The sequence below is a fragment of the Peromyscus californicus genome, unplaced genomic scaffold (genome assembly GCF_007827085.1).
Source record: "Peromyscus californicus insignis strain IS unplaced genomic scaffold, ASM782708v3 Scaffold_6__1_contigs__length_162567912, whole genome shotgun sequence".
NCBI classification, from domain to species: domain Eukaryota; kingdom Metazoa; phylum Chordata; class Mammalia; order Rodentia; family Cricetidae; genus Peromyscus; species Peromyscus californicus.
The window spans coordinates 142,759,814-142,820,352 of record NW_026294584.1 but is presented as its reverse complement, the minus strand read 5'-3'; the positions used below and the strand labels follow the sequence as shown (position 1 = coordinate 142,820,352).

The window sequence follows — 60,539 nt, the reverse complement described above, 5'->3', positions numbered from 1 at the left end:
AGGGGAACTGCTTCATTCGGTATCAAAAGGGAGTTCATAATTGATGTTTCCTTTTGGTTAGGAGACCCCTTTCTCTGCAGAGCAAGGTGATGCATGGACTATGTTGGAGACGTATTGGAAACCAGTGTATGTATTGGCTATAAGATAGGAAGAAAAGCAAGTGTGAGAGCCCAGGTGAGGACAGTTATTGCTGCCCTTGGGAAGCTGTGTGAGGGGTAGGGATTTGTCTTCTACTAAGTGTGGGCTTGGGGGAGCAGTGGGGTTCTGCCAGCGCCCATGTCAGAGGAGCTACAGTCAGCATGGAGCTCATGGAGTTCAGTTCACCTAACAGCAAAGCTGAACCCTGGAGAGGCAAAGCCCTGGTGCTCTGAAGAGGAGGCAGGGAAGGGAGAGAGAGATTGTTCCCAGAATGCCCCTTGCTTCTGCAGTGCTTCCTCCTGCCTGCTGCGGCCATGTGCCTGCTGCCTGCTGCGGCCATGTGCCTGCTGCATTCGGCATGGTGTGTTGAAACCCCACTGCTCACTGGGCAGTTTACCTGCAGATCACAATGAAGATGATTTTCATAAGAGCAATGATGATTAGATCAATGATTTAATTGGACTTTCTGGGTTAGCCTAAATATATAGATGGTTAAGACAGGAAAGATGATTAGGGAAGTAGTTTAGGTTATTTGGCCAATTGCTCCAATAAAAGATTTTTTAAAAACCAACTTTATTTTTATTTTTTTTTTTTGTTTGTTTTTTTTGTTTTTCGAGACAGGGTTTCCTCTGGTTTCTCTGTGTAGCTTTGCGCCTTTCCTGGGACTCACTTGGTAGCCCAGGCTGGCCTCGAACTCACAGAGATCCGCCTGGCTCTGCCTCCCGAGTGCTGGGATTAAAGGCGTGCGCCACCACCGCCCGGCTCCAACTTTATTTTATACTAAAAGATACCTTCCTCTTTGTTGGATGCAAAATTTGAAGAGGATAGAAAATGAGAACAAGGAAGTTTTGTGTATTATAGACCCATGATTTCTGTCTGTGGAAAAACAGGCTGATGATCAAAGAAAAAACTATGTCCCTGTACCCAAGGTTAAACCTGAGTTCCTTAGTCATGTAACTTACAGAATTAATCACAGGCCCCAGTATTCACCTTGGAAAAGCCAAGTTGTAAAAGGAAATTAAATGACGCTATTTTGTGCATAGAAATATAGATGATTTACTGACCATGTTGGACACCAAAGTTTAGGGTCTCAAGTGGGCGCCCCAAGAACCCAGACTCCAGTCCAGTTGATGCAACAGCACGAGGATTTATTAAGCTTCTATATAGAAGGGCTCCTCTGCTCCCAAGAGCGAGAGTCACAACTTACTGCAGCCCCATAAGGGCTTTTAAAGGAAAAACCCATAAAACCCACAAGATTACAATTCCCATACAATGTTACTTCGATTGATTTATGTCTAGAAGCTAATTTCATAAAATCATTGTCTGGTTACAGAGTGATCACAGAGGGGGATACAGTTACATCAGTGTGCACATTTTTCTTGAAACCTCAAGGGGGGTATCAGGGCGGGAGTGGAGTTCGCATACAGGTCTCAGTGGTCCTTCCTGGAACACCTGCAACTATCCCAGTCACAGTTGAGCACATCTCTTAACAGAAATCTTTTTACATTGTTATATTGTTACAGGGGTGTTTGAGAAGTGGCTGAGTAAGGTTGCCCTGGGAACTAGATTTTTAGTTTCTCATTTCCTGGTGCTTGAAGTTTCTCTCTTTCTGAGGCTTGGGGGTGTAAGCCTGAGGGGCTAGGGGCTTTCAACCATTCCTTTAATGTTTCTCTGGAGTAAAATCGGGATAGGAAACTGCTACTTTAAAAGCACAAATAGCTCCCTGCCAGTATGAAACACTTAGCTCACTTAAACCTTTGTCAATCAGTAATAAAAGAATCACCTCCATGGGGTGAAGAAGATGTTATGGTGGAAAAATTAATACAAACAAAAATGTTTAACTACTTGTGGGCTTTAAGAAAAACAGGTAACTTGTGATCATAAAGTAATTTCTTCCTATGTAACATTTTAATTTTTTTTAAAAAATATGTAACTTATACTTATGAAGTAATCTTTTCTTTCATAGAAATTTTTGTCTTAGGGGGCTGGAGAGATGGCTCAGAGGTTGAGAGCACTGGCTCCTCTTCCAGGGGTCCTGAGTTCAATTCCTAGCAACCCCATGGTGCCTCATAACCATGTACAATAGGATCTGATGCCCTCTTCTGGCATACATGCGGGGGCGGGAGGGGAGTTTTGTCTTAGGAGGTGTAACAGGAATAAGAGAAAAATAAAAATAGGAGAAGGAAGAATGAGGAAAGATGTGAAGGGAAACATAGGTGAAGAGGTAACAGGAAAAACATCTGAAAGAAGTAGAAGGGAAACAACTGGGAAGAATAAGAAAAGGGAAGCAGCAGGGAAAAGAACAGGACAGGAAGAAAAGAACACAGAGTAGGAAGAAAGACCAGCAGAGGGAGAAACAACAGGAGGAACTGAGCTTTGTCCCTCAGATAAAGTCCACGTGTGGGGGTGCGTCAGTCCAAGAGTTCGCCCATCCCTGTCTCCTCTCCAGTTTCTCTGACTTCCTGGGAGCCTGCTGGGGGCTGGGCCCCTCCACAGCAGGGTTCCCTTGAAATACAGCACATCCTGCTGTGTAAGGGTCTGTTTTAGGCTGTTCCCATCTGTCAACAACCTGGGGCTTCTTCAGGGGTTGATCAAATACATGGGCAAAAGGGTTAGAAGGAGGTCAAGTGTCTCAAAGCAAGAGTGAAGGAGATCAGAGGATGTGCAGGGTTATGGAGAAGTGGTGTGGGGTTAATAGTGGGCATGGCTCCAATATGAGGCTGTGATTTAATATTAGTAAGTCTGGAGAAGCTGTACTCTGCCTAGAGAGAGAGTCAGGAAATCTCAGTGGTTGATGAGGCCCTTGAGTGAGTGTAGTGAGGATGTGTAGGGGTCTGTGAACTGAGATTTTGTTTGTCTCAGTGATAAGCAGTGCCACTGTGGCCATGGTCTAGGGGCAAAGTGGCCAGCCTACGCTGACTATGTCTAGTTGTTAGAGAATAGGCCATGAAATGATATGTGTCCCCTCTCAACTTTTGGCAAAGTATTTTGAGGGGTCATCCTTGGTTAGCATGTGAAAAGTAACAGAAGGGCCAGGGGGTGGTGTTGCACACCTTTAATCCCAGAACTTGGGAGGCAGATCCAGGCGGATCTCTGTGAGTTCAAGGCCAGTCTGGGCTACCAAGTGAGTTCCAGGAAAGGCGCAAAGCTACACAGAGAAACCCTGTTTCAAAATACCAAAAAAAGAAAAGAAAAGAGACAGAAGGGTTTGTATGGGTCCAGAAAAAGTAGTGTAGAATCCAGGGAATATACTTAAGTATGTTTATGGGGGAAAGGAGAGACTGAAGGGGAGAGTAACTCCTCTAGGGGCCCCTTTGTGGCATGATAAAGAAGCTGAGCAGCAAGGGAAATGTTAAGGACCCATATGCAGAGGAATTAAAGAGGTCTGGTAACACAAGCAGCTCACATTTGGTTTGTGGGCTGGGGAAGGCAAGGAGTTCCTCTAACCTGGCTCTGGGTAAACTTCTCCCTCTTGTGAGACTGACAGGCCCAGATAAGTGACTGATGGCTGGAGGATCTGGGCCTTGTGTCTGGAAATCATATAGCCACAAGAGACCAGTAAAGAAGGGTCCTGGAGAGCTGGAGGTAGGTCTGAGGAGAAGGACTGCATAAGAGGAGATTATCTGCATACTGGAGAAGGAGATGAGGGGGCCGGCTAGGTAGGTGAGGTCCTTTCTAAGACCTGAGCTAAAGCAGTGGGGGCTGCCTCAGAATCCCTGGAGCAAAGCCATCCAGTGAGCTGCTGGGCAGGCAGGGTGTCTATGTCCTCTCATGTGAAAGCAAAGGGGGCTTGGGAAGATGGGTGCAGAGGGATAGTAAAGAAGGCATCTTCAAGACCAAAGACAGAAGAGATGGCAGCAGAGGAGGGGAAGGGGGGATGGAGTGTGTATGGGTTAGCAACCACAGGGAAGGTTTGAATCAATGCCTGGTTGTTTTTCTGGAAGTCCTGAACCAGGTGATAAGTACACTTGGGCTTTTTGTCACCTAGATGGGAGGTTGTGAAGAGAGCCAGTCAGAGTTCAAAGGGCTACTTGTAGAGATCAGGGAAGCAGTCAGGCTCAGCCATGGAAGTCTGCAAGCATGGGGGTGGGAAGTCTCAGGAGAGTGAGACTGCAAAGTGACTGTTGATAGGGATTCACAATACGCCCCCATGGTTGCGTACCTAGACACTTCCTCCTAGCCATTTCCAGGCCAAAATAGCCATTTCTGGGTCAAAACGTCTCACGTGACCAGGACCCCGTGGCTTTGTGTTGTTGCATAAAGTGTACAGCACAACCATGTGATCTACGCACATGCATGGAATAGCCACATGGCCCTGTGTGCACAGGCATGGCCCAACCTTTATAAGCCAGCACCATATTCCCAGCTCCATCTCTTTATTCACGTGTCTTTCCCACAGGCCTGAGCATATCCGTCTCTCTCTCTTATCTTAATAAAACTCTTGTTAGTGGATTCTGTCATGTTTCGTGACATTTCCTCGCAGGGTAAGAGTGCCGCAAATAACTAACATCTGTTGCCGTGACAAAACAGGCACTTCTGGGCGCTCTGCGCCTGGAAACATGTAAACCGGGGACTTTGCTCTGTACACAACAGACCACTGTCCATTCACCTGGCCGCACGAATTTCCATGCAACACCGCTGCTCCGATTGGTGAGTTCCCCACTTTTCAGCCAGCATAAACAGTTTCCTGAATCTATGAGAACAACGTCCGGCGTCTCACTGAGTATTCTTGAAACCGGGGGAACCCCCGACCATGGTCTTTACTGGCTATGGTCGGCCACTATCGCAGGCCTAAATTTCTAGCCATCTCCCATGTCTGCAGCTTGAGATATTCCTCGCGGTTGGACCACCACTGTTGGGTGCATCCTGGGGCTGTGTGACTGTGACACGTTTTTCCGGCTTGACGAAGCGATAGACACTGTTCCGGATTCCCAGGGAATCCTTGCTTCACACAGCAAGGGGCCCCTGCTTTTCAGCTGACGAACCGTCTAGCAGCTTGTGCCTGGTAAAGATCCATCCTTGGCCTTAGGGACGCCTGGGGCCTTGGCTCCGGATCACATTTTTTTTTTTCTGCCTCCGCTGCAGACATGGGAAATAAGGCTTCCAACCCCATCAGTCCTGCCTCTCCCTTAGCTGTCTTCTTGAGGCTTTGAAACCTCTCAGCTTAATGCCTTACTTAAAGATTCCTAAGTTTATCCATCTCTGTACTAAGAGATGGCCCAAATATGCTTTAGAAAATAACAAAAAATGGCCGCCAAGTGGCTCCTTAGATCCCGATATTTTACGGGAGTTATCTAATTTCTGCCAGCGAACAGGCAAATGGAAAAAGTTACCCTATATCATAGCTTTCTTCTATCTCAGTGCTAAACCGTCTCTTCTGGATTCCTTCTTTCCTGCTCATATGCTCCTGGCTATGCCTAAACCGGAGGATTCTATGACTCCAGAATCTCTGACTCTAGATCCTGCTAACGAACCTCCACCTATCTGACCTCCGGCTCCCACCCCTACTCCTAGGGCGACTGTTCCTTCAGCTCCTCTTCTAGATTCTTCTTCCTCTAAAGCTGTTTCTTCCTCGACAGTGGCCGTTTCCAAAGGCCCTGCCCTGGCTCCAACCTTTACTCCTCCTACTACCCGTTCTCGAACTGCTAAAGTGCCTGTTTCCAGCCATCCAAACCCATCCACTGTTCTTCCTTTGCAAAAGGTGGCTGGTGTGGATGGACTGATTAAGGTTCATGTTCCATTCTCTCTCGCAGAACTCTCTCAGATAGAAACTTAGCTGGGTTCTTATACTCTAATTCTGCTTCCTTTATTAAACAGTTTCAATATATAACTCAATCTTATAGTCTCACCTTTCATGACATATACATGATACTTTCTAATAATTTACTTCCTGAGGAGCGCAGGCAGGTATGGGAGCAGGCTAGAACTCATGCAGATGAGGTTCACCAGACTAACCCCTCACATCCTCCAGGAGCCAAGGCGGTTCCTGACCAAGAACCACACTGGGACTATAACACCCAGGGTGGCTTTCTAGCCAGCGATAGGTTTATTACCTATCTCCTGACAGGCCTCCGTAAGGCTGCCCTAAAACCAGTAAACTATGAAAAACTAAAAATGATAATTCAAGATAAGGACAAAAATCCGTCTCACTTCTTAGAGCGGCTCACCAAGGCTCTACTTCAGTTCACTTGCTTGGACCCGGAGAGCCCTGAGGGCAGGCAGCTCCTAATGACCCACTTTGTCTCACAGAGCTTCCTTGACATTAGGGCTAAATTTAAACGTTTAGAAAATGGCCATCTGACCCCACAGGCAGATGTCCTAGTGATAGCATTTAAGGTGTACCAAGGGAGAGATGAGAAGGCCCAGAAAAGGAGCTGCCAGATGCTGACAAACACTATCTGACCAGCTCCCCGAAAGCTGTTTGGTCCCTGTTTCAAGAGCGGGAAAGAAGGCCGTTGAGCCCGGGCTTGCACCACCGCCCCACAAAGGGCACCAACAGGGCCTTGTCCAAAATGTTACAAAAAGGGCCACTGGTCAGCTGACTGTCCTAATGTCCCAAGCGACACTGGAACGCTAGACGAAGACCACCCTCTGGCTGACTTTCTAGGCTTGGCCTACAGCGACGACTGACACTGCCCGGTTTCCGCCCCGGCCACTCCCATCTCACACAGGGAACCAAGGGTAGTAATAAAAGTAAATGGGTGCCCCATCTCGTTCCTTTTGGACACCGGAGCTACCTACTCTGTCCTGAGAGAGTTTTGGGGGCCCACCTCTCCTTCTTGTCTCCCTATTGTCCGTGTTGGGGGACAGCCTTATCTACCTCATCAGACACCACCACTCAATTGCATTTTCAGATGCATCCCTCTCACACACACATTCTTAGTGGTGCCAAGCTGCCCTGTACCTTTAATGGGAAGGGATCTTCTAGCTAAGGTAAGAGTGTCCATTTCTTTCGCTCCACACATTCACCTCACCCCAGACGCGCCAGCAGCTCCCCTCCTCCTTCTCCTAGCCACTCACTCTACTGACTCTAACAGTTCTTTCCCTTGCCAGCCTCTCAGGTAGACCCAATAGTCTGGGATACCCAAAACCCTTCTATTGCTAGACACCATCAGCCTATTACTATCCAGCTACAGAAACCTACCAGATACATCACCCAAGCTCAGTAACCCTCTCTCACTCCAGAGACTAAGAGGACTTAAGCCTATCATTTCTGACATTCTCAGGAAAAAGCTGCTCTGCCCAACCTCTCCACCTTTTAACACTCCCATACTTGCAATTAAAAAGTCTAATGGAACCTACCGCCTGGTTCAAGACCTCCGGCTCATTAACTCTGCAGTGGTCCCTCTCCCTCCTGTAGTGCCTAACCCTTATACTCTCCTGTCCTCTATCCCTTCAGGAACCTCTCACTTCTCAGTTCTAGATCTCAAAGACGCCTTCTTTTCTATTCCTCACAGTCCTCAGTCTCAAAATATCTTTGCTTTCACCTGGACTGACCTTGACACTCACCTGTCCACACAGCTGACCTGGACTGTTCTGCCACAGGGATTCAGAGATAGTCCACACCTATTTGGTCAGGCTCTGGCCTCTGACCTGCTTTCTGTCTCTCCCTGGCTCTAAACTAATACAGTATGTAGATGATATTTTACTCTGTAGCCTGTCCTTACAGGTTAGCCAAACTAACACCTCTGCTCTCTTAAATTTCTTATCCAGCCGAGGTTACAGGGTATCTCCTTCTAAAGTTCAGCTGTCAACTCCCCAGGTCACCTATTTGGGTCTATCCATTACTCCAACCCACAAGGCTATTACTGTAGACAGAAAGCGTCTAATCCAGTCCCTCACAGTCCCTTCTACTAAACAGGAGATTCCATCTTTCCTAGGAATAGCTGGCTTTGTACGGTCCTGGGTTCCATCTTTTTCTCTCCTTGCTCACCCCTTATATGAGGCAGCTCAGGGCTCGCCACATGAGCCCCTCCTCCATTCTGTCACTAAACCTTTCCAGAAGCTCCAACAGACTCTTCTTCAGGCCCCAGCGCTTCATCTTCCAGACTTAACCCGTCCCTCCTCCCTCTATGTAGCAGAGAAGGAGGGATTTGCCCTGAGAACTCTAGGGCATCAGTTGGGACCCTCCTTTGCACCTGTAGCCTATCTGTCAAAGAAGCTAGACCTTACCAGTCAGGGCTGGGCACCTTGCATCCGTGCCTTAACAACTGTAGAGCTCCTTATTCGGGAATCAAAGAAGCTAAGCTTTGGGTCACCCATTACTGTCTTCTCTCACCATAATCTGTCCCATCTCTTAGCTTATAAAGGCTTACAAACTTTATCTCCTTCCTGGGTTCTTTCTCTCCAGGTGGCATTACTAGAGGATGCCACACTTACTTTCCAGACTTGTCCACCTCTTAATATTTCAAGCCTCCTCCCTCAACCTAATGCTGACTATTCTCCTTCTCATTCTTGCACTGAAACCTTAGAAGAGCTGCTACCTCACCCTTCACACATACAGGAGGGCACATTGCCTCAGGCTACTTATACCTGGTACACAGATGGCAGCTCCTTTTTATATGAAGGGACTCGTAATGTGGGTTATGCCATAGTGTCAGATACTGAGATAAATAGAGGCACAGGTATTACCCACACACACCACTAACCCACAGGCTGAGCTGATAACTCTCACCCGTGCCTTCCAATTGGCACAGGGACAATCTCTAAATGTTTACACAGACTCCAAATATGCTTTTCATATCCTCCTGTCCCATGCTGCCATTTGGAGGGAGCATGGCCTTCTCACAGCAAAAGGGGGATCCATATCTAACTCAGGCCAAATAATGGCCATGCTGGAGGCTTCCCACCTCCCCAAGGCTATAGGAATTGTCCACTGCTGGTCTCATCAGACTGATAGCTCTGTCATCTCTAAGGGAAACAATTGGGCTGACCAGGCAGCCAGGACAGCGACCCTCTAGAGCCAAGTCTCACCTCACCCACTACAGGGAATCCATACAGTACAGCCCACACCCTCACAGGGAACTCCAGACACTAGACAAATTCTTTCCTATCTACACCAGCTCTTCCATCCTAATAATCTTGCTCTGTCTCAATTCGTAAAAGCTCACCTGCAGCCCACCTCTGAGGACTTACAGTTCTTAAGAACTATTACTGCCTCTTGTGAGATCTGCCAAAAAACAGATCCCAATACCAAGTACAGGAGTCAGCCTTTTCCCACCCACCAGGCTAGAGGTTCCCTTCCAGGGACTGACTGGCAGCTCAATTTTACCCATATGCCCACCGTCAGGAAAGTTAAATATCTCCTCATGATGGTGGACTCAATTTCAAATTGGGTGGAGGCATATCCAGTTTCTAATAAGCGGGCTCAGACAGTTGCAGACCTCCTTCTCTGAGAAATTATTCCTGCTTCTCTTCAGTCTGACAATGGCCTGGAGTTCACCTCTCAGATTTCTCAGACACTAGCTAAGGCTCTTAACATTCCTTGGCATTTTCATATCCCATACTGTCCTCAATCCTCAGGAAAGGTAGAGCGTACCAACTGGTCTTTAAAAACTATTCTAAGATGTTACAGGAACTTCACCTTGACTGGGTAAGATTATTGCCTCTAGCTCTTCTCAGACTCAGGGCCCTTCCTAAAAAGCCTCTTTCAATTTCTCCATTTGAACTTATGTATGGAAGGCCAATTCTAACACCAGGTCTTTTATCCAACCCTCCAACTGTTCCAGATAGCCTGTTAACTCCCCTTTTATGTCACCTAAGGTCTATCCTATGGAGCTACGCAGACTGTTCATTACCTCAGCCATGTGACAATAATTGTCCACCTCCAATTCACATCGGGAATCAGGTTCTTCTCTTTCCTCCAGGCCAGCACCTTTCACCCCTTTCCCCTAAGTGGCAGGGACCCTTCAAGGTAATTCTTGTGACTCCTACAGCTGCTAAACTCGAGGGCTTCCCTCACTGGGTCCACCTGTCTCATCTAAAACCTTTTATCTCACCTCCATCCCAGAAAAATCTCTCTTCATATATAGTAAAACAAACAGGGCCTTGTACTCTCAAGCTCCAGAGGACATCAGGATCCACTGCCTTGTCACCGATTCCAGAGGAATAAGGTATCACCCCTTCCTTTCCCAACTAGGGCCACACAGAGCCAGAGGCAAAAAGGACCATCAAAAATATTCAGGTGGTAAGGAAAAATGTAATATAACAGTCTATCATTGTTCAATACTCAGCAACTGATCACCTGCGTTTCCTAAATGCTAAACTAATGAAGGAAACAGGTGCCTTAAATAAACTACCTCTAATAAGGCTTGTCTCAGGTAAAAATTAAGCAGAGTACTAAGGCCAGATCTACCTCAGATAAATGTCAACTCCAAAAATAAAATAATAATGATTCTTTTTTCTCTAAGCTTTTTCTGTGTCACCAGTATCTTGTCAGACAAAAGGTTCCCAGCCACACCACAAAGGATGGACAGCTGCAGAACAAGGGGACGACAGAACTTCATCCCAGGACTCCCACCATCATCCCAGGATTTCATAAGCTACCCTCCGCATTTCCCCGAAGAGCCAACCGACGCCCACCATTCAGCTGGAAGCAGTCTTTGAGATAAACAATGCCCCATACCCACTCATGCGCCATTTTTTCTTTTTTTTTTTAAAAAAAAACAAGAGTCCAGGATGATAGGGATTCACAATATGCCCCCATGGTTGCGGACTTAGACACTTCCGCCTAGCCATTTCCGGGTCAAAATAGCCATTTCCGGGTCAAAACGTCTCACGTGACCAGGACCCTGTGGCTTTGCATAGTTGCGTAAAGCGCGCAGTGCAACCATGTGATCTACACGCATGTGTGGAATAACCACGTGGCCCTGTGTGTGCAGGCGTGGCCCAGCCTTTATAAGCAGGCACCATATTCCCAGCTCCATCTCTTTATTCACATGTCTTTCCCGAAGGCCTGAGCACATCTCTCTTTCTCTCTTATCTTAATAAAACTCTTGTTAGTGGATTCTGTCGTGTTTCGTGACATTTCCCCACAGGGTAAGAGCGCCGCAAATAACTAACAACTCCAAAGCCAGTCAAAGCAAGAAGGTTTGGGATTTGGGTCAGCATCCAAAGAAAGGTATAAGAGAAACCTGTCTTTAAAAAATAAAAAATGCACAAAACAGAAAGCGGGGGAGCAAACCCCACAAAGAGATAAGAATGAAAACCAGGTACAGATTGACCTGGATCAGACTTTGGGGAGCTTAATAACAGACAGTTTATTGACAATGTGTTTAAGCCCAGTTCAGCTTGGAAAAATGTTTCCTGGTATAATACAATCCCCACTGCACAAGGAAGTGTAATTACATTGAAACTCAACTCAGGGTACATGTCATTTCTTCCAAGAAGATGGATTCTAGAGATAGGCTATCTGTACTAGCTTAAGGGCCTAAGGCTCTGGCCTGGTCTCTGTCATACAGATAGCATAGAGCTCATTTGGGCTGTTAGACACCTCTGATCCTGCTTGTAGGAGCTAGGTGGAGCCTCTGGCTATCATGGTCATTTAGATTACCAACCACCTCTGGTCTTGGTTGTAGGAGCTTTTTATGGCCTGGCTCAACAGATAACACAGATCACGGGGCTGTTAATCACTTCCAATTCTTAGCTTTCTGGCTGGAAGAACTTGCTTTTCATTTTTCCCATTGGAAAGACAATCCTGTATGCTTAACAATCCTGGTTTGTCTGGAGATCTGTGAGCTCAAGGACCTTCTTGCTAGGCTCCCAACATCTCCTCCCTTCTAATTTTTTAAAGAAAACATAATGGCCCTATTAAAGGCCAAGGTTGAATACATTGCCTCTATAACTGGTTTACAGACAGACATAAAAGATTTAATAAGAATAGCTAACAGAGGACAGAGGAAAGGTGAAAGTCATTTTCAATTCATCCATCTCTTGACTGATTTCTGCTAATATTTTTGCTGTGAGAAAAATAGGTATAATTTGACATATTTCACATAAACCCCTATATATAATCCTTAGCATGGCAAAATAGTATCATAAGTCTCCTATCACAGGTGTGTCTTTCATTCCTCCTGATAAAAGGCATTTGGATTCTTCATTGAGAAGAATTAACATGCAATACAGTCATTAAATACAACAGTATCGCTTTGGGTTTGTTTTCACTGTAAGCCCAAAGCCTCAGCTTGATGAGTTAAAGTCCTAGTGTCTCCCCAAATTATCAGCTTACTCTCCCTCTTGGGACATCTCTTCTTGATGGATTTATCATCTGCCTTCAGAGGTTTCATTCATCTGGTGGTCTCTAGATGTCCTGGTTGTGTGTTTTAGATGTTTCATTTGTCCAGTGGTCTCTGGATGTCCTGGTCAGAAGCATCAGGTCAGGAGCCATCTGGGACTTCGTTTATATTCTGAAAGGACTCAAGCATACCCTCACCATGATGTTAGAATATCGGGCTCTTTCTTTTTATTTAGCATTTTACTTTTGGTTGTGTCTCCTCTAGGGCAAATGCTTTTGGGCAGAAGAAAAACTATTATCTTTTAAAATGAAATTATTTAGGCCAGGCGGTGGTGGCGCACGCCTTTAATCCCAGCACTCGGGAGGCAGAGCCAGGCGGATCTCTGTGAGTTCGAGGCCAGCCTGGGCTACCAAGTGAGTTCCAGGAGAGGCGCAAAGCTACACAGAGAAACCCTGTCTCGAAAAACCAAAAAAAAAAAAAAAAAAAGAAATTATTTAAAAAAAATTAAAGTTAATATAGCTAAATAGTTAATACTATGTGAGGATTTAGGTGGTTGTAAATACCCCCATTTATTTGTTTCTTTGTTTGTTTATAATTTGCCAATTAAGTAGTTGATGGTGATGTTCCACAATAGCTTGACCCTGTGGATAGTAAGGAATATTAATAACATGATTAATAGTAAAATTTCTCAAATCATTTGTTAGCATAAGCAGGAAGGACCATTATCATTTTTAGTTGTAATGGATCCCAGAAAGGACAATGCATAAAGGGTTATTAGGCAAAGTTGAGTTCCAGAGAGACATAGTGTTTTTTCCTGGAGTCACAAGGGCCCCCATGCTATGCTTGGGGCTGTGCTCTGTAGCTGACTAGTTAGGGAGAGGCCTTGTGCATGCCTGAGGTGCACTTTGAGCACAGATCTTTACATCCTTGAAGAGAATGTCCAAGACACAGACAGCTGTATTTTCAGCTATGAAGCTGACGTGCATTTATTACTAATTATGCATTGGAAGTTTGACATATTGTTTAAAGTTTGTCTTTATGCTGTATATAAACAATGCCTTTAATAAAGGACAGGCTCTTGTGGGGCTCTTTTAACTGTTTTCCTTGCCAGACTCTGAGCTCTTCTCACACCAAGGGAAAGCACAAAACTAAAAAAGAAGCTAAATACATAAAACAATGATCACTAACCTTTAAAAAACTAAACAAGGCCTTAGGTTAAGATTTAGGATCTTTAAAGTTTAGGACAATTTTAGTTCAGAGCATAAGAAGACCTTCTCACTAGGTAACAGGATATTTAGAAGTACCTCAGAACTAATCATAGACTCCTGCAGGAGAAAACAACTGGGTTCCCATGGAAGCATGAACGTACCTATACAGTTGATACTATAAATGAAACAAAATCGTGAACAATATCAAAGCATAACAGTTTCATAGAGGAAGAACTTGCTCGAGGATTTAGTTTTTACCACATGTTGTAGGCAGTTTGATGTCACAGATTCTCAAGCTGTAACAAAAATAATTTAGGTAAAAATTTTCAAAAAAAAATCTAATTCTTACTGACTGTCTTTTTGGTTAGTTTTTTTGGTCTCCAAGGCCAAACGTATAATTATGATTGCATTTTTTACCACTGTATTATCCAGAAAAAAATATTATAAAAACTGTATTGATTCCTATTTATTCCTATTTTCCTTTTTAAATCCATCCCAAGCCTGTTTGATATTTAAAAAAAAAGATTTTCTTACGTTGTACGAAAGTATAAGTCTAAAACTTGATGCTTTAGTAATCACAAATGAAAGCAATCTGGGTGGCTGGGGTTTTCACTGCCTAAGAGGTCTGAAATGGGGGAACGGGGAACCTCCTAAGATACCTTAGGTTCCGGGGTTATATAGATGATCACAGGCAAGCTCTCTGTCTCTTTCTTCAGATTTTTCTTCAACTGCAATTTGTAGCTTTCATTTTTTGGAGATTCAACTGATAAATGTCACACCCCATGGGCAAGACGATTGACAGTCATGTCTCTATGACATGCAGAGGCTCCTAGATTATAATAAATAGCAACATAAGGTCCCTTTGGGCCACTGCAGGAAAACCCCTTCAAACAAGCTCACTTGCCTTGGGCCCCAGCGCTTGCCCGCTGGAAGATCTCTTTTCTGTGGTTTTATTTCTAGGCTGTCTTTCCCTTGCTTTAGAATTCTGCCTCCGTGGGAGAAGGATGGGGTCTCCTTTCTCCCTCCCCCTGGAGGACAAGGGCAGGACAAGATGGACGCGGGAAGCCTGTCCTTGTCGCATCCTCATTTGTGGGACTGGTGGCCTGGAGGTGTGAGGTGTGAAATAAGAATTTTATCTCTCTCTCTCGCCCCTTCCACTCGGCTCTACGTGTGTTTCGGGTCACTTACACTTGCTCCGTGTGTATATCTATCTATCCATGTTGACCAAAAGGAGGGAGTGGCTACACCCTGGTAATGTTTTCTGACGTCCCTGCTGGTGATAAGGTCAGTTCATTTCTTCTACTGGATCAAAGAAGTAATATCGGACTTTTCAATTTTGAGTTCTCCGTTTTTGAAATGTTACTTCGCATAATATATACCGTGTCCTGAAGGAAATCAAGAGATTCCCTTGTGAACATCACCTCGTTTGTGGCCAACAAGTAGTATTTTGCGGGTTGAGGTGGGAAGGGTCCTCCCAATATCTCTAGGTACTTACAAGAAGGAAACTCACGGTATACCTGAGAGAAGCAAACCTGCCTTAACTCTGCATTAAAATATATATATATAATGCTTGGTCCCTGCCAACGAAAGTAACTCTAGAGCCACTCTGTGCATTTGAGCGCCAAAAAGTGTGTAGCCCAAGCTGGCCTCGAACTCAGATCCACCTGCCTCTGCCTCTTCAGCATGTCCTACCGGCGTGCGCCACCACAGCCGGCGGGAGCTTCTGTTGCTAACTTAGTAGTTGAAGCTTTCTCTTGATGACGTAACTGTCGAGGGGGAGTGCCTCCTGGCGGTCCTTCTGAGAAATACACTCCCACACTTGGGGCAGCTCCCAAGCCAGAGTCCGTTCTGCAACACAGGCCACACTTGCCTCCGTGCACACTTGCAATTCCTCTGCCCTGCGGCCCTCCACATTCACAGCGGCAGATCATGCTCGGAGGAATTCAGGCATGGCCATGTGACTACTGCAGTCTACTTAACTAGGATCTTACTGCTGGGTGTTTTAAGAACCAGGGTGTAATTTCCCTTATTTTCTTTGCCAAAGCAGACAACGTTGCCAAGCCTACCATCTCCCTGTGGATCGTGGAAAAACAGGGCCGCCAAGCAACCTGAGTGGGCACATTGTGATTTCCTATATATTTGAAAGGACGTCTCCAGTCGTCTCTTCCCGAGTTACTCTCGATAGATAGATAGATAGATAGATAGATAGATAGATAGATAGATAGATAGATAGATGATAGATAGATAGACAGATAGATACAGATATAGATAGATATTTCTCTCTCTCCCTCCTCCCCTCCCTCCCTCCGTGTGTGTGTGTGTGTGTGTGTGTGTGTGTGTGTGTGTGTCTGTGTCTGTGTATTCAAGCATGCATACTCTCTGTATCGACCTCAGAACATCACTTCTCAGGCAAGCACTCACTCCAGAACCTGAGCAATAACTCGAGAACCCTTTTCCTCCCCAACTTGCTTTTGGCCATGGTGTTTTTTCTGACCTATAGAAAGCAAACTAAGACAGAGAAGATTCATGAAATGACAACATATATTTTTAAAAGAAGGAAAAGTATGTACTCACTCTTAAATGGATATTAGATGCAAAGCAAAGGATAACCAGGCTGCAATCCACAACCCCAGAGAAGCTAGGTAAAAAGGAAGACCCTAAGAGGGACACACATGGAGAGCCCCAGGAAGGGAAAATAGTTAAGATCTCCTGGGTAAATCGGGAGGAGCGGATAGAAGGGAAGGGATGAGGGATGAGAACAGGAGGGACTGAGATGGTCACATGGAGAGAGGGATGAAGAGGGACAGCAATGAAAGAGATCTTGGTAGAGGGAACCATTAGGGGGTTAGGGAGAAACCTGGGGCTAGGGAAATCCCCAGGAATCCACAAGGACGACTCTAGATTAGACTACTAGGAATAGTGGAGAGGGTGCCTGAACTTACCTTCCCCTACAATCAGATTAGTGAGTACCCTAATTATCATCATAGAACCTACATCCAGTAACTGATGGAAGCAGATGCAATGATCCACAGCAAAGCACTGGGCTGAGCTCCTAGACTTCAGCTGAAAAGAGAGAGGAGGGATCACAGGAGCTAGTGAGGTCGAGATCACAATGGGGGAAACCACAGAGACAGCTGATCCAAGCTGGTGGGAGCTCATGGACTCCGGCCTGTCAGCTGGGGAACATGCATGGGACCGAACTAGGCCCTCTAAATGTGGGTGACAGTCATGTGGCTAGATCTGTTTGCAGAGCCCCTGGCAGTGGGACCAGGAATTATCCCAGGTGCATGAAATGGCTTTTTGGAATACTTTCCCTAGGGTGGGACACCTTGCTCAGCCGGGGAGGGGCTTGATCCTGCCTCAACTTAGTATGCCAGACTTTGTTGACTCCCCAAGTGAAGCCTTACCCTCTCTGAGGAGTGGATGGGGGTAGGATGGGAGAGGGTGGAGGGTGGGATAAGGGGAGGGAGGGAGAACTGGGATTGGTATGTACAAAGGAAAAAAATTTTTTTGTTTTAAAGAAGGAAAAGAGGGGAATGAAGAGGACAAGGACAATGAAGAGTAGAGATTCCGTGTGGCCGGCAGCAGCAATGGGGGAGGAAGAAAACGCACCGAGTCCAATGAAGGTGAAAGAGGTCATCGTGCTAAGTGAACAGAGCAGACACAGAGCACACGTCCGTGGGTCACATGCAGGGTGGGATGCGGAGGGCGTGTGGGAATGCAGATCTCTTTGGCCGGGGGTTCGCTGTGAGCCCCACTCTGCGAGCCCTGAAGCTGATGTCAAGATCACCAGGCAGAAGGGAGATGGTGCAGAGAAGACGGAGACGTGTGGCTCTCTGTGTCTGTGAGTGTCCCTGAGCACTGGGAGTGGTGCTGGCTTGAAGCTGGCTTTCAAACCAGTTAACAGACTGAGAATTTCAGGGCAGCTAAATTAGTAGAAAGGCTGGGCTTTTAGGAGTAAATGAGGAAGAGTTTCAGCGACTACACTTAGGATTTCCTTTTTTGTTTTTTGTTTTGTTTTAACTTTCTACCTTCCTTTCCCTCCCTTAAGATTGTTCTTTCTACACAGGCTGTCCCTGTGCGGTGTAAGACAAAAAAGGTGGCTGGAGAGACAGCCGTGGGTGCTGGGAACCGAACTCTTATATTTTTGGTTGTGAGCCTAGCCTTTAACGGCTGAGCCATCTCTCCAGCCCGACTGCCACTTGCATTCTTTCCCTCATGTAGTGAGCAGGCGTTGCGCAACCACCACGCCGCCGGGCACTTTCTCCTTTCCAATCTAAATAAACCTCATCTTTTCCCGTTGTACATAAAACCAAAGACCCGAAGTTAAAAAACAAACAAAAAAACGACGGACTCTTTGCCGCGAACATTTCTGCTCTGAGCGGTGGCTGCTGACTTGTCCTTTCGCGTGTGCAGGACTAGAGGAAAGGAACCCAAGGGTCGGGAGGGCTGAGATGGCGGATTGTAGGGAGGGGAGCGTGTCCCGGGAGGAGTGCGCGGTGCGGCCGTGGACAGGCGCGGGGGGCGGGCGTGGGAGTCGGTGCGTGGCCAGGGTTTGGGAGCTGCGGTGTGGAGCCGGCGCCTGTGCGTCCGGAGGAGCTGGTGCGGGTTGGGTGGGGTGGGGACGCGGGTAGCCGAGCCGGAACCGGTTGGAAGGAGCATGGGGAGCGGCTTGTGGCTGTTGGAGGTTTGTTTGGGGGTGTCGTGTAGCCGCCGATGTATGGATTAATCTCGTTGAAAATTGGGGAAAAAAAAAGTGTATCCCAGGCTGTCCTCGAACTCCAGATCCACCTGCCTCTGCCTCCTTCAGCAAATCCTACCGGCCTGCGCCACCAGGACCGGCGGCTGTTGTCATACAAATAACCCTATTGAAGCTTTTGCTTGATGACGCAAGCTAACGTGCGTCTAACGGGAAGATTGCCGCACCCGTGACACCAACAGTATCTCGTTTTCATCCAAACCCACGTTCTCCACCAGCTTTCCATACACTGCCCGCTGAACTCCCTCACTCTCTGGCGTCACTCCTGCCGCCCCCACTCCAGGGAACCACCCCTGCACAATCCGGGAAGGTCCCCTGCCCCGCGACCCCTGCGTGTCACGCCGGGAAACCCACTCCAGCACCGCCAGGCAACTCTGTGCTCAGCCGCAAGTCCCTGCTGCCCAGCGCTCTGCCCCGCAGCCCACGCGTGGACTCCTCTCCCTCTGCCCTGTCGCCCTCCACATTCACAGCAAAAGATCAGTGACCGAAAGGAGGCTGCACACTGAGGTGACCTTCCTCAGGGATGACCACAGTCTCAAAACTCAATCCTCGGGAAACTGCTGGGGCCACTAGCACTTGAGGGCTTGACACTGATTTCCACGTGCGTGGCTCCAGGAGAGGCCGGGTCAGGGTGGGAAGAGAACTCGATACGAAAATAAAACAGTGCGTGGACACCGCTGTTTCTTGCCCAGTGGTGCCCCCGTCACCATCACCGGAGCACTCGCCTTCCTTGGCTGTAGATACCTTCTTCAAGGGTGCTCAGGGGACCCCCATACCCCCAGCTTTAAGGGGGATCCCCACACTCCCAGCTTTAAGCATCCTTGCCAAGGGTGGGTTAAGGATATCCACCATCTATGCACGCCCTGAACTTGGCTATAGCAAAATGTTAAAAGGATGTTAATAATTTTCAGTCTTTAATCCCAAGGATAAAGAGTGTGGACAAAAATCCGGTTCTCGTATTGGTTTCAGACAGCACGAGGTTGTCAGTTAACACTTAACCATCACCGTTTTGTTACCTAAAAGGGAAAAATAAAAGAAAAAGAAAAACGTCTTAAGCATGCATTCTGAAATATTAAGAATGTATTGTTCTGGATCCCGGAGTCTTTGTCAAAGCATTAAAATGTTAGTGCTGTTCAAAAATGGATTCAGATGCTTGCTTTTCTCTACGGTGCATTAGACTTCATCTCTGTGAAAAATACTGGAGGGTTTAAGTGGGAAGCACTTCGGTCCACTCAGTTTCGGAGTTTCAGTCTTGACAAGTTCTTTCTGGGCCCATGGGGGATGGCACGAGACCGCAGAGTGCATGTGGCAGAGCAAAGCTTCCCTCCTAACACTGAGCAGCAAGACCGAGAGCCGATCTGAGGACAAGACATAGCTCCCAAAGAGTACCTCCAGTGTCCTCCAACCATGAGACCCCATCTTAGAAAGTTTCCCTCACTTTTTGATAAGGCTATTAAATTATGAAGCCATGTGTGGATTGATCCATTGGTGGAGGCTGAGGCCTCATGATCCAATCACCGCTCACTTACTGCAACCATCCATCAGCTGAGATCAAGCCTCCCACACTCAGCCTCTGCAGGGCACCAGACATCTTAACACAACAGAGGCCATCTAGGACTATACCTTTGTGCCCGTGAATTCAAGCATGGCCATGTGACTACTGCAGTCTACTCAACTAGTATCTTACTGCGGGGTATCTTAAGAATCAAGCTGTCCCAAATAATTAATAAAAACATTATGATGGGGGGGGGGGGAGAAGAAGAAGATGCTTCCATAAAAATGGGGCTATAGGCAAGCCTATAGGGCATTTTCTTAACTAGTAATGGGGAGGGCCCAACCCATTGTGGGTGCTGCCATCCCTGGGCTGGTGGTCCTGGGTTCTATAAGAAAGCAGGCTGAGCAAGCCATGAGGAGCAAGCCAGTAAACAGCACCCCTCCATGGCCTCTGCATCAGCTCCTGCCTCCAGATTCCTGCCCTGCTTGAGTTCCTAACTTGACTTTCTTTGATAATGATCTGTGATGTGGATGCATAAGCAGAATAATAGCCCCCCCCTCCCCCGAAAGAAAGAATCAGGCTGTAATTTGTTGTTTTATCTTCAGCACAGTGGCTGCCCCTTAGTCTACTGCTATTTCAGCCAGCAATTGAGACTCTGCAGTTACCCGCCTGCTTCTCTGTCTGACAGCGACCTGGCAGGAATTCTGTTCCCACAGGCACCGCCCTGTAGCTGTCTCTAAAGGTAACTTGAACTAAATCTCTATTGTTCTATTTATAAATAAGACTCGAAATTCAAAGGCTGGGATGAAAACCTTCGAGCTCAGAGGCTGAGTAGCAACTAGGTAACCCTCTCTCCTTGCTGGTATCTCCGAAAGACCCTGCTAAAGCTTAAAAAAGCTGGGCTACTCTAAATCCCTCCCAACTACTTCCTGTGCTTTTCCTTAACTCTTCCGGATGCCCCCATGCTATACGATTTCTTTCTGCCAACTAGTTGCTAGCTCAGCCTCCTGACCCAAGGTTAATTTTATTTAATTAATACAAACGCAAACTCAGGGTCCACAGTGTGATCGAATATCCTTATTTTCCTTATTCTCTTTACCAAAGCAGACAAGGTTGCCAAACCTACTAAACAACTCGAGACCTGCTGTCTGTCTTAGGTCTGCCATATCTCCCGTCTCTGTCTGAGACGACTCCAGACCTGCCATGTCACTTGATTGAAGTCTTGAAAGAAACTGGGGTGAGAGTAGCCAGCTCAGCTACCCGACCCTTCTGACCTGCAGGCTGTAATGTAAAGTAACATTTGTTGTATTAAATCACCACATTTTGGAGTAATTCTTCAACTTCAGTGAAACCAAATATAACCATCGGAAAAGAACTGCATAACGAAAGGAAATGTGGAATGTGCTAGGAAATGGGGGTTTCAACATGGATTCCAGGAACCAAGCTCTGGCAGTCTGGCTTGCAAAGCCAGCATCTCTAACAGCTCGGCCACCTCCTAACCCTCTTTGTGTGTGTGTGTGTGTGTGTGTGTGTGTGTGTGTGTGTGTGTGTGTGTGTGACAATCTTATTGAGAGCAACCAGATAAAGATACCGTTACCAGAAACAGACTATAAAAGCAATTGCCAGCATCAATACAGTTGTAGTTGTTGCCAGGATACAGTGAAGTTGGCAAGCCATTCAGGGTACACAAGATTAATGTCTAAGACCAGTTGTCCTGACAAGTTCCCATGCTTCCTTGACTACTAACCCTCTTCTTTACTTGTGATGACTGCAATACTTTGTTTGGGGTTAGGTTTTTTCCCACTTTGAAGAAATCATTTGAATGAGTTTATTTTTGTAATTCAAATGAAATAATGGAAGCCGGGTAATGTAAATAAAGAAAACTGCTGGGATTAGAGACATGTACCACCACAACCCAGAAATAGTTTATTAATTATACAAAAATAACAAGCTTCCTTGTGACATGATTATGCATACATATAATATGTTTTGGTCACATTGACCACATCTTCACCCTCACTTGTCTCTCCCTCTTCACAAATAATCCTTCTAATTTCATGAAAAGAATTTTCTCTGGCTCCTGGTTTTGAAGGCTAATACAAGAGTAGGTGACCTTATGGGTTTGGCCCCCGGTGAAGGGCTCAGGCAAGCAGCATCCCCAGGGAAGAAGCATGTGTGAGATCACGTGTTGGAAAGGGATTCTAGAGCAGAGAAGAGCCAGCAAGGACCTCCCACCAAGCCCCACGCTTTAGCATCCTGATCTACTCAGTGTTGACACAGTATGTACAGCTATTTGAAGTTGCAACAGGACAGTGTCATTCCAAAAGTTCACCCTTGAAATCCACAGTATTGTGACACACACACACACACACACACACACACACACACACACACACACACACACTGTTTTAAGCAAGTTTACATATTTGTTGTCTGTATTTCTAACTCTTCAGGGGCACATGCATCTCGTGGATGTGAGTGTGAATGCAGGGTCCTAAACAGGTTGATATTCAATCATTCATGTTGATGACAACAGCATTCACAACAGCCAAGTGGCCAAAGCAACAGGCAAATTTGCTTATTCCTTGGAATAGTTGGTTACCCAGTAAATAATGTATGCATAGGCCCAGAAATTCTTCAGCCTAGGATGGAAGGGCTGTATAGTTTCATTCACCTCCATACTACCCACACTGAGAAAGACCTGGAAATCCATCGCCAAGGAACCACTGCCATCCATTGTCCTCATCCCCCAGTAGCAGAAGCACTTCTGCCCTGGTCCTGCTGGTGGTAGCCTGCCTCACACATCACCTTTGACAGACCTTAGGAAAGCATGCTCTTAGGAGATTTGACCACCAGGGGGAATACCAGAGCTGCAGCCCAGGGGTCAGGCTTGATGCATGGGAACAGACAAGCATGATGGCTGCCCTGGACAAGAAGAGTTAGCCCTTCACCGAGCTTATGGTGGGATTGTCACAGATGTCCAGGGAAGGGAGAACCCCTAGGCAACTGAATAGTTGAAAACAGCTGAGCACAGGAGTCTAGAAGAAGGGAAAAGTTTTTGGGAATTCCTAGCTAGGTCCTTGGTGGCTTGAGGGAAGTCCATGAATGCCAAAAATATTTTTCAAAAGGAGAGAAGGGGTAAGTGGGGGAGAAATAGGAAGATGAGGAGGGCAAGGAGGAGGAGGAGATTTGGATTCACCAGCAGCAGCAATGGGAGAGGAAGAAAACGCACCGGGTCCAATGAAGGTGAAAGAGGTCATCGTGCTAAGTGAACAGAGCAGACACAGAGCACACGTCCGTGGGTCACATGCAGGGTGGGATGCGGAGGGCGTGTGGGAATGCAGATCTCTTTGGCTGGGGGTTCGCTGTGAGCCCCACTCTGCGAGCCCTGAAGCTGATGTCAAGATCACCAGGCAGAAGGGAGATGGTGCAGAGAAGACGAGAAGTGTGGCTCTCTGTGTCTGTGAGTGTCCCTGAGCACTGGGAGTGGTGCTGGCTTGAAGCTGGCTTTCAAACCAGTTAACAGACTGAGAATTTCAGGGCAGCTAAATTAGTAGAAAGGCTGGGCTTTTAGGAGTAGATGAGGAAGAGTTTCAGCGACTACACTTAGGATTTCCTTTTTTGTTTTTTGTTTTGTTTTAACTTTCTACCTTCCTTTCCCTCCCTTAAGATTGTTCTTTCTACACAGGCTGTCCCTGTGCGGTGTAAGACAAAAAAGGTGGCTGGAGAGACAGCCGTGGGTGCTGGGAACCGAACTCTTATATTTTTGGTTGTGAGCCTAGCCTTTAACGGCTGAGCCATCTCTCCAGCCCGACCGCCACTCGCATTCTTTCCCTCATGTAGTGAGCAGGCGTTGCGCAACCACCACGCCGCCGGGCACTTTCTCCTTTCCAATCTAAATAAACCTCATCTTTTCCCGTTGTACATAAAACCAAAGACCCGAAGTTAAAAAACAAACAAAAAAACGACGGACTCTTTGCCGCGAACATTTCTGCTCTGAGCGGTGGCTGCTGACTTGTCCTTTCGCGTGTGCAGGACTAGAGGAAAGGAACCCAAGGGTCGGGAGGGCTGAGATGGCGGATTGTAGGGAGGGGAGCGTGTCCCGGGAGGAGTGCGCGGTGCGGCCGTGGACAGGCGCGGGGGGCGGGCGTGGGAGTCGGTGCGTGGCCAGGGTTTGGGAGCTGCGGTGTGGAGCCGGCGCCTGTGCGTCCGGAGGAGCTGGTGCGGGTTGGGTGGGGTGGGGACGCGGGTAGCCGAGCCGGAACCGGTTGGAAGGAGCATGGGGAGCGGCTTGTGGCTGTTGGAGGTTTGTTTGGGGTGTCGTGTAGCCGCCAATGTATGTAATCTTGTTGAAAATTGGGAAAAAAAAAAAAAAAAAATGTGTATCCCAGGCTGTCCTCGAACTCCAGATCCACCTGCCTCTAGCCTCCTTCAGCAAATCCTACCGGTCTGCGCCACCAGAACCGGCGACCGAGAGCGTCGCTAACTCAGTAGTTGAAGCTTCTCCTTGATGACGTAAGCTGCCGGATATGTTTCTATTTGATGGCCCGAAAGGTAACTAAAAACTGGGAGCTCCAACAAGACCCCCTACTCTCCTTCTCTCCAATCCCACACTCTTCGTCCGGTTCACGAACTTCAACTCCCCACTCTTTTTCTCGACACTGTTGGTTCTTGCGGGTCCTCCCCCTGCGTGCCACACCTCCTTCAAGGAGCCCGGGAGCAAAGGGCGAGCACCCCATCTACCCCCCTTCCCCCAGCTTTATGTTTCCCTACCAGGGGTGGGCTCAGAATATCCACTCATCTTTACATGCCCTAGACCAGACTTGAGCAATGTTAGGAATGTTAGCAGCTTTTAGAGCGTTAAGACGAAAGATTCCGTTTGTGAACAAAATTCAGTATTCATTAGTGTTTCGGAGATAGCATGGGGTTGTTGTCTTCGTTTTGTTCTTCGTCGCTTTGGCAAAATATCCTGAGAAAGGAAACTTAAGGAAAGACGGGTTTATTTTGGTCCACACTTGAAGGCACAGTCAATCAAAGTAAAGGCAGCCAGAGCTTGAAGTGGTTGGTAACATCACATCCAGTAAGGAAACAGAAGTGTGCACTCAGCTAGCGCTCTCCCTTTCCCTCCCTCCCTCCCTCCCCTCCTCTCTCTCTGTCTCTCTGTCTCTCTGTCTCTCTGTCTCTCTCTCTCTCTGTCTCTCTGTCTCTCTCTCTCTGTCTCTCTGTCTCTCCCCCCCCCCCCCCCCCACCATAGCGCTGCGTCCTCCCACGTGCATTAACGTTGCTGAGACGCCCCCTCAAATGCATTCTCAGAGCCACCCTTAATCCGGGTAACCCCTCACCGGTGTGCCCTGAGTCCGGCCAGTGAGGCCCAAAGGCAGGAGCAGCTGAGTAGTCAGTACCCGACGCCTTGAAAGCCACCGGGCAGTTCCGGCTTGACAGTTAAAGAAGCCAGTGGAACAGTTTGAGGGAGGCCAAGATCAGAAGAATAAGGAAGACAGAAGAAAGATGACAAGAGAGAGCAGGAAGGGGAGGCTGAAGGGTGAAAGGCCATGGGGAGCTACTGAGACTTCACAGACAAAGGCCTGGGACTGAGACTGTCACAATGGCTTCTGCCACGCCCACGACGGTGTCGCCCGCGTGACAAATGCCTTGGATGAGGTGGTTACGTGGGAAAGGGGGGCTCGCGGCCCTCGGGTCTATGCCCCCGGCGACCCCTTATCAATCTGCCCGAATCATGGTGCCAGGCTACACGGAACCACGCAAAATCTGCTTGCAGAGGCTGGCTGGCACTCTGCCTTTTTCTCTTTGCAGCTGTGACTATTGCTGTTTCCTTGTGTATTGATTTCAGGGAGTTAGCTCTCAATGTTCCTGATGTGCCCCATAAAGAGTATAATGATTCCTCAAAAGTGGCCTCAATACCCCCACCTATAATTCAAGCTTTTAGGCAAACAGTTAAAGAGGGTCCTAGAAGTTTGGGGAATTTATGAATGACTTAGAACAAAAAGAACTTATGACTCAGAGGGACAAAGAGTCTAGCGAGGAGAGATGAAAGTAAAAGTCCAGGAACTCATAAGCAATCCATACGCGCAGCCAACAGCAGCTGCAAGGAAGCAGTTACAGGAACTAACCAGTCCTACAAGAATTATCAAGGGACAAATAGAGTTTCTCATCAAGGGTCGGTGGTGGCAACCCCCTAACTTTAATCCTAGATATAATAATTTGGAGCCATTGCCCTTTACGGGAGCTTATGATAAACATGGGAACCAATGGGTGAATCATAATAGCATGAAAACAGAATGGCATAAGTTACAGTTCATGGAAAGAATAGCTAGGTCCCAACCCCCCTGGTGCCTTCTCACTTGCAAGCAAAGGTTAAATATTTTCACACAAATGAAACCATGATTAGAACGATGGTGGGAAGGGTTTAATTTTGATACAAAACAAAGGTCTAATAATTACGTAGAAGGAAAAACTTCAACTAGTGCGTAATGTTCTCTGTCTGGATGAGGGACCACAAAAGAGGAAATAACACCTGTACTCATGAGATCTATTAATCATTCTGAGAAAATTGTGTGACCACATTGTTAATTCTATGTCTATCGCCCCACTGGCCGATTGCCATGTTTCCTCAAATGAATGTATAAAAAACACTGCTTGATCTGAGTAAAATTGCAGCAGTTCACAGCATACTCTGGTGTCTGTGTCTGTCTGTCATTCGCCGAATCCCACTTATCCTGAGTACCTTCAACCCGTTCTCCCTCGGTCTGGTGTTCCTACTGAGACCCAGTCCGCGGCAGGCTTCTGCCAAGGTCCAGGCACTTAGGGCCCAAATGCGTGTGGCATGCACCTCTTCTAGCCTCGGGATGCACTTGCACTCGTGTGCACATACCCACACAGAAATATGAATAATTAAAAGTAAAAAGTAACAGGGCTCTTACAGCATATGTCAATGCTTCTCCTCACACTTTGTGTGTCAGGCTAAAATGTGAATGTCTAAAATCAAATGTATTTATTAAAATGTATTTAATAAATGTATTTTATTAAATGTACTTTTAAAATGTCATTTTCCATTTTGCTCCTTCAGAGGGAACACGTAGATCTGAGGTTTTAGAGACTATTTGCAGGCATGTATTTTGTGTATTGACCATAAATATTTAATGATAGGTGACATAGAAATTTGTTTATGTAAATTTCTGTCTTCCCAGTCACAGAGATCTGCCTGCCTCTGCTTCAGAGTGCTAGGATTAATGGCATGAGTCACTATGCCTGGAGGAAAGAAAATTTTAACACTATCCATCCCCACAGACTTCTGGCAAGTGTTATTGGCCTGTTAATATACTAATGGTTAGCATGCCTGCCAGCCATAATTACAAAGCCAAAGCCTCTTGGCCGCTACCTTGGGACTTTCTGTGCTTTATGTAGATTCTCTAACTTTTGCCTCCATCCCTAACACCACAACTATCTAGGTAATACCAGGCAAGCATCTACTCCAACTTAGACTTTGAATTATGGAGATGCAGCTTTTTGCTTTACATTTGCTGCTGCCAAGCTTATGCCGTGCACTTGAGTCTTATACTTCTGCTTTTACATAGGGCTCTCTCAACAAGTAAAATGGAGGGTAACATGAATGAATGTTCATTAACAACGGACTGATTGAACTGTTTCCCTCCTAGTAAAGGAACCATGTTGCTTCCTAAAAGGGGAACTGAGCATTTTAACTTCCAGCAGCTGTCTTATTCCCATCAACAGCCTTTGTTTTTGATAACACAAAATTATGTCAACCATATTACTCCAAAAAATATAATAAACACCATTATTAGGTAGGGAAAAACAGCTTCTGGTTTTGTGTGTTTTCATTTGTTTGCTTGTGTTTAAGAAAATGTCTCATTACAACGACCCCGCATGAAACTCACTATGTATTTCTGCCTGCTTTTGCTTCAGAGTGCTGGAATTAAAGGCATGAGCCACTACACCCTGTGGAAAAAGAATTTTAACTCTTTCTATCTCCCACAGACTTCAGGCAAGTGTCATTGGCTCATTAATACATGGGATGACATGCCTGCAGCCCGTGATTACGAAAGTCTGTTTCTAAGGAGACCTTTGTGGTTGGTATTTCCTGTGAAGAAAACAACTGACCTTTTTTTGTTTCCAGTTACAAGTTCTGTAACTGGAATAGCAACATTTTAAGCTAATGTTTTGTTTTATCATGATTTTGAAATTTTTCTGAGTGTTGGTGTAATTTTATTACAGAGTAAGTTAGAGAAGAGCACTTACTATTTGAATGAATTTGCATTTGAAGTCTTATGCTAACCAGTAGTTTCACTTGGTGTCTAGAAGTCATAATTTTTTGGGTTCTGACCTGCATATATAAATACATATACATTCATTTATGGCCCAGTCATATACACACAAAAAATCATTTGCAGGCAAATGCACTGCTTTAAGTTGAGCAGGACATGTTATGAACTGAATTATGTTCTCTGTTCCCCCAAACCACAAGAAAACATCACAGGTTGCTCTAAACTGTTAATACCTCCCTCAGTCACTGCCACTTTCTCACTTTAACCCTTTCCTGTCCTGACACTTCCTTCACTATGACAATCTGTAATGACAAAAAGTTTATTACATTTATGGTATATGGTTTATTTTCATACTAGAAGATCTCCAATTAAATCTTCAACTCAAACTTAACAGGGATAAAGCTGCAAGTCCTAATCTTACAAAAACTATATTAACTTACTATAAACTGTTAAAGATAATTAAAACATACAAGTTAATTATCAGTTACCTCACAAATAATCATATTTAATATATTCATACATATACTTATAGTATGATTAATTATAGAAATAAGCTTCATTTAGCATATATATGTTTATGTATATGTTTTCAAAGTTGAGCCTTTGAAACAAGTAACTTGAAACAAAGTTTATCTAGTCCAGGTACACTTAATAGATAATGGTTCTCAAACTCCTCAGAGACTTGATGAATAAGGCATTTAAAATGTTCAGTAAAAGCTTCCCACAAGACACCACCACCACCACCTGCCACCGACAAGATAACTTTAAGGTCTCCAAGGAAGACAGATAAAACACTAAACCAATGTCTCCACCTGGACTGTGGTAATGCTAACCACTGGGAAAACTGCCCCATGCCTCATCTGCTACCAGGATCCTGCACATACTGTGGACACTTTTGGATTGACTGTTGTACCCTGCCTTGTCAAAATAAAGTTAATTTTCCCAAGTTCTTCCTCTCCAGGACAAATTCAGACCTGAGTCTGACCAAGTGAAGGCCTGCTGCTCTGTGAGACAACTGAAGATTAAACAGTGCTCTTTTCTGACAATTGATGATTAAATAAACACTGCTCTTTTCCGACAATTGATGATTGACTACTGCATCTATAACATAAGCCTCAAATGACTGTCTAAGCAAGCCTCTGTCATTATTATTGATACAAGAACCACTTAAATTATACTTCCTACTCAAATTTATCCTTCACAGATCTCTGATGACTAATTGTAGCTTTAACAACAGCAACACCCAGCTGCCTGGTCAGTCCGTTTCATATGTACAGTTTATCTTGCTGACAGGCTTCACACTAACAAAGACTTAAAGTTTCTAGAGGTTATGACAAATGGACAAGTAAGTTATGTAGGTCAAGGGAAATTAATGATACAAGGTATGCAGGTCCAAGTTATGACAGTATGTGTTAAGGTCTGAAGATATGAAAGTTTAAGTAAGTCATGAAAGTTTGAATAAGCCATTTATGGGTCTAATCAAGTAATTTAAAGGATATGAAAAGTTGTTTTGATTTCTTTCCCTCTTTCTGTGTTAACCCCTCTCCATCACCCATAGTCAGAATACATAGCTAGTCTTCCAGACCCCTCCAGACTCCTCCCTTAACTTTTCACAGTTTTTTTCTCCTCATTCCCTCATGCCCTATACCCTTACTAGGAAAGAATTTCCTCTCCAGAATTGACATACATTTTGCCTCTTACCCCAACCCATAAACACCTCACTTTAGACCACCTTGCCCATCTCTGCCTTCATAGCCAATTTCCTCTGCTCATGGTTCCCTAAATATTCAATCTTAGTACATCCTCTATCCCAAGCTGCTTCTGCCCCACCCCCCATGAACCTCTCCCTCCCATTAATAAACAGTTCTTTAAACTTTCCTTTCAGCTCCAGATCTCCCCGTTACAGATCTATATACATCTTTCCACCCTTACACTTCCAAAATACACAAACACTTCCTAAGACTGACCTTTGCCCCTGCAGGCCACCTCTCCCAAACTCTCCACCCACAGCTGACCTCCCTGTCTGTGAGCTCTTGCTACAGGCCCTCTGCTCACCACTAAATCTAACAAATTAACTCTGGTATCCCGTATTGTGGAGTATTATTTAACTAGGCAAAGATATGTTGCCTTTGTTTATGCTGCGGAACTTACTTTAACTGTGGAAAGGTGTGTTTACGCTGCATTTGTTTCATTATGTAAAGCTGTGTTGTTGTTGCTGCACCTTTCCTGCCTGATTGGTCTAATAAAAAGCTGAATAGCTAATAGCCAGGCAGGAGAGGGATCGGCGGGGCTGCCAGGCAGAGAGAATAAAAAGAACGAGGACTCGAGGCTCAGGAGAAGAAGAACAAGGGAAGAAAAGAGGAGAGAATGAGACCCCCAGAGCCAGAAGCCAGAAAGCCGCTAGCCAGACAGACACAGAGAAGCAGTGAAAGTAAGATACGCAGAAGTAAGAAAGGTAACGAACCCTGAGGCAAAAATGTAGATAAAGAGAAACAGGTTAATTTAAATTAAAAGACTAGCCACCGGTGGCACACGCCTTTAATCCCTACACTCGGAAGGCAGAGCCAGGCAGATCTCTGTGAGTTTGAAGCCAGCCTGGTCTACAGAGCGAGCTCCAGGACAGGCTCAAAAACTACACAGAAAAATCCTGTCTCGAAAAACCACACACACACACACACACACACACACACACACACACACACACACACAAAGCTTTCAAAACTAATAAGTCTCTGTGTCATGTTTGGGAGCTGATTGGTGGCCCCAAAAGAAAAAGCCTGGTACAATCCCTTCTCACAATCTATTCCCACCAATATCTCCTTCAACTCTTAAATCTCTTCCACCGTCTCGTATTCCATCCCTCCAAACTTCTCATATCAAATATTCATCGCTCACATTCCTTATCTGTCCTCCCATCAATCCTTCCACACTTATCCCTTTTCCTCAGTGTTCCCCAGATCCTCTACACTCCTGTCCCAAACTCTCAAAGACCTCCTCCCCTATCCCTCTCAGACACTTGTCCCTTGATCTAAGTCCCCCTTTGGGAACCAAAGCCAAGTTCTCTCAACTTTTTCACAACAACTTCAGAAACCTGTTACAGACCATCCCTCTCACCATTTGTCAAGAGCCTCCTCAATCATCCATGTTCCTAAAACATTTCAGTCTCAAAACCCACCTAAGCACCCTAGGAAAGATGATTCTGGTGTAACCAAAGCCTCTCAGATTGTATTCTCCCAAACACAATCTGCTTTCAGATGACAGTTGTTCCCCAATTAACTTAGTATAGCAAATCTTAATTTTCCTGGCTCCTCTCAAGAACTCTCAAACTCCAGGTAAGTACTCCTGCCAACCAACAGCCCGAGTTTTCCTGCCGATTGCCTATTCCTAAGGGTGGAACCTCTCCCCCTTTCCCTGGGATCTCTGGCCCTTCCCCAGGTCTTGGGACTCCTCTTCCCAACAACCAGGACCATGAACCTAACAGTTCCAAATGTACATACAAGATAATTTTTTTTTCTAAATTCCTTAACTTCACCTCTGTCCCTAGTCTATCTGTCCCAACAGATTTCAAGTCAACTACAGACTAAACTTCAACAACTCAGGATCTCCATCCTGGTGCAGCCTCACAGAGTCTTCAAATAGTTTGTCTGGTTCAGTAAATTGAAGCTTTTAGGGTTACCCCAGGCTGAAAGTAAGGGATTAGAGCACAGACACACACTGGAGGAGACCGCATGGAGAAATGAGAGGCAGCCTTGCGAACCCAGGAGAGAGGCCTCAGGTGGAAACTCTGCCAGCACTCTGTAGACTTTAGCTTTCAGAACCCTGAGAATGCACAATCCTCTTGTTTAAGCTGTCTAGTCTCTAATGCTTTTTAAAGCAAGCCTTAACTAATACAGAGAGGGATCCATATCTGCTCACCAGTGCAAACAAAAAGCCCAGGAAAGGCTTTCATTTAAGTCATAAAATGATTCTACCATAACACAAATTATTATAAATCTTTTATGTACAGAACCTGAAGGAACACAGAAGAAGGAAGGGTTAAATGTATTTTTTTAACTTATTTTTGGTGTTCTGAGACAGGGTCTCACCTTGGAGCCCAGGCAGAGTTCTCTTGGGCTTGGATGTTGGGACTGACTCAGGAGGAAGAACAGTGTGTGGTAGAACTATACCTCGGCCTTCCAGGACCCTACAATAAATCTCCCACACTGTACTGAGTCTTTCTTCCTAATAAATTTTACCCTTTAAGCAGACTCCGTGGATCTCTCATAATAGTTCTCAGTTCATTCACATTGGCACATATGTCCAAATTTCTTCTCCTTTCAGGCCAAGTAAATTTCCTTGTGTAGATACGGTATTTTGTCTATTCATCAGATGATGAACAATGAGCTTGTCCACATTCTGGCTCAGGTGAGCACTACATCCTTGAACAATGGTGTGCAAATAGCTCTTCTATTTGTCTTTAGTCTCTTTGTGAACCACAGATACAAGCACACAAACTGTTTCTCACAGTTCTGGAAGCTGTCAAGTCCAAGGTCAAGACACAGGCATTAGTGTCTAGTGAGGACCTTCATACTTCGCCCTTACATGGTGAAAGGGATGAAAAGGCAGAAGGATGAATGCTGCGTCCCCACACGGCAGTAAGGAGAAAAGCAAAAAGATTGTGAACAGGTTTGTTCCATTTATAAAATCCTAATCCATTCATGAGGGTACTTGAATGTACTTGTGGCTTAATCCCTTCCCAAAAGGTTTCATCCTTAACAGAATTTCCATCACGGGCTCAATTGCAAGCGTGGATTTTGAGAGACACAAAATAAAATTTTAATAGAGATCCTGTTTTCCATATTAGAGGACTCACCACATTGTTTTCCACAGGGGTGGCACAGTTTTGCTTCTCCAACAATGATGTATCACGTTTTCAACTCCACATTCTCACCCACATTCAACATCCTTTCATTTTCTTAGTGGGGAAATTCCTTGCTGGAGAGTAGTCATCCAATGGATAGATAGCAGGTGATACCTCGGTGTGATTTTAATTCTCAAGTCACATGTTTTGCTTGTGCAGTGCCTGGGGCTTTTTCTAGGGTAACCAGGTAAAGGAAGTGCAGAATTAGACCTTTAGTGTGCTGGTGAGGTGCCGAGAGAGGCAAATGTGCTAAGGGTGTTGTTGACCTTCTGCCTCTGTCTGTGAACTCAAGTGTTTCTTCACTATTTCCTCCCGTCTTACGAGGGAGGACTGGTCAGACAGCAGCTGAGGTTGGCCGCTTCTCTTTTTCACCTAGAAAGCTAGAGTGGGCTGAAATTGACATTTACCTTCTCTGTGAGAAAAGTGGAGCTGGTGGAGTTGGGCAACTCTTGTCCCTGGTCCGTTAGGCTAAATGCCCAGCCACTTGGTTTCTGGCTCATCCCTTTTTCTGAGATCAGAGTCTATTGGGAAGAGCAGAGGGCTCTGACATCTTTTTTTTTTTTTAAATATAATAGTTTCTCTTCCCTATGATGTTCTTAAGGTTAATTTTGTGTGTTGGTTACTATGAAAACTAGGACAAGTTCCTGGAGGCCAGTATCACAAACTGTGGTTGCCTTCCCACTGGCTGCCCCTGTTGCTAGTAACTACAAAGTTAACCACATTAAGTCCACGCACTCGGTCAATGGCAGCTGAGGTTTGCTGGTTCTGGCTCCCTCGTAGGAAAGACAGAGCCTGAATCTGCTCTCATGAGCCATGGTTCCTGCCCTCCCTCTTCTGTCTCTCCAGGGCTGGGGGCACATCTTTGCCCTGTGTCCTCACCTCTCTTGCACAGCCCAGAAGAGCTGGTTCACCTTGGTGTTTGTGTGAGGATGAACTGGAAACGTCCAAGCTCCTTCATGCAGAACTAGAAACCAGGAGTCTTTCCTCACTGTGTTTTCATTTTAATCCTCATGATGGTTAGTGATGTTTGCAACCTTTCACCTGCTCCTTGGGCATCTTTATGCTGTTCTGATACTTGATTGTTAGCTTGCTAAGATTAAGATACAAATGCCTAAGATGTTAGTAAAGCACATCTCTGTGAGTGTCAGTGTGGACGTGTCCAGATACCATTACGTTGTGAGGGCTCTAACATAATTAACAGATTAATCCTTTGCAGTGTTTCACCTTGGGCTCTCCCTGTATGTTCAAGGCCCTTTTCTGTGCTATGTGGACCACCTTGTCACCCATGACATTTGTCATTAAAAAACCTTTAAGGTTCACATAGTCTCGTTTGTCTATTTTGCTTTTGTTGCTGATGTGTTTGATATTACTCCCAAGAAGCCCCTATTACATGCAATGTCCTGAATATTTCCCTATATAGTTTCTTGCAGAAATTTAATAATTTTAGGTTTATATTAAGTATCTAATCCATTTTTAGTCTATTTTTGCATATGGTGCAAATTAAGAGTCAAAGTTCATTCTTTGTGTGTAGATATATAGCTTTAATATTACTTATTATTACTTAATATTATTAATATTTAATTACTTAATATTATTAATATTACTCATTGAGGGATGGAGAGATGATTCGGCAATTAAAACATTTTGTTGCTCTTGCAGAGGACTTGAGATCAGTTCCCAGCACCCACATGGCAAACTCATATGGGCCTGCAGCTCCAGGGCCAGGGGATCCAATGCCCTCTTCTGACCTCCACAGGCTCCTGCACCCACATACGCACACTCAGGCACATACACATAAATAAATAAAAATTAAAAATACTGTGCATTGAAGAGACTATTTTATCCAAGTGGATACATTTGTCAAGATCATTTGACCATATACGTGCGCATTTATTCATCCTGTCTGTTCTATGTTTCTTTCTCTTGATCTATTTGTCTTTATGATAGTAGAATTTTCTTAATATGGATAACAAAGACTTTTTCAAATAAAGCAACATGAGTCCTCCAACTTCGTAGCCTTCCAAAAGTGTTTTGAATGTGTTGAATCCTAAAATTCTGTTTATTAAGGGAATATTTTTATATTTCCTCAAAAGAGATAGTTCTTAGGATTATGATGGATGGAGATTGCTTCGAATCTGTAGATCACTTTGTTAGTATAGTCATCTCAACAGTGTCAAAGCCAACCATCTCATTAATCCAAGATTTCCTTTATTATTTCATCCAGCATGTTTTATGGTGTTTGCTGTGTAAGTCTTTCACATCTATAACTGGGTTTATTCTTCAGTATTTTAGTCTGTTTCATGACATTATGGATGGAATTGTTCTCTTAATTTTCTTTTCGACTTTCTTATTATAAGTGGAGTACAGAAAGGTGACTAATTTGTTATTTCTGAATGCTTATGATTTCCCCTCCCTTGTTCTTCTCTTACTGACTCCTTTCATATTTCATTTTTTATAGTGCTATGCTTTGATTTGCATCTTATTTTCTTTTGTCTTTGTTCTATATGAGGTGGTTTGAATGAGAATGTACCCATAAACTCATCATATATTTGAATGTGGTTCTCAGTTGGTAGACTATTTAGGAAGGATTAGGAGGTGTGGTCTTTTGGAGGAGGTGTATCATTGGAGGTAAACTTTGAGGTTTCCAAAGTCCACACCAGGCCCATGATGGAAATGGACTCATTCTCTGAAGCTGTAAGCAAGCCCCAATTAAATGCTTTCTTTTATATGATACCTTAGTCATGGCATCTTTGTTAGGGTTTTATTGCTGTGAAGAGACACCATGACCACTGCAACTCTTATAAAAAAGAAACATTTAATTGGGGCTTGCTTACATTCGGAGGTTTAGTCCCTTAGTGTCATGGCAGGGAACATGGTGGCATACAGGCAGACATGGTGCTGGAGAGGTAGCTGAGAGTTCTACATCTGGATCCCAAGGCAGCAGGAAGTGACAGTGATACACTGGCCAGGCTTGAGCTTCTGAGACCTTAAAGCCCACCCCCTAGTGACACCTTTTCCAATAAAGCTACACCCACACCAACAAGACCACACCTCTTGATAGTGCCACTCCCTATGGGTCTATAGGGGCCATTTTTATTCAAATCACCAGTGTCTTTTGATAGCAATAGAACAATAAGACACTATATGTATTAGCTTTGTGGTTACCATTGCAATTATATAATGAAGCTTCTTTTAAGAAAAAACTTTTTAAAGATGTAGAATTCTATTTTAAAATAGTATTAGCTTAATTTCAATCACAAACACTCCATTGTGTTGCAGTTTTATTCACTCAAGATTTGTTATTGATGTTAAAGTATTATATACACATTGCACACAATTATACCTGCTTTTTCACGTTTGTTTGTGACTGAAAATCTGTGTACCAGTATTAGAGTAGCCTGTGTTGCTGTGTGTGTTGACAACTTTTTGTGACTGTGTTTTTCTCCTCACTGTCCTTTCGCTTTGAAGACCTCTGGGTCGTCTCTTGTGCAGCAGGTCCAGTATTAACAAGCTCCTTCAGATTTCGAATATTTGGGAAAGTCTCAGTATCTTCTTCACTTTTGAAGGATAATTTTGCTGACTGCAATATTTTTGGTTAAAATGAATTTTTCACCACTTGAAGACATCTGTATGAGTCCATTTGCTGCAGTTATTATGAAATAATTGAGATCAGAATATCTGGAAAGAAAAGTGGCTCATCATTTTTTCCACTTTATATTAGAAGGTATTAAGTGTACAGCATAATGGTTTTCTCCATGACACGTTGGCACATGCATGTACCATGTCTTGACCCACGGACACTCTGTCACCTTCAAGTAGTCTCCCCTCTTTTTCTCCCGTCCTTCTTCTCCTTCACGAATATTCCATCTTCTGCTTTCAGGAGAAGAAATTTGTCTTGCTCACATGTTTGAAAAGTACCAAGCTCCCTTGACCCCCAGTGAACATTTCAGTTCCGCTATTGTGGCTTTTCATTCCCAAAGTCTGTTTGGTTCTATTACAGTTTCCGTGTCCTTGTTGGCAGATGATTTTCCTTCCTTGTGTGTCACTTTCCTGTGTCCCTGCAGCTGTTATCTGTGGTGTCCACCAGCTCATCAAAACTCCTCCTGAAGAAGCTCATACATTTGTGATGCTTTAATCTATAAAGTACTCCTTCCTTTCTCTGACTGGGCCATCTTTCTCTGTTTTTGGTTTGTTTGTTTGTTTGTTTTTGTATCTGTGTAAATTTTTCGGTGATTGTGACATTTGAAATTTCACTCACCTCTCCTAGTCTTTTTTAAAGTATTGAATTATTTTTATTTTATTTCACGAGTGTGGGTGTTTTACCTGCATGTATATCTGTGCACTATGTGAGCACTTGGTGGTCAGAGAAGCTAGAAGAGGGTATCAGGACCCTTGGGACCGAGTTACAGAGAGTTTTGAGCTGCCTGGTGCATGCTGGGAATCAAACTCTGGAAGAGCAGCCAGTGCTCTTAACCTCTAAACCATCTCTCCAGCCCCTCCTTTTATCACTGTCATTTGTGTAGCCTCTTTTTTATTTCTTCACATGCAAGAGTAATGTTCATATTTCACTCTATTTTTCTACACATTCTAACTTCCACTATAAAAGTGAAAGAGTTCAATAACAAAGCAGGCTACCACTAGGAAGCTTGTCTTTCTTAATCTTTGAGATTTTCATTATGACTTTAACTATAGCCACTTTAAAACTCAGTATCAGGGTTTGGAGAGATAGCTCAGCAGGTAAGAATGATGTAGAAGCCAGGTGTGATGTAGAACCCTAGCATCCAGAGGAGAGGAGACGGGATGATCACTGGAGCATGTTGGTTTCCAGACTGTCTGAAAACACAGACAAAATCAATGCGAGGTCCAGAAGAAACCCTGCCTCAAAGGAACAAGGAGGAAAGAATATCTCACACTTTCCTCTGGCCTCTGGGCATGCACACAGTGTGTACATCCTCAAACATATGCACCCACACCACACAAACATACACTATATTCACACACATGTATAAACACATACACCTACATGGATAAATAAAAGTCAATAAAATCCAGGATCACTTACAACCATTCACCATTTGAATTCTTTAGATTTCACATCACATCATATATGCTTAATATCACATTGTACTCTCTCTAGCACACAAATACACATCCGCTTACCCTCCTTATATTTTATAACAGCAAGATTAATATAATCCTGAAATCCGACAGTGAAACTATCATTTGGACAATGAGGTGGCCAGACAACTTCAGCAGCCAGATGAATCCCTGGATGTGAATTCTCAGGAGGGTTTTTTTTTTATCTGTACAATGATGGCTGCATAACAAAACTTTTGTTGTAAAAATAACTGTGTGGTAATTGGTGTGGCTCCTGTCTCTCTATCACAGGAAAAGTGGTCTATCAGCTGCATGGAACACACTGACCAATGGCGATGTGTTCGGTTGTTATTTTTAATTTCTCTACACTTTGTGGCTTCGAGGCTTTTGGGAGCACCTGCTGATGAAAACACCTCCCCTCGAATCTCCTGCATTTAATAAGGCCATTGCAGATCCATCAGAATCAAGCTTCAGCACTTGTTAAATTTCAATGTTGGGCCTGCAGAGAGGGCTCAGTAGTCAAGAGCCTGGGCTGTCCTCCCAGAGGACCGAGTTCAGTTCCCATCTTACAAGGCAGCTCACAACCACAGATCAGCAACACACATAAAATATTAGAGTAAGACTAAAAAGAAAAACCTTCAACGTCCTCAAAGCTTCGTTTTTTCATTGAAATACAGCTTCAGACTTCTCTTTACTCTGTTGATCTGTCTAATATATCCCCATAGTCACTGACCACAGGATTGTTTGCTTAAGCATGGTCCAAGACTCCCCTCAAATATTTGGAATGTTCTTTACATATTTACCACTGAAAGCTAGTGATATCTTGGAAAGGGGGGGGCATTATGGGACAGCAAAATGAATTATTAATAAACTTTTAGATGATTCTTATATAAACTAAAGCCTGAGGACCTGATGTATATGAAATTTATCTATACTAAAGGTTCAACACTGGTTGAAATCAGCACTGTCTACCAGAGGATATAGAAATCTGAGTAAAAGAAATATATAGAATCACTGAAGATGGACAACTCTGGAAAATCTTGTACCCTTATTGAAACTTTAGGTTTTGATGAAGCATGAGGCAGAAGCCCAGGCCTGGCGTTGAGTGACGACTGCCATCCAACAGTGACAGCTGGTGCAGATGCACTGAGTCACCAAGTGTGCTGTGAGACCCTCCCTTGTAATCATCAGTGGTCTTGGGGAATGAGGGTGTGCCCCGTGCTGTGGGAACACACCCCCTGTCTCCGGGACCTCACAGCCAGCAGACTGCTGCCACTGTTACAGAATTGTGAGCACCTGGTACAATTCCACTCTGACCACAGAAAGTGGCTTTAAGGAAATCCTTGCTTTTCTTCTTCTTTTTCACTTGTGATATGAGAATGTCTGACTTGGTGGCATGTGTAGTCCTTGCTCTAAGGCTCTGGGTCTGGAAATCGTCAGAGGAGTTAGCATGTGCCATAGACCGGTGTCCTCCGCTCTCTGTAGCTCTGACGGATGAAGTCTTTTCACTCAGGACAACGCTGAGTGGCATGTGCTGTCCCCCATCATTGCTCTTCCTGCTGTGTCCGTCACGAGTTTTTCCCACATTCATGTCTGCATTTCCACACTTCACGGCTCCTTTCACAGTGTGGATATCTCAGGAGGGTTTTAGAGCTTCAACTGGTGCCAAATAGCACCGTGGACTCTGATGTACTAATCCTCAATTTCATAGCATAGCATGAAATGTCATACATCTTAACCCCTGGGAGTTCAGGGGGAAGGTAAATTTGAATTCGAGATGAATATTTCATTGGAGCTCTGAGAAGAAAACTCATAACAGATGGTTAGAGGAACAAGAACCAGAAAGACCTTTCCAGAAATTTGTCTGAAAAACCAAACTCTATGTTCTCTGTGTTTCACATTCTTTCTTAAAAATAAAATAAAATGTAAACTATGTGAGCAGGACAGACACCAAAGTCAGTAGCTATGGAGAAACCCTCAGAGACAAGTGTGGGTGGGTGTGGACACACAGCAGAGTGTTCACAGCGGACTTCCTTTTTTGCTCATTTCCTCACAGACCTTGGAGTTTGTCCCTGTCCACAAGTTCAGTGTCACGTCCCTCCATCTACAATGGATGCATCGGTAGTCTACGCTGACTTAAACCTAACCAAGACCCGAGAGCCTAAGCGTGCATCACCTCTGTCTCTTCCTCCAGGTAAGCAGCTTTACTTCTCTGTCGTCTGAATTATCTTCCAGAGTTAAGATTTCCCTCTAAAACCTGTGGGTTTAAGTCACTGCTTTGAAGGTGAGAATCAGGTCTATGTTAGTGTTAAATAGTGTAGGCACCCTGCCTGCAGAAAACCGAAGTTCTGGAAAGGTCGTACATTCCATTTTTATTCAGGTAGACAGCAGGAAACCTGAACATCAATTCTCCTAGTCAGCCTTTGTTAAATATCCTGAAGAGAGGATATTTTACTTACATGAGCAGAGGCCTGTTTTTAGAGATACTTGATGCAATCAATTGCCAATTCCAAATTTATCTACAGAATGTGGACACTGTGACCCAGCTGTACTTCAGCAGCAACCCCAGCTGTTGCTTCACAGTGCAGAGTGTAGACTTCATGGTTGATGTCTTAATCTCCCAAAAAAGGAGGGTGGGTGATCTTTGGGGGAAAGTCACAGTTGAAATCGAGGACTTGAATTAAATTAAAAGCTGGTGAGATGTATATATAGATATAGATATAGATATATTTGAATAAATTCATATTAAATTAAATATATATGTTAAATATATTAAATTCAATGAAAATAAATAAATATATATTTATTTGATTTTTTAAAAAGCTGGTTCTTTCTGTTTTGCAAAGTATAACAGCTTTAAATGGTGAACCACACAAGGTACCAAAGCCAGTCAGGAATTAACCTTTCAACACTGGCTGAAAGTAGCACTCTTATCTACCAGAGGATTTAGTAATATGAGGAAAAGAAATGCGGAAAGCTGGTAAGATGAAGCACATGACCTGGGGATGGCTGAGAAGTAAGAGACCAGAAGCTCAGGCAGAGTATAGAAAATGTATAGAAAATGATCATGATACAGTATTCCGTTCTGCTGTCTAACTGAACCTACTGACACCCATCTTAAAGCAGTTGTTTTCCAATGTGATATATCCTCTATGTGTTATGACAAGTAGACTTTGAACTTTAGGGCTTCTTTTAGAAACCAGTATATTGTCAAAGGATTGAGTCTAGGAGAAAGTTTTAGAGTCACCAAATAAATTTCATGATAATGTTTACGTAAGGGTGAGCAGAAACTGGAAAGAAAAAACTGGTTTGATAACTGTAGGGGGAGTTATTGGCACCAGCTGCTTTTGTTGGGAAAAAACAAGTCTTTGTTTTCCCATCACGCCTAGCAAAAGTAGAGGAAGGGCCTTGTTGAAAAGGGTATAAGAAAATGAATATAGAGAAAGATAATGACACTGTCCTCAAACTCTACTGTCTACGGTCCCCAAAAGATTAGAAAAAAGTGTCTGGAAAGTAAAAAAAAAAAAACAACACTACAAAAAAATCATTATTTTAAACATCAATAATCTAGAAATAAACCTGAAGAAAAAAAACGAATAATCGTAGAATAAAAGTAGAACATAGTGTTCCACTAGACAATGCTGACGCAGAAGCGTAATAACAGTGAAACCACTGGGACCTGCTAACTAAGGACTCAAACCATGGTGAATTCAAAGCACCATGATTAGATCTGCCAACAAAGGAACCGGAAAGGGGGACATGGGCAGTGACCTATTTTGTTCGTGGTCAAATGACCAAAGGTCTGTTTTAATGGTATAATGGATAAAATATGTAAAAATGCCTCCAGAGTGTATTCATTCATTCAGAAATAACTAATTACTATGAGACAAACATTGCTCTGGACACTGGGGAAATAGCCATGAAGAAACAGGAAACCATCTTTCTCCCTTAGTTTTTATATTACTGTGAGTTTTAAATCAGTGATAGAAACACTTGCATCAATGACTGTGCGATGTTGGACGCCAACAACAACAACAACAAAAAAAATTTCAATGGAAATTAAGATTTTTGCCTTTAGAGATGGCATCAGGCCAAGCAGAGTGATCAAGGCAGGCCTTTCTGAGAGATGATGCTGGAGTCAAATCCTGGAAGTCTCTGGGGACCATGGCTGAGGAGCTGAGAGATGAGTCTTCTAGGAAGCTAGACCAGCAAAGGCAAAGGGAGAACACACCTGTGAGGTTGTAGGGGAACATGCATGCCTGGTGTGCTGTGGAGATCAAGTGAGGAGGACGGTGTCAGATGGAAAGGGGTTTGGAAGACATTCCATAGGTTCAGATGTTGAAATGTCCGGAACAGTAAAGATGACTTAGCATTGTGTGGATACCAGAGAATGCCTGAAGGAAGTACTTCCACAAAAGCGGTGTTCACACAGCCTCTTCATACGTAACTACAATAGTAGAAGAGACAGTGTGCGGAGCCCAGGAAGCCTAGCTCTGAGGACAGGAGTTCCTTAAATTTTGTTATGAATGAATGAAGATTTTTTTAAGTCACCTAAATGGCTTTTTACTTATAATTAAAATAAAACAAAAACAAACAAACAAAAAAGCTCACTTTTTAGGAAAGAAAGGAAGGAAAGGAGGGAGGGAGGGGGAGGGAGGGAGGGAGGGAGGGAGGGAGGGAGGGAGGGAGGGAGGGAGAGAGAGAGAGAGAGAGAGAGAGAAAGAAAGAAAGAAAGAAAGAAAGAAAGAAAGAAAGAAAGAAAGAAAGAAAGAAAGAAAGGTGGTATTTGGTATTTATTGGCAGTTACCACAGGCCAGATGCTATGCCTGGGAATTTAGAATAATTGTTGCCTACAGCCCTCTCTAGAGCATTATGAAGTAGTTATTGTCCACATTTTACAGATACAGATAAGAAAATTCATGGAATATGAAATATTATGGACCTTGGGGCTTTGGAGTCTCCTCTGGTGCCTGTTCCTGCCTCCTGTCCAGGACACTCATGACCTCCACAGCAGCAGTGGTGAACCACTGGCCACATCCTCAAACCTAACACGTTGACTGCCTCCTTCCATGACAGTCTTGTACCACCTCTCTCCATACAACACTGCTCACTGTCCACAGAGGGTTGCTTCCACACCTCTGCATACATGCTGGTCTCCTACATAAAATGTAGTCCTCATAAGTAACCGGCTTGCATATTGCTATGTGCTTCAGATAATCTGTAGATTACGTACAGCACCTAGGGTAATTTCAAAGCCACAGGAATAGCTGCTGTCAAGTATTTGTTTAGAGAATAGAGATGGAGAAAGAATGTGTGCATTCCACACAAATGCAGCATTTTGTATGTGACTATCTTCAGTCTGTAGTTAGTTGGGTCTACAGAGACTTAACTCCAAGTATAAGTTAGACTGAGTGTCTGTTATCTCTTCTAGAAGATTTTTGTTCTTCTGTCCTTTATTATTTCTCCAGAGGAACATTTTAAAAGGAACTAACTCATCTAAGTGGCTGTCATGTCTCAATGCTGGTCTAGAGACTAGAGACAGTTGGTCTTGTCTTCAGTCTGGGTTAAACAATCCAGTTGCCAGGAAGCATGTAAAAAGTAGAACTGGATATACAGACAATACCGGAAAATACAATGAAAATAAAAGACAATATAATAGTAGCACATCTAATTTTTAAAATTTAACATGTAACTCTAAACATGTATTCATTTATATTAAGAAATATTTAGCAAAATATAAACCAACAGAAAGTATATATAAATCATAAATCAAAAGGTACTTTGCAGAAATAAGGAGACTTTAGCAAGGTATTTGGCTCATACCTATGATACCAACCAGAACCTGGGAGGTGGAGGCAGGAAGATCAGGAGTTCAAGGTCACTCTCAACCACATAGAGAGTTAGAGGCCAACCTGGACAACAGGGACCCTGTCTCAAAAAGAAAACAAAGTACAACAAAAAGACAACCAGGAAAGCTTTCTTAGAATTTATAAAGCCATTATAAATGTAAATGCTAGACACCAAATAGGAGCAATAGGGTATTATAATTCAATTAGAGTGACAGGAGCTAGCTGTTTCCCCATAGTATTTTCATAAATTAAAAAAAACTATTGTTATTACGTTCCATATTACACTCATGCTTTTAAAATTGTTTAAAATAAAAATAAATTGACCAAATCATGATACTTTATGAACACATTTCATAACTTGATGTATCTCAATTTCTGATATACATGAGATATTTATTGTATAGTAACTGATAAGGTCACCAAGAAAAGCAAAGATACAGGGCCTGGTGTTTCACCAATGTAGTGTTGCAGATGTAAATATGTGTTATACCACAGTACCCACTTTAGCTGTCATTTCAATTTGTGCACTTTCATAACTTGTAGTCAACAAACATTAATAAAAATTTTAAATAGAAAATTCCAGGAATAAATTACGCTGTGTGTTAAGCTGGACATTGTTCTGAGCAGCACAATTAAATCTCACACCATCTTGGTCAAGACATGAGTCACTCCTCACCACCTGTGTGATGGCTGTTCTTGGTTGTCAACTTGACTATATTTGGAATGATCTATAATCCAGAAATAGAGGGCACATTTGTGATTCGGATCTTGGAGCAGGAAGACAACCTCCATGCCTTTAATCCAGACCTTGAGGCTGGAAGGCACATACCTTTAATCCAGACTTTGAGGCTAGAAGGCACACTTTTACTCTGGTCCACACCTTCTGTTGGAAGCCTATGTAAGGACAATGGAGGAAGGAAGGGGTGTTCTTTGCCTGCTTGCCCTCAACTTTCGTCAGCCCATCCATTCCTCCTTTGAGATCCCAGCAAACCAGCCGAGATATCCAGCCTCATGGGACTGAGCAGTTACTAGATTCTTGGACTTTCCATTCATAACTAGCCATTGTTGGACTGCAGCCTGCAAGTCATTCCAATAAATTCCCATATATTGGAGAAAGAGAGAGAGGGAAAGAAAAAGAGAGGGGGGAGAGGGAGAGAGAGAGAGAGAGAGAGAGAGAGAGAGAGAGAGAGAGAGAGAGAGAGATTATTCTATAATTTCTGTGACTCTAGAGAACCCTGACTAATACAACCTGCCAATCACCACGGTGTGTGCTCAAAGAACTCTCATTGTACTGAATAGTGGCCAACTCTGTGAATGCTGGCAACCCTGCTGTGTGAAAGAAAAACCATGCATGCTTCCTCTACATGAAAAGGTGAAAACACTCTATTTAAGGAAAGGAAAAAAAAAACAAACAGATTTTGCTACTACATACCAAGCTGTGAAAGTTACAGTCACAGTATGCATGCGCTCAGTTAAGATGGAAAACTCTGTGTTTGTGTGTGTGATACAATGTCCATAGAGATTGCTTCTAACCACAGTTCATCTCTCCATTAAGAATTTGAGAACTCAGCCTGTGCAGATAAAAGGAGACTAATGTAGTCAAAATACTGGAAACAACAGGGTGGCTGAGGCCACTGGGGTCTGCTTAGAGTTCCAGACCAGCCAGGACTACATACTGAAACTCTGCCCAAAACAAATAAAAAAAACAACATAGATGCCTAAACTTTGTTCTAAGATGGAGAAGATCATTCTAGACAACCATGAAGTGGGCCCCATGTTAAACAATAGAATTGCTATATATCACCAACACCAAAGGTGGTACTTAACACAAAACTGAGCGCTCTCTCTCTCTCTGTATACCTCCTATAAATGAAGATATTCTGTAATACGAATTGCTAAATGATCTTATTAATAAAAAAACCCGGAGCCTGATATTGGGGTAAATTCTGAAAGATCAGAGAAACGGAACAAGCCACGGCCAACCTCACCTTGCCAACTCCTCAGCTGATCCTGTTTCCTCAGACTGGAAGCCTCTGAGTCCTTACCTGGAAGGGATCTCAGATGAACTGTTTAAAAGCCTCTAGTTCCTGGTCCTCACTCCTTATACACCCTTCTGCTTCCTGCTATCATTTCCTGGGATTAAAGGCGTGTGTCCTTCCTAAGCAAAGATATGAGATCTCAAATCCTGGGCTTAAAAGTGTGTGCCACCATTGCCTGGCTCTGTTTCCAGTGTGGCCTTGAACTCATAGAGATCCAGACGATCTCTGCCTCCTGAGTAATAGGGTTAAAGGCATGTGTGCCAACACTGTCTGGCCTCTATATCTAATCTAGTGGCTGTTCTGTTCTCTGATCCCCAGGAAAGCTTTATTAGGGTGCACAATATATCAGCCACAGATCCTCCTTCTTGGAGGAAATGCTGGCTCATTTCCATAACAGAATACATTCTTTATTTTGTGCAATACTCACTCAGCAATTTTCACAACATCTTCCGCATCAGTCAAGTTTGACCCTCCTAAAACCCCCTTTCACATGAATCATGTACAAGTCATCCTATTTTATCAGAGAAAACACTATTTGACCCAACTCAGAACTCATCTTGTGGAATTCTACAGTAAGGTGTCCGAGAAAGTCTCTTCTGCACCCCACCCTCAACTTGAACCCAACTGTCCATGTTAATCAAACCACCTCTGACCTTCATTCCAAATGCACTCAGCTAGGCTAAAAGTGTGTTTTCTTTAACTTCTCAGACACCTGTAGGTGCCCACGCTGGCATCGGTTGGCTCTGAAACTCGGCTGTGCTGGGCTAATCCTTCTTGTCCTGAGTGTGATTGGACTCGGTGTCTTAGGTGAGTGAGACAAAAGCTTTTACCTTAGAATTCTTTCTCTAGCCTGGCAATGGTGGTGCATGACTTTAATCCCAGCACTCGGGAGGCAGAGGTAGGCAGATTTCTGAGAGTTTAAGGCCAGTCTGGTCTACAGAGCTAGTTCTAGAACACCCAAGGCTACACTGAGAAACCCTGCCTTGAAAAACAAAACAAAACAAAATCTCTCTTTAGTTCCACCGTATTTCAGCTTCTTCACATGATCTGGCCACTTTGAGCCTGTGGGAAGATCAATGATGATTGAGCAGTTACAGGATGATATCCCCTGTCACATTTCTCTTCTTGTTTTGAGAATCACTATGGGGATGACATATGTGCAGCTAGAACTCTAAAAACGGTCACAAATGTGACAAGATGACAATAACAATGAAAACCACAATGCCTAAATATGAGTTTATTAGGTGTCTACTAAACTCCCGAAGGCAGCCAGCAACCTTCTTCACTGTGGGTGGGTGTGAGTACACTTACTCCACAGGGGAGAAGTTCAGGGTTTGAGCGGTGCAAGAGCTTTGGCAATGCCCTTAGATATCTGTAACCTAACAGCACGTGAATCCATTTGTTCTGTGCTTCTCTTGTCCTCTATTCATTCTGTCTCCAGACTGGTCCATTGTTAACATGTTGCCAATGCATTGTCTCCTGTCCATACTCAAGCTTACTGAGACAACTTCATTTCCTGAAGTGATAGATACAATATCCATTCTAGTGCACATAGAATGTACATTTCATCTTCTTCCTGTGTTTTCTTATTACTAGTGATATCATTGTTACAAAAAACATCTGTAGAAAAAAGCAGTGTGGATGTTCAAGAGAACAACATGACGAAAACAACAGGTAATTTTGATATCCTGATATTTGATCACTATCACGTTACCTTTAGTCAAGGCTCACATCATTGTGGGTCTTATGTTTGAGAAAACTGAAGCATAAAAAGGTTAAGAACTTGTCAAAAGTCATGTGACTGGTAAGTGATGCTGCTGGAAACTTCAATGAAGATACTCAACCTTGAAATCTAGCGTCTTGGCCATCTGACCATGCAGCCTCATCCTGCTAGCACAGTTGGTTACTAACAGACAAATAGCAACTTAAGAAGTAAAATATGAAGCTTAAGAGACAGATCAGTGTTAAGAATACTTGTGTGCAGGTGTGAAGACTGTAATTACAACCCCAGCATCCAAGTAATGAACACCCCAGGACAGTCACTGAAACCTGCTGGCTTTCAGCTTTGCAGAAACAACATTAGCTTCACATTCAAGGAGAGACCCCGCTTCTAAAGAATAGGTGGAGAGGGACAGAGGAGGACACCTTACATCCTTCTCTGGCCTCTGCATGTGCATAGGCACATGTACTTGTGCACACATGCACATAAACCTCTCTCTCTCTCTCTCTCTGACACATATACCAAAAAAGTATTATGCTTTAGAGGAATGCTTTAGAGTCAGTATTCTATCGCTGTGCAGAGATACCATGACCACAACAACTCTTATAAAAGCGAGCATTTAACTGGAGCCTGCTTACAGTTTCAGAGGTTTAGTCCATTGTCCTCACAGTGGGAATCATGGTGGCACAGGCAGACATGGTGCTAGAGAAGTAGCTGAGAGTCTATATCTAGATCTGCAGGCAGCAGGTTGAGAAGGACACTGGGCCTGGTTTGGGCTTTTGAAACCTCAAAGTCGTTCCCCCCCCACCCCCCACCCCCACCCCATACCCCCAACCCCCCAACCCCCCAACCCCCACCTCACCCTCCCACCCCCGCCCAGACACACTTCCTCCAACAAGGCCACACCTCTTAAAGTAGTACCACTCCCTGATGACTAAGCATTCAAATATATGAACCTATGGCGGCCATTCTTATTCAAACCACCACAAGGAATATTTGATTGTTTTAATAAATATGCCATATAGTTAACTTTGTCTAAAGTTAGTTAATAGAAACAAAAATAAAATAAATTCTTTGTATTTATATTTCTTCAATATGTCATGACAGCAATCTTGCCCCACCACATGTTACTAAAAGTGTGTGTTAGTAAAGCAACTACTGTGTGTAACTGGATGTGGTACAGCAGGAACAGGGTAGAAATATTCCATGTCTCCTTCTCACTTCAGACGGTCCAGCTATCTTAAAGTGTCCAAAAGACTGGCTGCCACACCGAGATAAATGCATACATTTTTCTCAAGATACCAACATTTGGATGGAAGGTCTAGTTGACTGTGCTACAGATGGAGCCACTTTGCTGCTCATTCATGACCAAGAAGAACTGGTAAGTTGTGGAAGCTCACAGTCTGAGAGACAAATTGGTCATGTGAACCAATAACTGCTTATGCAAGGTGAGTGTCCTAGAATCATAAATACCAGACACAGGTTTGTCAAAGGAACAAGAATTAACTGTGCTGGGGACTCAGGCTGGACACAGGTGACACTTGAACTAGGTTTCAGGAAGCTGGGAGAACATGAGTCCCCAGTACACAGACTCAGGGTTAAGTCCTCTACTCTGTTTTGATTGTAGAGATTCATAAAGGACACAGTAAAGGGAAAAGGCAGTTCATATTGGATTGGACTAAATTACACACTGACAGACAAGAAATGGAGGTGGATAAACGGCTCTACTTTACGTTCTGATGTGTGAGTATTGGAGGAGCTAACCTGAATATTCATTTCAGGTCATTTCAGGGCTCTAACACTGATACCAAAGATTAAAGAGGTTTAGAACAGTCAGAAAATACAATTCCAAAGGTGGTTGAAATTGTCCATGTATGAAAAGATATCAGCCTTTCACAAAGTCATGTGTATGTATATATGTATGCACATATGTATGTATGTATGTATGTATGTGTGTATGTATGTATGTATGTATGTATGTATGTATGTATGCAATGGAGTTTTAAGGCCGGGAGTAGACTAACTCCTTTGAAAAATGCTACTTAGAACCTTTCAGCACACATAATTACTCTTTCTTTTATCTTTTTACACTTTCTGACACTTTACATGGAATGTCTTAAGCAGCACATTTCAAATTTTGGTGAAAATATAATACAGGGTGTCTTCAGATCAATTTGTCAGGTCCCAACCAATATAGATAGAGTATGAAAAAATGCAGCAAATATCAGTGTGGAACTCTGACATCTGAGAGAAACTACCCACATAGTAACAGTAGTTTGAGAGGATGTGATAAAATTGTGTATCTGTTAGTTTTTGTCACTGTAATAAAATACCTGAGATCAACAAGAATGGAAAGAGGATTGGATATCAAAATTTTTTCTTTTAATTTATGAATTCTCAGTCCATAGTCTGCTGCTCCATTGCTGTGACTTCTGCGGCAATGCAGAAGCACAGTAGAAAAGCAGAGACAAGCAAAGCTGCTCACCTCAGAGTGGACAGGAGCAGAGAAGAAAGGAGGCACAGGGGGCAGACAGGCCTTTCAAAGGCCTGCCCCTTCCTGGGAGGCTCACTTCATTCATCTGGGAACTCATCAGTGAGTTAATCCATTGACAGAATTAGTGCCTTCATAACCCACTCACCCCTCAGAAGCATCCCCAGCTAGACACTGAGGTTTCAATATGTGACCTGTTAGGGTGTACTTGGTATCTAGGCCATAACCGTGTGTGTAGATCACAAAGCAGCCATGAGCTATTTGCTCTTCGGTGTCTCCTTTCCTTATTGTGTGAGACTGTCTAGAAAACCATGAATGCAATGAGCGAGCTGATACTTCATAATTAAGTTATATATTTGATTTTTTTTTTTGTTTTTTTGTTTTTTGAGACAGGGTTTCTCTGTATAGCTTTGCACCTTTCCTAGAACTCACTTGGTAGCCCAGGCTGGCCTCGAACTCACAGAGATCTGCCTGGCTCTGCCTCCCGAGTGCTGGGATTAAAGGTGTGTGCCACCACCACTCGGCAAGTTATATATTTGAACAGAATTCATGAATACTAGTATAACAAAGGGCAATGTGTCACTGCTCCAGAGATAGTAGGACCTGGGAGAATGGAACCAATAAGTGAGGTGGACTAAAGTCTCATTCAACAGCCAATTTTGCACAGAGCAGCAGACCATTTATACTCTGAAGGTTAAGAAAGCTCATATGAGTTCAAGCTGTATATAATAACAGACAAGCTGAGCATGACAAATATGCTTTTCCAGAGAAGCACACAAAGGACAGTTTAAATATTATCGATTACCAATAGTAAGTAGTAATAAGTAATCTGAAATAAACCTACTGCTTTCTGTTGTGCCTGGAGGAGCACAAAAAGAAATTCCAAGAACATTTCCATGTTTTGAAAAATCTGAGTCACAAGACTCTTGTCCTGTTTTCTTGGAGTATTCCCACAATCATTCAGACTTCTCCTTACATAAGTCCATTTCTGGACTGAGTTCCAATAGCAATGCATTTATGTTTTTCATAAGCAAAAGCAGGAAGGATTCAATCAAACTTCTATACAGAGCTTTCAATGATTTTGTTTTTCGGAAGAAATGATGCTGAGAATCTTCTTTTACTAATTGTGCTAGTGAGTTTTATGCCGACTTGACACAAGCTAGAGTCATCTGAGAGAAGGGAACCTCCATTGAGAAAATGCCTCCATAAGCTCAGGTTGTAGGCAAGCCTGTAAGGCATTTTCCTAATTAGTGATTTATGGGGGAGGGCTCAGTTCATTGTGGGTGGTGCCATCCCTGGGCTGGTGGTCCTGAGTTCTATAAGAAAACAGACTGAGCAAGTCTTGAGGAGCAAGTCAGTAAGCAGCACCCCTCCATGGCCTCTGCATCATTTCCTGCCTCCAGGATCCTGTCCTACTTAATTCCTGCTTTGACTTACCTCGATGAACTATAAGTGAAATAAACCCTTTTCTTCACAAGCTGCTTTTGGTCATACTGTTTCATCACAGCAATGGTAACCTTAGGAAAGACACGACTCTTGAGTAAATTTATGCAAATTGCACAAATCAATACTTAAAACATTCCTTTTAATCATTTATAATAAAAACAGTTGAAATTTAAAATAATGAAACATATGTATGTTTATACACAATATAATGATAATGTATTGTAGCTAAAGTTTTCCTGTGTCCTGCCTGGTCCCACAGACCCCACAGCTGCTTATAAAATAATCACTCAGAAGCTTATATTAATTAAAATTGCTCAGTCATTAGCTCAGGCTTATTATTGACTAGCTCTTACACTTAAATTAACCCATAATTCTTATTTATGTTTAGCAATATGGCTTGGTACCTTTTCTCAGTTTTGCCTTTACATCTTGCTTCCTCTGTGTCTGGCTAGCAATTCCTGACTCTTCCCAGAATTCTCTTCTCTGCTTGTCCTGCCTATACTATACTTCCTGCATGGCTACTGGCCAATCAGCATTTTATTTATTAACCAATCAGAGCAACACATTCATAGCATACAGAGCAATATCCACAGCAATGTATTAAGCATAGAGATTGTTAAACAGAAAAAGTTTACCTAGGTAGCAAATGTTGACAATATACAGGGCTACATTTTGAATTTTTTTTCAACAAATGAGACTTTTAAGTGAGGATTATTTAAAAACAGTGTTCTGTTCTAGAATATATTATAAAAATAAAAATATACATATTCTGTTTCATAAAATCTATCCTGATTTTTCCTAATGCTTTCTGAGTGTCTTACTTAGCGTTACTATTGCCGTGACCAAAAGCAGGTTGGTGAGGGAAGGCTTTATTTGGCCTATGCTTCCACACCACTGTTCATCACTGAAGGAGTAAGGACAGGCCCTCAAAACAGGGCAGGAACCTGGAAACAGGACCTGAAACAGAAGCCATGAAAGGATGCTGCTTACTGGCTTGCTCCTCATGGCTTTCTCAGCCTTCTTTCTTATAGAACCCAGGACCACCAACCCAGAGGTGTCCATACCACAGTGAGCTGGGCCATCCTCCATCAATCACTAATTAAGAAAATGTCCACAGGCTTGCCTACAGCCCTGTGTTATGGAGCCATTTTCTTATTGAGGTTCCTCCTTTCAGATGACTCAGGTTGTATCAACATAAAACTAACTCTGACACCGAAGATTATTTTCAACATAGTACCTATGGAGAAATAAAACCATTTGATGTTAACTTATACTTCTCATGCACAGCAAGGTTTGATTTGTGTGTTACTCCATACAAATTTCATCCAAATATTTAGTGAATTTGGGTCATTTTCATGTACCATTTCCCTCTCTCTCTTCTACTAAAACTCTTCTTATTCCCAACAAACTCAAGCTCCTCTCCTACTGTGTGTGTGAGAGTACATGTGTGTGTAAGAGAAAAGTGGGGGGGAGAGTCATGTGACACTATTTCTGTGGAGATGTGAATAAATGTCTACTGACCCCAGATAGGGAACCAATGACAGGCCAAAATAACAATACTACCCGAGTCCAACTTGGTAAACCAGTAAGTTAATTGGGATTACTTATAAGCGTATGAATGAGGGAGTATTTACAGAAGCATAGATAACACAAAGGCAGCTGATCACTGAAAACCCACCCTAGCCCTAGTGACAACTCATAAAAGCTGGAGCCTTCCAGTTTTCTGCACAGTGTGTAGGCAGCTCAACCAGTTGGAGAGTCTCTGCTGTGGGATGTTCTGTATGTTAAATGTGTTGCTCTGATTGATTGATAAATAAAACACTGATTGGCCAGTAGCCAGGGAGGAAGTATAGGCAGGACAAGGAGAGAGGAGAATTCTGGGAAGTGGACGGCTGAGGCAGAGAGATGCTGCCAGCCACCACCATGACAAGTGAGATGTAAGTTACTGGTAAGCCACGAGCCACATGGCAACTTATAGACTAATAGAAATGGGTTAATTTAAGATAGAAGAACTAGATAACAAGAAGCCTGCCATGGCCATACAGTTTGTAAGGAATATAAGTCTCTTTGTGTTTACTCGGTTGGGTCTAAGCAGCTGAGGGACTGGCAGTGAGAGAGATTTGTCCTGACTGTGGGCCAGGCAGGACTGGAGAAAACTCCAGCTACAAATCACGCCCAACGTGGGGCTCGAACCCACGACCCTGAGATTAAGAGTCTCAGGCTCTACCGACTGAGCTATCTCTTCCAACCAGTCCTTACTGTTCATAAAACCTTTGGGAGTAAAAGGCCTCCTGCATTTGGTCAGCTTCAGGTAACAACTTGTGAGCTGTTTATTTCCTGAGTTTTAAGGAGCTTCCCTTTACATCTTTCTGAATCTTAATAAGCTTCCTGCCAGAATGGAATGTTTCAATTCAGAGGAAATTGCTACACAACAGTGTGTGTGACCCATTGAGTTTAATTGTCATTGCTTGCATGAACATGAATTGTGGGTTATTCACTGGAGTATAGGCAAATGAATAACGGCTATCTCACCGAAGAAAACATCTCCTCACCCAGCGACTATTAACTGCCCATATCCTCAGGGAAGTCTGAGGTCTCAAGAACTCCCTTTCCACCTGTGATGGAATGTTAGCTGTCCAGTCCCAATCTTGTGCAGCTAATCACAGCGACTATGAGTCCTTGAGTGCACCAACCATGTCAAGTTCAGGAGATGCTTTCATCACTCCTCCCCATCCTCTGGCTCTTACATTCTTTCTGCCTCATTTTCCATGATGTTTCCTGACCCAGGAGTAAAGGGTGATGATACAACTGTCCCCACCTAGGCCTGAGCATTCAAAAATCACTTATTCTTAGCATTTTGCCCAGTTGTGAGGCTCTACATTAATCATTTCTCACTATAAAAAGAAGTTTCTGTGCTGAAGACTGAGAGCAGCACAGTAATAGCAGTAATCTATGGTATAAACTTATGTATTCGAAGGCATTTTGAAACAAGCTCATTTAGCAGTACAGCAGTAGTGTGTTCCCATATGGGTTTGACCAGACTTGCGGTACAGGCATGAATTCCAATCTGTAGATGGAATCCACCTGTAGAGTGGGCCTCAAATCCAGTCAGAAAGAGGTTGGTTACTTCCATAATAGTCTAGTTACCACTGCACCAGTGGTTTAAGCAGGTTGTTGTTAGTTGTGAGATCCACAGCTGGGGTGGACATTGGTCACTCTTCTCACCCAGAAGCCTGCATAGCATTTTCAGTGTGTGTGTGTGTGCGTGTGTGTGATGTAATGTGCTTATTTTATTGTGATTCACAGTGATAATAAAATTGTAAGACAGCTAAAGTGTATGGATTAAGCTCAGTCTATCTGTCATTTTGCCATGAGTATAAAATGATACTTTGATTACATAGCAATGATCAGGTAAGCCTGGAAGCTGCTGAGCTACTGAGAAAGAGCATCAGTTAAGCCCGGCTTTTGTTTTAACTCTCTGGCCCTGGTTTTCAGAGAAAGAAAAAGTAACCACTTTTGGGGAATTAATAAAACAATGTTAGTAATCTCCCAAGGCCTGTTAGGAGAAGGCCTGGGAAGCCTTAAAGGCATTTTGAACAGATCAGCCCTAAGGAAATTATCTTTAAAACTGAAGAAATCCTGAAGCATGGAAGAAATAAGATGAAGGAACATTTACAGTGGAGGGTAGTCTACGGTATGACTAGCATGCGGGCAGTTGAGTGAGAGTGATTATCTCTCAGGCCCAAGGGCCTCCATGAAGAAATGACAGAAGGAGAAAGCGCAGCTGTGAGGAAGTCCCACCCACTGTCATCCACCCTTCCGTTTACAATAAATCAGTGCGTTTTGAACTCATCTCTTCCTTACAGTTAACTCTAATTTCAACTGTGCTGTGTTTGAATTCTAGTCTCCTTCACGCCTACAGTGAGCCATAGGAGCCAGGCATGAGTATTAAATCAAACACAGGGAATAAAGGGACCATGACTGACACAGCCTTAGCCTCCTTCCTCTGTAGACCCTGAGAGCTCAGTCTGTACAGTCACTAAGCACCCACTGTGTTTAACTGATGTCACACTTTCATGTGTATATGAACCCCTTCCCCAGGCACTGGCTGGTTATATCCTATGTATTTAGGAAACTGAAGCTCCGCAAAGTGAGGCAGCTTTTTTCCTTGCATGAGATGTGAGAAAGAGGTTCAATCCTGTTTCCAAACCTCTTCCTTTTTTATATCATATGAATATTACTTTTTTGCTGAAAGAATTCTTCTCCAGTTGAAAGTAAAGTTGAAAATTATACCGGAGATTTGTTCAGATAAACCTTTATCTTTAATGTTGATGCGTGTTGTTTCTCTGTGTTTACTATGATTAATAATTATGTATTCTACAGTCCTTAGAAGTCCAGAGGAAAAGATGGCCAACTCAAGATAATTATGAGGAAATGCTAAGTACTAAGAGTGGCTATTCTCTTCCTCCTCAGATTGCAAATCATTGGTGAAGCTACAAAAGACAGCTGTGCCTCCCTCACAGAGGACACTGTGGTTTCTGAGGACTGTATTTCAGACTACAAGTGGATCTGCCAAAAAGAACTAAAACGTGTCTGAAACCTCGTGTGATGACCCCTGACTGTGAATCCCATCTCCATGACTTTACCATCCACACTGGACCTCTGCACTCAATCTGTCTAGGCTGCTGACCCCCTCCTCCAGTGCACAGTTAGCGGCACAGAGCATGGACTCTAAAACCACTGTGACTCCTACAGATGCCTATGTCCAGTTTCTTCATTCTGTAAAGGGGACAGAGATGCTGATGTACCATTCTAAAAGAGGTGCTCTGTGGAAAGAAGCCCAGACAGCTGAGAAGCAGCGGATTCCATTCTGGAGTCTGTGTGGCCTTCACTGGTCTCTGTGCGTGCAGAAAACTGTTTGCAGAATCCTGATCCCCACCCCCATCCCACAAGCCGTCGTCACACTGCTGGGCTGTAGAACACTGACTGAAGCCTTTGCTCTTGACTGACACCAGAAGCCCATGGTTAAGGGGTTTGGGGGAAAGGACTGACAGTGGTTTGGACTGCACCTACAAAATCCTAGGTAAACTGAGCACTGGTCACGTGATGTCTCCACCAGGACGTGATGCATCAGCAGACCCTGGGCCAACGCTGGCGTTTTGGTGCTGGCCTTCACAGCTCCAGAACTGGCAGAGATGAGCTGCTTCCTTGAAAGTTTTCTGTTTAAGTGATAGGAAAGTAAACAAAAGCAAGGCTTAGCTCTTCCTGCCACTCCACTAGTCCTTTCCGCTCTAATTTGCTCAGCATGTCTTCTTCCCATGCTTGGGGAAATTAAGTTTTAAAAAAGGTAGATCTTTTCAATATCCCCTTTTCTAAAAATTTGCCAAATTTTCCACGAAAAATGAAGAATACTTGTAGGGCCCTGGTCTCCTCCCATATTGAGTAAAGTCATTGCCTGCTTGCCGACCTTGACCAGATGTTCTCCCTATGCTAATTCCCTGCCGGTATCCACCCTCCTGAATGCTTTAGGGAAGTTCCTTGTTTGTGTATCCTGCATATTGGGCGTTAACAGCTTAGATGCAAGAATGTAGGGGGGGGGATCCGCCATTGTGCTGTAAGCCTGTATTTAAGGTTTCCTCCCTCTTTCAATAAACGGCATTCGGCTGGCCCTCGGCATTCAGCCGTGGCGAATGACTCGCTGTCTCTTGTCCCTTATTTTTTAATCCACAGCCCCTCGCTCGGACATGGTGAACGGGTGGTGGTAGCGCAGGCGTTATCCCTACAAATACTGAATCTACTTTACAAAGAGGCATACAATTTCTTTAAAAATAGACATCTTCATACTCTAATCACTTAATTTCAAATTGAATCACTTAAATTGAAGTACGTATTATCATGATTCAAATAAATTCTCAATTCCTATTTTCTGGGAATAAAGTGTTTTAATACTTGATAATGAAAATGTTCAATGTACAAACACTCAAAGAATAATTTATTTTGTGAAAATTCTTAGGAAACAAATTACCTAGGAAAACCTTTCAGAGAAAAGCAGCACTATAAATCAACCATTAACAACAGTGATGTTTGTTAACTGTTAAGGGCATGCAGCTAAGCAGATATGAGTAGGTGGGAGGCGGGGTCATGCACACGCACCCTTTTCTAGTTAGGTTCATCCTGACTAGGGAGTCAATCAAGGGGGGTGACAGCTGTGTGACCTGTGTCTCCTGAGGTTACAATGCTCCTTAGTGGATAGACACCCTTGAAGCTGCAGTTGGGCTCTTCCTGCCATGTAAGAAATTAAGGCACCAGGGGACTTTCCCAGTGATCATACCAGATCGATGCTAATGAGCAGGGAAGGACAGTTTCAGAAGAGTAAGATAAATGGAGCTGGCTCCCAAAGGGAGGAACTCGATGTTGAGGAACTCTACGTTGACATAAGAGAGAGGGAATGGTAAGAAATTTTTAAAATTCCACCACGCACAGCCCAGTGGGCCGCCCCCTTCAGTCCTGCCTGCTCCAATGTCGTTCTGGAGTTTGTTATTGCTTTGAGTTTCTTGGCTTTGCTAAATAAACTTGAGCTCAAACTGTGTCTTAGCTGAATTCTTTCTGTGAAAAGACAAAATGAGAGGAGAAATCTTTGCCTGGTGTGTCAGCTAACATTTCGCCAACCTGGCACCAGCCAGACTCGTCTGGGAGGAGTGAAACTCAGTTAAGAAAACATCTCCATAAAACTGGAGTGTAAGCTAGCCTGTCTGGCGTTTTCCCAATTAATGATTGATATGACAGGGCCCCCGCTGTAAGTGGGGCCACCCCTGAGAAAGTGGTCCTGCATAATAAGAAAGCAAAGTGAGGCCGGGCGGTGGTGGCGCACGCCTTTAATCCCAGCACTCGGGAGGCAGAGCCAGGCGGATCTCTGTGAGTTCGAGGCCAGCCTGGACTACCAAGTGAGTTCCAGGAAAGGCGCAAAGCTACACAGAGAAACCCTGTCTCGAAAAACCAAAAAAAAAAAAAAAAAAAAAAAAAAGAAAGCAAAGTGAGCAAGCCAGGAGGAGCAAGCCAGTCAGCAGCCTTCGTCCATGGCTTCTACTTCAGTTCCTGCCTTAAGGTTCCTGCCCTGAGTTCTTCACCTGACTTTCCTGAAGATTTACTGAAACAAATCCTTCCCTTCCCAAGTTGTTTTTGGTCATGGTGCTAATCATGGCAACCAAAACCTGACTAAGATATCTGGCGATGTATTGGTCCACATTCAACAGTTACCGACAAGCACACTGATTAAGCCAACTAAACGTTTTGAGTACTTTATTAATGGCCAGACACGGATGGGCTCACACCTCTGCAGTGTTTCTTGGTGCCTGAGCTCAGGGGTACTGCGTTTTAAAAGACAAAATCATAACTACAGCAGCGCTGGGGCGGTACATCGTGAGGGATTTAGACTTGCCTAGTAACATCTTCGTTCTTTACAAGGCTCGGTGGTATCTTCCAGACACCACACAATACATCTGAACCATGGTCAAGGTCATGGACAGTCCCAGAAGTATCACCAAGGTGAATGTGGCTGTTGGAGGTGGAAGACTGAGAAGTGACCAGGCAGGCACTAAGTAATGTTGGGACAGGGTGATGTTGCCTTAGTCATTTCAGTAACACAATAACACCATCAGAGCACAAATCTGAAGGAAATAGTCCCATAAATTATCATGTGCATGCTCGCCTCCTGGCATGGTATTGGTAACAACTTTCCAACACTGTTCAAGATGAGCTGAGTCTTTCCTGATGCTTCATGATTCATCCCACTACAGATGTTACCTATGAAATCAAGTAACCCTAAAGGCCACATTGGGTGCAAAGTTTTCCCATGACCCCAAAGAGTTGGATTTTCACTGGGCGGTGGTGGCACACGCCTTTAATCTCAACACTCAGGAGGCAGAGGCAGGTGGATCTCTGTGAGTTTGAGGCCAGCCTGGGCTACAGAGTGAGTTCCAGGAAAGGCACAAAGCTACACAGAGAAACCCTGTTTTGAAAAAAATAAAAACAAACAAACAAACAAAAAAAGAGTTGGATTTTCTGCTTCAGCATTAATTTACTACTGGATAGGATCCTACTGAGATCATCTCTGGAACTCCAGCTATGAAGGTGAATTCCACCAGGAAGGCTTATAAAATATCAGGTCTAATTCAGATGCCACAGGTGGTCACTCCTCACCTGTCAGATTTGAGTCACATTTATCCACATAAACTAACTGCAACTGTAGCGGTAACGCCCGCGCTACTACCACCCATTTACCATGTCTGAGCGAGGGGCTATGGATCAAAAAACAGAGACAAGAGATAGCGGGTCATTCGTCTTAGCAGAATGCCGAATGCTGAATGCCAAATGCTGAATGCCGAATGCCGTTTATTGCAGGAGGGAGGAAACCTTAAATACAGGCTTACAGCACAATGATGGAACCCCAGAGGGCAGAAGTTCGCTACCAATGTTCTACATTCTTGCATCTAAGCTGTTTACACCAAATGCAGGATACCCAAACAAGGAACCTCTGGTGAGTGTTCAGGAGGAAGGAAACCAGCAGGGAATCAGCATAGGGAGGACATCTGGTCAAGGTCAGCAAGCAAGGTAACAGCTACCCAAAACCGCTCTATGCAAAGTATGGTATTCCAACCCTGCTTCCTGTCAATTATAAAGTAAAACAAGAGATGAATGTTCATGAGGATAGGGAAAAAAGATGAAGTGCCTACCTTGGTGGGAATGAAAGCTGTCGTGGCCGCTATGCAAAACAGCAAGGGAGTCCTCAAAAATTAGAGGTACATCACTTTACCATCAAATAATCCCACTCTGTGCCTGTGTCCTAATAAAAGGAAAACTGT

The 60,539-nt window shown here is 43.9% G+C and overlaps 1 protein-coding gene across 1 annotated transcript; it reads left to right on the top strand.

The window, feature by feature from the left end:
- The first annotated feature begins 17,093 nt into the window (after window positions 1-17,093).
- On the top strand, window positions 17,094-57,364 carry LOC128098755 (killer cell lectin-like receptor subfamily B member 1B allele C). The gene is made up of 7 exons (XM_052720147.1): window positions 17,094-17,423; window positions 40,190-40,327; window positions 46,730-46,828; window positions 47,618-47,695; window positions 48,968-49,122; window positions 49,369-49,484; window positions 56,152-57,364. Exons 1-7 carry the CDS (start codon window positions 17,267-17,269, stop codon window positions 56,273-56,275), a joined length of 867 nt encoding a protein of 288 aa, XP_052576107.1. The 5' UTR covers window positions 17,094-17,266; the 3' UTR covers window positions 56,276-57,364.
- The last annotated feature ends 3,175 nt before the right edge of the window (window positions 57,365-60,539 follow it).

What these genes read in the sequence shown, in the direction of transcription:
- LOC128098755 (XM_052720147.1), top strand. Translation starts at nt 17,267, where the DNA reads ATGCAGGGTGGGATGCGGAGGGCGTGTGGGAATGCAGATCTCTTTGGC. An exon ending in GATTGGACTCGGTGTCTTAG is followed by an intron (nt 46,829 to 47,617) that starts GTGAGTGAGACA and finishes TCTTATTACTAG; the next exon opens with TGATATCATTGTTACAAAAA. An exon ending in TTCATGACCAAGAAGAACTG is followed by an intron (nt 49,123 to 49,368) that starts GTAAGTTGTGGA and finishes TTTTGATTGTAG; the next exon opens with AGATTCATAAAGGACACAGT.